We start from the raw sequence: 72,089 nt of genomic DNA, 5'->3' as shown, positions 1-72,089 counted from the left end.
AAGCAAACCCGAAGAAATGTATAGCTTTGGCCCTCGAGCTTAGATCGCCCTCGAACGAATATTACACTGGAAAGTATGAACAAAATAACGGAGTATTGAGAGCTTAAGAAGATGGTATATTGCTTTATGTAATGTGAATATGATGTCCTTTACAAATGATCAGACCCTCTTTATATAGTAGGGGAGTCCTACCTTTGATATAATTCTAAATACAGTAAGAGATCTCATGATTTGCTAATTAATCAGCCTCTTCTTGATACATGCCGAGATTTTCGCCGTAATCCTCGCCCGATTGCGGATATTTTGGTTTTCCGTTATTTGGCTCGGTAAGCTTCCCTCGATCTTGCTCGATCCCTATCCTGCCTGGCTCTAATCTTGGCCGACCTCAATCTCGATCGGTCTATGGGTCTCGAGCTCGGCAATCTAACTTTACACTGCGGTCTGATATAACATAAGGTCGAACCTTGGCCTGCCTCATTCTAGTACAAGCCTGATTTTGACCGCATACAGATAGTCCCCTCATTTCTTGGAGAGAAGGCGACGAGAAACGATATGATCTTTTCCAATCCCATCTCGATGGGTCATGATGTAAGCGACGAACCCGACCATGACGTCAGCGACAAGTGGATACTGAAACGTCCTGTCAGTTCAGATATCGAGGTAATAAATGCCTGTTAATTGTTGTCGGCCACTACCGGTTCTGAATCGTCGTCTTCAACCTATAAATGTATCTTTCTTCTTTTGCCCAAACTTTACTTTTAAATCTCCTTTGTTGTAATCTTCAAAATCCTTTGCCTCCCTAAAAGCTTTGAACTTTCAGATCTCTGGTGTTTCTTCGAATCTTTCATCACAAAATACCAAGCATTTCTTCTCAGTTTCCATTTTTCTTCATTCGTAAAAGTAAAATGGCTAATACTTCAAAAACTGTTCCGCAAAGGGAAGTTGTTTCCTTGTCCCGACCGGCCCGCGAGTAACCAGTGGTGGAGCCACGCCCTAAAGAGTTCTTTCCCAGAGGGTGCGTCATTGATTCCGACTTCAAGGTTGAAAAGACCCCATCGGTCCCGGATCGATGTGAGCCAATATCGAGGTATATATGCACGATCATCGATGATCTCCTCTCCTAAGTTAAGAAAGACTGGAACTGGGATAAAAAGCATGTGGTGGTGCCTACTCCCGAAGAATCAATCACCACCCACGTGGAAGGGTTCTTAAGTGTTTACACTTACCCCTTCACGTTGGGTCCTTTGGATCCGGTTACTATAGACTTTAGCAAGAAGTACGAGGTGACCCTCGGTCAGATTCACCCCTTTTTCTGGAGGATAGTGATATTGCTTCACTTCTTCGTGAGCAAAGTCGATGGGCTTCCCTTCACCCTCGACCACCTCATACGCCTATATAGCCCCCGACTCTATAGGGGAGGACTAATAAAGCTTCAACGTCGGGCCACCAAGGCACCTTTCTCAAGCATATATGAGGACAAAATTGGGACTGGATGGGATGATTTGTCCGAGTGAAGACATCGGACTTGATCCCGGCCGAGAGTATGCCATTTCCTAAGAAATGGAATATGAAATGTAAGTATAATTCCATCCTTAAGTTCTGTTTATCGTCTTCGTTATTTTTTCACCCTTTCTTATCAGTGTTTTACTTGATACAGTTGTTGCCTAGATGCCGGGTACGGTTCCCCAACTCGAGAATTGGGTCAGGAGCCTAATATTGAAATCGACATACGCTAAGCGTGCATGGCGTGACTTATCGAAGGGTCAATGGGAGGCCCGTAACCATGGTAAATTTTCCTTTATGACTCTACTATTCGACCATTGTTCGAATTTTCCTTCGATCTTACTCATCTTTCTTTTGCAGGTCTCGGGAAAGATATGGCAATGAGGCCCCCGTCTGGCGATGAAAAAATCCTTCCCCAACCATCTGCTCCGAAGCAGAATAAAGAGAGGAAAAGTAGAGGGGCTTCGAGTTCCACGAAATCGGATAAAAGAAGCAAAAAAAGAGGCAAAACCGTAAACTCAAGGGGATTATCGCCCCTCTAACTTTGGAGTCGGTTCAATGGCTAAGGGATGAGGCCGAAGAAGATGATGAAGAAGAAGATTCTGGGTTGATGGCCCGTGTGCGAGATGGCACCGAGGTTCGAGGAACTACTGAGCCGGTAGGAGTTGAAACTGCTCTGCCTCGACTTGATGAGGTTGAAGGGGGAGCCTTAGTTGAAAGTCCTCGAGCCAGAAAGAACTGAAGATGCTTCACCTCGAGGTGAGAAGGCTATCGAGGATGTGGTCGATGTTGGGGTAGAAAGCATGTTCGAGACCCCCTAAAATGAAGGAGGCACCCCAAAAGATTTACTTGGGGCAATAGAGATTGGAGATTCCCCCTCGTTGCCTTCGTTCTTTGATTCGATGATCAAGGATTCTCAAGCGATGGAGCCTTGCCACGGTGAAGGGGTCCATGGAGCAGAAGACCCTTTCCGTGGCTATTTTTGTTGGAGTGAAAGATGTTACCGATCTGGGTGACTTGGAGGTACCGAGGAAGAGCTAGAATGAGGCTTCCTCGGGCTTTAAACTGACCGATCAGTTCCCGGCCCCCAGCATCGATCTCGGGCGTAAGCGATCAATAATCATCTCGATCTCGGAGGATGATCGAGTTCTTTCTGCCCCTGTAGGGGTGGCTAGCTGTCTTCGATGCTTGGTCACCGAAGAAGACCAAGCCAAGATGGATGATGTGGAATCACCTTGTCTTTTCAACAAATCCCAATAAGCTCTAAACGGGGTAATCTCAGATTTCCTTGTCGATGTCAAATTTTGTACTTAGACATTTCTATTCTTTACATAACTCCTTTTTCTATGTTTATAGGCTTCGGTACTTCATCATGAGGCTTTCCTCCGAGCTCGAGGGGAACTAAGATGGCATGAGACCGAGATCCGAGGGCTTACTGAGGAGAAGGATGCCTTCAAGCTTCTCAGCGAGAAAAGAGAAGGGGAAGCTAAAGGCCTCCGTGCCTAGCTAGAAATGGCTCAGAAAGAACACGCCGAACTGGTCGAGCAGGTAAGAAGATCTTTGAAGTTAGTAACGGCGATTCGGGCGTGGTAGCTAATGATTCGAACCCGTAGGTCCAACAAAAGCTTGACATGATCAGGCAACTCCGTGAAGAAGCTGATGCCTTAAAAACTGAGGTTGAAGGATGGAAGAAGAAAATGGATCGCACGGCCTCAGAAAAGGAGACTGCTCAGACCCAACTGGCCTCGGCTAAAATCTAGCTCTAAGGTATGAAGGAGGAAATCTTTGTGCGGGCCAAGAAAATCGAGGAGCTCCAGTCCCAGTTAGGTTCAGGAGTTTTTGCTCGGGAGAACATGGTCGTGGAGCTTGAAGCGGCCAAATTTGAAGTTAAGGCAACCAAGGCTGATGCTGATGCAGTGGTGGCCATTTACCGGGCTGATACCGAATCCGCTCATATTTGAGCAAAAGAGGTTGCCGAGGCTTCTCAGGTTCGAGCAGAGGGGGTCGCCGAGCATGCCAAATGTCAATCTCGAAGGGAGACCCTCGAGGAAATCCATGCTCGGGGCTTTGACCTTACAACTGAGATCGAGAATGCTAAGGAGCTTGAAGCTGAAGCTAGGAAATTAGCTTTCCCCTACAATGATGACGAATTTAGATGCTTGAGTGAATCCAAAAGTGGAGAAGACCCCGAGGGCGGAGATGCCTCTCCCGGAGATGACCAAGCCACTTAGGCTTTTAAATAGTTTTTATATTTCTATTGAGGCCACTTTGGCCTTTGTAAAGAACTTCTATCGGACCGTGTTGCCCTTATAAAAAGTTTTTGATGAATATATAAAACTTTTTCCCTTTTATGTCTTCTGAGTCTATTGTCTTTTTTATTTATACAAAGGTCAAAGTGCCTGAGCATAAAATTATGATGTTGTATTCGAAGATCCAAAGTCGAGATGGTAAGGACCAATAATAAGTACTGCCCTCGACTATTTTGATCGATAATCCCTAGGTGAATGTTCGAACTCGAATTAAGGTAGCCCTTAGGCTTAATATGTAGTCCCCGAGTGAAGATTTGTCCGGACTTGATTTAAGTTAGCCTTTAGGCTTTACAGTCGAGTGAGAATGATCTCTTTAACTCAAAGTAAAAGTAGCCCTTAGGACTTTGTATTTTGCTTTCTTTTATTTTTGGCCGATCTGGCCTTTGTATAGAGATCGTTTATATATAAGGCTTTCTACCCTTTTCGGCTCTAAAATTTTTCCTTTATTTTATTGCTAGTATTCACAAAGGTTGGAATGCCTTAGCACAAAATAATAAGGTTATGTTCGAGGGTTCGAACAAACCTTGCCTTTATCGCCCTTCTGGGTTAAGGCGTTATCCGGGTTCGGTGTTACCGAAGTTTTTCCCGTAAATATCTTAAGTTTAAGATTCTACCGAGGGTAGCCTTTAGAACCGGTTGTGAAAGAATTTTTTTCTTTTTCGAAGGTCTATATTTGTTATGGATTTCGGACGTCTCCGAACCGTGTTAAATTGGTCGTAGCCTTTTAGTTCGAGTGTAGCCCAGTGAGCTTGTATTCCCGAGATATCCGGGCTTGCCTAAGATAACAGTCCCCGAGTAAGTATGACCGTGGCTTTTAAAATTTATGGATTACCTAAGAGGTCTTATGCCCTTAATGTTCAATAGTTCGATATCTTCGAGTTTATTTTATGGACGACATTCCCTAAGTGTGGGAGTGATTATCCGAACTCTGGTTACAATCGGCCCTTGGGCTCGTTTCCATAATAGATCGATAGTATGAGGTTGTAAAATCGAAATTTTTTCAAGACATTAGATAGTTGCAAGGAAAGTACTTCTCTTTATTCTTGTCAAAAACAGTCACACATGCGTACATGTTTTATGTCAGGGCTCGAGCAATTGATGTGGGCACGGTTCATTTTGATCGTTTGGTCCTTACAATAAACCTTTCATATTGAGATCCTTTCATTTCGAAATAATTTTCTTGCTAGAACAATTCAATATCCGAGGGTGGCCCCCCAATATTTGATGTTAATTGTAGAGAAATCTTGGATACTATAAACATAATCTCTGATATCGATCCGTGATCGGCCTTCAATTCTAAGTTAGCACGATCCATTGTTGCCTCGTTAAAAACCTTGCCGAAAAACCCAATTGGGAAAAAAATAGTTCAAGGGAAAAAGAGTGCAACGCGTGCTTTCAGACTAAAGGCTTTGTGTCACTCCTTGTCGATAACCTGCAAGTGTTAGGCAAAAATAGAAAGAATTGAAATGGGGTCATACCTCAACAGCAATATCTTTTGAGATGAGTTACATTCCAATTTTTCGGTAGCTGTTCTCCGTCCATCGTTCCAAGCTTGTAGGATCCTTTCCCTGTGATCTCGAGAATCTAGTACGACCTTTCCTAGATTTGGGTCTCGGGTGTTTAACGTGGCCTTCCACAGTACCAAGTCCCCGACATTAAAATATCAAAGGTTGACCCTTCGATTGTAATATCTTTCAATCCGTTATTTCTGGGCAGTCAATCGAACAAAGGCATATTCACGTCGTTTATCTAATAGCTCCAGACTCGTATTTATGGCCTCGTCATTCGATTCCTTCATCGCATATCGGAATCCGATGCTCGGCTCCCGGACTTCGATAGGTATTAAAGCTTCAGCGCTATAAACCAAAGAGAATGGGGTTGCCTCGGTACTGGACTTCGAAGTTGTGTGATACGCCCAAAGGACTTCGGGCAGGATTTCTCTCCATTTTCCTTTGGCGTCGGTTAAACTTTTCTTAAATTTTTGTATTATGGTTTATTTGGTCGATTCGTCTTGCCCATTCCCACTAGGGTGATAAGGTGTTGATAAGATCCTTTTGAGCTTAAGACCTTCAAGAAATTTGGTCACCTTGCTGCCGATAAACTGTTTTTCGTTGTCACATGCAATTTCGGATGGTATTCCGAATCGATATACGATGTGGTCCCAAATGAAGTCGATGACTTATTTCTCCCTGACCTTCTGGTAGGCCTGTGCTTCAACCTACTTAGAGAAATAGTTAGTCATAAATAAAACAAATTGAGCCTTACCTGGTGCCGATGGAAAAGGGCCGACGATGTCCATCCCCCACTTCATGAATGGCCATGGGGATAAAACTGAGTGCATCAACTCCCAAGGTTGATGAATCATCGGAGCATGTCTTTGACATTTATCATATTTTTGCACAAACTCCTTCATATATTTTTCCATATCAACCCAGTAATACCCGGCTCTGATTACCTTTCGAACTGGTGATTCGGCGCCTGAGTGGTTCCCGCATGTGCCTTCGTGGACTTCCCTCAAAACATACTCGGTATCTCCCGGTCATAGACATATTGCTAGCGGACCATCGATCATCCTTCCGAGTAATGTTCCATCTTTGGACATGCTAAATTGGGCTGCCTTCATGCGCAGGGCCCTCGATTCCTTTGGATCTGAGGGAAGTTTTCCGTTCTTCAAATAATCTATGTATTTGTTTCTCTAGTCCCGGGTCAAGATTGTGGAGTTTATATCGGCATGGCCTTCTTCGACCACTGACCTTATGAGTTGTACGCCAGCTCCGAATTGAGTTTGTTGTGTTTGACTGATAACCCTAGGTTTGCGAGGGCATCAACTTCGCTATTTTGATCTCGAGGCACATGTTGCAAAGTCCATTCCTTGAATAGGTGTAGAGTTACTTGTAGATTATCCAAGTATATTTACATCCATTCCTCTCGAACTTCAAAGGTTTGTTAACCTGATTCACTATGAGGAGGGAGTCACATTTGTCTTCGATCACCTTCACTCCCAAGCTTTTGGCTAGTTCGAGACCTGCAATCATGGCCTCATATTCGGGCTCGTTGTTACTCAATTTTACAGTTTTAATAAATTGTCTAACTACATTATATGTGGGTGGTTTAACATGATGCCTAGCCTTAGACCCTTTTACGTTCAAAGCACCATCCGTAAAGAGGGTCCAGATTCCTGAGGATGTACCCGAATAGACTAATAGTTCTCTTTTGACCTCGGGTACGAGGGCAGGTGTGAAGTCAGCCACGAAGTCTGCCAAGATCTGAGATTTGATGGCTATTCGGGGTCGATACTCAATACCATACCCGCTGATTTCATCGGCCCATTTGGCCAATCGTCCCGAAGGTTCGGGTTTATGCAAAATATTTCGAAGAGGATAAGTCGTTACAACATAAATGGGATGACATTGAAAGTATGGTTTTAGCTTTCTAGAGGCACTTATCAAAGCAAGTGCTAATTTTTCTAGATGGGGATATCTAGTTTTGGCCTCTCCTAAGGTCTGCTAACATAATAGATAGGAAATTGCGTACCTTGTTCTTCTCAGACCAGGACTCCACTTACCGCTATCTCCGATACTGCCAGATACAAGTAAAGTTGCCCATCTATCCTTGGCGTGTGAAGTAATGGCGGGCTCAATAAGTACCGTTTAATCTCCTCCAAGGCCTGTTGGCATTCCAGTGTCCATGTGAAGTTTTTTTTTTTCTTCAGCAACGAAAATAATCGATGGCTATTATCGGAGGACCTCGAGATGAATCACCCAGAGCCGCTATGCGCCCCGTTAACCTCTGCACGACCTTTACGTTGTATACCACCGTGATGTCCTCGATAGCTTTGATTTTGTCAGGGTTGATCTCGATTCTTCGATTTGATACCATGAAGCCGAGAAATTTGCCAGAGCAGACCCCAAATGCGCACTTTTCTGGGTTGAGCTTCATGTTGTATTTCTTCAGTATACTGAAGGTTTCCTGCAAATGCTTCAAATCGTCCTCTATTCGTAGGGACTTAACTAGCATGTCATCAATATACACTTCCATATATTTCCATATTTGTTCTTCGAACATTCGGTTTACTAGGCGTTGATAAGTTGCACCAATATTTTTTTATCCGAACGACATTACATTATAATAGTAGGTCCCATACTTAGTGATAAACGAGGTCTTTTCCTGGTCTTCCGGGTTCATCTGTATCTGGCTGTACCCGGAATAGGCATCGAGAAAACTAAGGATCTCGTGGCCAGCCGTGGAATCGATCATGTGATCAATTTTAGGCAAAGGAAAATAATCCTTGGGCCATGCTTTATTTAAGTCTTTGTAATCTACACACATTCTAAGTTTGTTCCCCTTCTTAGGGACTACTACTATGTTTGCTAACCATTCGGGATATTTTACTTTCCGGATGGAGCCTATTTTGAGAAGTTTGGATAGCACATGTGTCTGAGGTGACGTGTTCGTTTGGATCAGTCGTCCCATTATACTTAGGAATCTCGGGAATATGGAACTTCTTGAGGATTGGCTTCGGAGCTGCACTCGGGGGAAACAGTTTTTGTACAAGCTTTTTGGAATCTAGTCCTTTCAATATCGGTGGTGCCCCCGGGTTTGATCGACCCTGGAGTTATAAGTTTTCACCTTCTTATCGTTTTCCTCGATTTTCTTTTCTCCCGTCTCGATTCGCTTTGTCAATTCTTTGAGCATCTTTATGATAGCGGGATTGATCTCTGATTCCTATTCATTCGGTTTCCTCGAGGCCGATTTGACCCCGTGTATGACTTCCTAGGATAGTTCGAGCTCGACCCTGCTCGAAGTGTGGTTCTAATTTTGGAGTTGGGTTATTGCTGCATGTTGGGTCTGGAGCATTTCGAAGATCACCCGAAGGCTGATCCCGCCATCTTCACCGCCATGTGCGTCCTGAGTAGCTGATTTGGTACCCCCGCGAATGCTACTTTCGGGATTGACAGCCAAATTTCCATTGATGGCTACATGCGAACTAACATCGATTGGATCTAAGGCCAGAATTCTATCGAGGCTAGCAGGGGGTGCAACCTTTCCTGGTGCAATGTTCTCATTTTCGTCGTGGTGGCTGAGATCATTGTCAATGTGTTGAGGTGTTGACTGAGAGTTCAACATATTTTAATCTTGTAATCAAAGATACTTCAAAAAACAAGTGTAAAATAGTGTGTGTTACAAAAATTTGTACCAACTCACTATTATCCTTAGTCCCACGATGGGCGCCAAACTGTTTACTCTAAAAACGGATAATAATTGAATTTATACTGTGGTTTTAAGAACACATGATATAACTTGGCACAAAATAATAAAATACGTAAATTGATATTGAAATTAACTGAAAATATAAATTAAAGCAAACCCAAAGAAATGTATAGCTTTGGCCCTCGAGCTTAGATCGCTCTTGAACGAATATTACACTGGAAAGTATGAACAAAATAACAGAATATTAAGAGCTTAAGAAGATGGTATATTGCTTTATGTAACGTGAATATAATGTCCTTTACAAATGATCAGACCCCCTTTATATAGTAGGGGAGTCCTACCTTTGATACAATTTTAAATACAATAAGAGATCCCATGATTAGCTAATTAATCGACCTCTTCTTGATACGTGCCGAGATTTCCGCCGTGATCCTTGCCCGATTGTGGATATTTTAGTTTTTCGTTATTTGGCTCGGTAAGCTTCCCTCTATCTTGCTCGATCCTATCCTTCCTGACTCTAATCTTGGCCGACCTCGATCTCGATCGGTCTTTGGGTCTCGAGCTCGGCAATCTAACTTTACACCGCGATCCGATATAACATGGGGTCGAACCTTGGCTTGCCTCGTTCTAGAACAAGCCCGATTTTGACTGTATACACACGTAAAGATAAACTTGATACTAAGGTGTATATTAGAGTTACGACTTATTTGGGTGGTTGTTATGTGTAAGCACGTGATTTTTGCTTCACGGACAATCGCTCCAAAAGAAAATAAAAAAATAGTGACAAATGACTTCGCTGTACAATTTTTCGAGTTTTTCGTGACATGTGTTGTTAGTCATTTGTGGGTCTGTCCATTTTGCATTTAATCATTATCAAACAAAATACAAAAATATGTATGCATTTCTAGGTTGTAATTTAACCATTTAAAAGTTTATATATATATATATATATATATGTGTGTGTGAATAATTGTGTTAAGTATTGATTAATGGGTATTTCAAATTCATTTTTAATTTAGTTGTATTTCAAAAATTAGAAAACAAAATAAAAAAAAGTGCAAGAAATCGGATTGGGCCTATGATATTTCAAAATTTTGAAGGCCCAAAACCAGTCCAAGTCAGCCAACCCAAGACCCATCCACAGGTCATCGAAACGACGTCGTCCAATACCAAGACTACGTCGTTTCAAGGACGGCTCATCTCAGCCGTTCCAACCAATCCAATCCAACGGCCCAGGCTCCCTGTCAGTAACCCGTTTCCAAACCCGACCCAAGAACCAGTCCGAACCAACCCCCAACAGAGGCCAAACGGTGTCGTTCCATTCTAAGTAAAAGATCCTGGCCATCAATCTCGATGCATCCAACGGCCAGGATCTAATTACTCTTTACGTATATAAACTTGACCCTTCACCCCACGCCCCTATCCGAACCCCAACTTTCCTCATCTTCTTCACCAAGCCTTGACACCCCCCCCCCCGAAACCCTAGCAGCCGCCCTAATTTCCCATTTACCAGAACCCGGCGGCACGAACGCCGGTGACCACCCCCTTCACACCCCTGAAACATCCAACCACCCTGAGCACGAATTCACTAACCATGTACCTCGAATCACCTCCCATCGTCTCGAATCTGGATTTGAAGATTCGAGACGAAACTCGATCTATGTCGAACCTCACCATCTTCATACCAGACACTCCCCTGACCTCCCTCGTGACCAAACCAGACCTGGTTTGGTCCGAATCTACCCACAACTCCTAAAAACCAGATCTGAAAATCCAAAACCTAGAACACGAATAGCCTTGGAATCCGGCCGGCTTTAACAGGGGTTCGAGGTCTAATAGACCTTAATCAAGGTGTTCTCATGTGAGAACACGCTGGTTAAAGTTTGTTCGGCCTCAAATGGTCAAAGCTAAGTCGGACTTGGGTCATTTTGGTTTAAACTTTTCCAGTAAGTGTTCTCTTTTCTTTGTTTTAGTTTTGATTGAGTTGTTAGCATGATTTGTTGTGATTGTTTGTTATTATCTGTTATTTTTCCTAATTTCTTCCATCTCTGTCAAAGACCTTTTTATTTGGTCAATTGTTTTCTGTTTGTGTTCTGAATGTATCCTATGATAAACATGTCCGATTAGGATAGTCGTCGCATAAATAATCTATATAGGTTCCCAGTGATTGACCAAAGTTGTCCGAAGCCCTTTAGGTCCCTGTATGTATTTGTTTATATGAACGATTGATTGTTACCTGTTATAATTAGTATAGGCGACTTGATAAATGTCGTCGATTGACTTCCTACGACTGAATGTCCAAATATTCTAATTCGTACAAAGTGAACGAACCTGTTGATTGATAATTGGATGCTCGACATTGCCTAAGTTTAGCCTATAACTGCATTGTAAACAATGAAAAGAATCAGGCTAGGGCAGTCTTGAATTTGGACTTCCAGAAGATCAAAAGGCCCTGATACTGCAGTGAGGCAGGACAGTAATAATCAAGGGCTAACAGGGGTAGTCTGGGGTTTGAAAAGAACAGAAAAACTTAGTTTAAATGAGCTGACAAGTAGGGTACTAATTTAGGATTAAACTAATGCCAATGGGGAACAAGACACAAGAGTATGGGGTTTAAAATGAATACTTAAATGAACCCATACTCTTGAACAAAAGGAATAAGCCAGGCGTGGGGAACAAATGGCTGGCATCAAAAAGATGCTTAGGCATGGGGTTTAAAGGGTATGGGCAGTCTGCAAAGGGCAGAATCCAGGCAGCTTGACTGCACTGGTTGTTTGGCTTATAAATAGGCTATTTCAGAACTTAAAAAGGGGAGGAAGAGAAAGGCTGGAAATTTTAGTCTTGAGAGAGGTCTTGTGAGTTGAAGAAAACTGGAAAAAAAATAGAAAGAAATTCCCAGAAATACTGTAACTGAACACTGTCCAAAAACTGCACAAAGAAACCAAGTTGGTTATCCTCACTGGGATTGTTATTTGTTCCATTAAGAGAAGTCTGTGTTCTTCTGCTGTGATTGTTACTACACTGAGCTTTCTGTGTACTGTTGGTTTGAGTTTTTGATTATCGGAACTGTATTGGTTATTTGTTGAGCTTTTGGGGTTATTGGGATTACTGGATTGCTGTTACATTCAACACTTTGGGTTGTTGTCTCCTACTCTATTCTTTTTCTGGGATAGTCTGTTCATTGCTCGATCACTCGCTGAACTTCATCATTGTGGCTGCTTTGTTTGTTGCTGTGTTGTGTTGATTACCTGCTGCTGCTGTGCCTGCTGTGTGCCACTCAACTGATTTTTCCTTCTTTTGTTCTCTATACCAGGTACACAACCAATACACTGTCAAATGTAATTGGAAAATTGAGCATGAATACAAAAAGAAAAGACCTGAAGTTGACTTTCATACATAGATTGTTACATTAGATATCATGTACTGTATAATAATTTTCATTCCTGTGTTGACAATAGAAGTAGCCTGTATGCCCAGTGTATATCAATATAGATTAGCTGAATGATAGTTTATATATGTATGCTGATAGGTGAAAATATTCCCAATGAAATAGGTTGTATCTTAGACTTAGTTTTACTTTGTAGTATGTCCTTTAATGTAGGCCAAGCATGAAAATCGTACTCTACTAGTTAAGTTCTTTCCTTTCTGATAAACTGCTTCATATAACTGGTAAACCATGTTTTAAGACAAAGAACACGGAGACTGCAATCTCAACCTCACGAAGGTCGAGCCCGGGTCGAAACAGACCAAGCAGGCCTGCATCGAACAAACAATGGCCCAGGTCTGGTCCATCACGCATGGGCTGGATTTGGGCCCTTAATTTTTGCTCGGCCGACTGTGTACGTGGCCGTGCTTCTGATTTTGTGCAAGCACTCGGAATTCTGTATAGATAACTTGCAAGCATGTAATTAACTAGGGCTATCTACTGTTTTCAATTAGTAGAGACAAACGCAACAAGAAACGTAGTTGCTATAGGATATCCTTTTAAAATAAGGACGAGATGAGCCTCGACAAAAAAATAAAGAAAAACGCACAAATTGCGGGGCCCTTGTTAAATATATATATGTTGAAGCATTCAGTCCCTAAGGTGGGTCGTTTAGCAAATCTCACGACCCTCCCGGAATAATAACGCGATAGCCTCTTTAAGCGCGTATTTAATAATTTTACCTTCTTAAATTCGGGTGTGCATTTATGTGACCCAAATCCAAATCTCGACGGATTCGAAATGTGTTTCTAATCACGGGTACATTGATTGTGACGTGGTTCGAGATGCATGTCCATGACGCCGCAAATTCCTTTTAAAAATAGAACGAGACGAGCCTCGACAAACAAAATGTACAAAGCTGCGGGGCCCTCTAGATGTATGTATATATTAAAGTATTTAGGATTCGGGATATGCCGTTTAACGAATTTTTACGACTTTCCCCCAAAATAACAAGACGCTAGTTGCTTTAGGCGCGCCTTTAACAATTTATTTTCCTTAATTCGGGTGCACATTTATGTGACCCAAATCCAAATCTCAACCGAGTCGAGATATATCAATAACCACGGGTACATTGATGTAACGTGGTTCGAGATATGTTTTCACGACGTTGCAATTCTCGTAAAAATAATAATAATGACAAAAGCGGTTAAAAGATAAAATTTGCACATGGTTCATAATTGTATTTAAAATCAGATAAATAAGCCGAATATAACAGTTGAGCGACCGTGCTAGAACCACGGAACTCGGGAATGCCTAACACCTTCTCCCGGGTTAACAGAATTCCTTATCCGGATTTCTGGTACGCAGACTGTAATATAGAGTCATTCTTTTCCTAGATTCGGGATTAAAATTGGTGACTTGGGACACCCTAAATCTCCCAAGTGGCGACTCTGAAATAATTAAACCAATCCCGTCTCGATTGTCCTTTAATTGGAAAAACTCCCTTGCACCCTCGCGGGTGCGTAAAAAGGAGGTGTGACAGCTCTGGCGACTCTGCTGGGGACTAATGACCCAGAACCACTGGTTCAGGGTTAAGAATTCGAGCTTAAAATAATTGTTATTATTTGGCTTTATTTATTATCTGATTTTTACGTGTTTGCGCCTAATGTGCTAAATGCTGCTTTTATTGCTTTGATATTATTTGAACTGTACATATAAACTGTGCCGAAACCCTTCTCTTCTCTCTTGAGGAGCGCACGCTGGTCGTGGCTTCTTTCTGTTAGTGTCATATGCCAAAATAGAACGAGGATTCGGAGGAGTTGCAAAATCGGATGGCCTTTTGGTTACCGGTACACAGCTCCCATCCTTGGCTCGAGTTGTCCGCTCGGGTAAGCCAGGTCTAGAACAAACACCTAGGTTTTACAGCTTAGTATAACATAACTTCATGCCGGATCCCTAGTAGGAACGCTTATTTGCATCATGTGCATTTGACTTAGGGGACTCAGCACAGGGGCTGGGTCCGTCTAGGACAAGCAACCTGAGAATAAAGACCATCCTGCTACATCCTGTTTGCTTTATGCATTTACTTGTTTCAAGGCTTGCATGCTGACCGGTTTCTGAATATCGGGAATGTTTGGAAAAGGAAGAGGAATAACGGTTAAGGGGTTACTTATTTATTCTTGAAAAATCAATACCCAGAAAACGGTTAAAGCTCTGCCAGAATTTTGAAGAAAAAAAAGAAAAATGTGTGTCTTATTAATTTGTTTTAGAAAGTAAGAGTCTTTGATTTATTTTTAAGAGAAAAATAGTGTGTCTCCAAAATTCGGCTTATGCCTGAACTACGTCAGTTTGATTCTCGCAGGGTGCGAGATACGTAGGCAACCCCCATCGGGCTCAACTTGTTTTTCAAAATATAGGTACAATCCAAAGAACGAAAGTTTTTAAGGTGACATCATACTTTTCAGAAACAACCAAATTTCGTTTTTCTAGGGAAAAAAAGGGTGTGTCAATTTGGTATTTGAGTCCAATGAGTCTGGATCTTTGCTTAATCACCCCAATAAACATGCAGAATGAGCATAAGTCCAAGTTTGCCGGTAACAGTTAGAAGCAAAATCCCTCTGGAAGTGCGATTATGGTGGGAGGATTTGGAAAAGTCAGAGCAAGACAAGATCAAACTGCACCTGGGAGGTTTGGTTAATTTGTTGAACGTCAGGCCTCGGTGCGACATCATAAAGGCTTTGGTTACATTTTGGGATCCGGCCCACAACGTGTTCCGCTTCTCGGATTTTGAACTCACCCCAACCTTAGAAGAAGTGGCAGGTTACATGGACGTCACTGAAGGTTTGAGGCACAAATACCTGATCGCCCCAAGAGCTGTGAATTCACACAAATTCATGGATCTGTTGAAGATAAGCAAGGGAGTCCCATACGCTGAACTGGATAGAGGTTTTTCTACCCTGCAATTCATATACCAGAGGTACGGGAACATAGGAGGATTCAATGATCCAGAAAGTGGTGTCTGCAGTAGGGGAAATCTGGTAAAGTGGAATGAGCATAGGCGGTTCGCTTTCATGGTGGCATTCTTGGTCCTTGCGGTGTTTCCCCGAAAAGATAGAAATATCGATCTGAAGGTGGCTGGGGTCGTTAAAGTCCTGATTACCAATGATAAAAGCATCCTTGCTCCTATGGTAGTGTCGGAAATATACCGAGCCCTCACGGCTTGTAAGGCCGGGGCAGATTTCTTCGAAGGATGCAACTTGTTATTGCAGATGTGGATGATCGAACACTTGTGCCGCCATCCTCAGTGTATGCGCTACATGTCTACAAACGAGGACTGCATCGAAGGTTATAACCGGAGGGTTTCAGGTTTCCGATTACCAGAAGGGTTCGAAGAATGGACATCCTATCTCCGGGCCATAACTGCAGATCAAATAAACTGGACTTTGGGTTGGCTTTCTGTGGAAGAAATCGTATACATGCCCGCCACTGGTCCTCACTTCCTCTTGATGGGACTCAGAGGTATTCAACCTTATGCCCCTTACAGGGTGATGAGGCAGTTAGGAAGGTGTCAAGTAGTACACCCGGACGAAGATCTCAGCACTTATGCAGTCGAGGTCAGCAGTGACGGCCAATTTCCTGAAAAGACAGTTCGTTGCATATGGGGAGAATGCCAGTACCTGACGGTAAATACTCGGGTAGGTGATGTATCCAGAGGTGAAGTCTCACCAGCTTATCTTGCTTGGCATAATAAGAAGGACATCACAAGAACAATGGGGCTGGCTCGCAAAAGAGGAAGGTTACCGAGCTGAAATCGGGAAGCTAAAGCGTCAAGTTGAAAGACTTGTATTTGAAAATAATGTGCAAGTCGCCTCGGAACAGGCGGAAAAAAACAAGCTAGCCCAAGAGAACCAGACCTTGAAGGCCCGCCTTCGCCAAGCCAGTAAGAATAACATTGACCGACAGAAACGTCGCTCCGACGAAAGATTGATAGCAAGTTTAAGAAATCAGGTCATCCAGAGCCAAGAAGAATTAGAACAATCAGAAGCTTGCATCGCAAGGATGAAGGTCAAATGGGCAAAAGGCACAACAGCCCGAAGACAGCGTCTGCAACAGGTCATAAGGGATTATGAAATGAGCATCGGGATATTAAGAGAGACGAACTCCACTCTACATGATCGGATCATCAAACAAGCATGAGATGCGCAGGCCGACAGAAGATAGTGCTACGATGCAATGGCCCGCATGGAAAGACAAATAGAGTTGTTCCAGGATCGACTTGCCGACAATGCTCAGGCACTGGGATTGAAGAACCGACAAATCAGGCAGTTGTTCAGTGAAAGGGATAACATTCGAGCAAGGATTGACGAAATCGGGCATTACATCTACATGAAATGCCTGGCATGTGAGCGAACACCTCGGAAGACCCTCCTTGTTTCCATCATGGGCTGCGTCCACCGGATTATGCACGAGTTGAAGAGCCTGCAAAGAGACCTTACACCTAGGGCCGCGAAAGGGCCGAAAGATGCCTCGTGGGCCCCTAAGTTGGAAAATTAGGCTTGGGTCGAGTCCTGCTTATTTGGCTTTGTTGCTTTCCCATATGTTGTTTTCTTTTCGTTTAGTCAAACCAAGTTAAAAAATTGTGGAGTCTGTATTGTTGCTATTTTGTCTGAAGTAATGTGTAATAGCAAATTTTGATAATGAAATTAAGTGACTCCGAAAGAATTTCTATGTATCTTTACTTTATGGCAGAACTACGCCTGGTCTGATTCGCGCGGGGACGTGATACGTAGGCAATCCCCATAAGATTCGACCGCTTTTAATAAAGAAAGAAAAGAAAATACAAATAAAATACAGGGTTTCCAAAATACTTTAAAAAGGGACAAATGAGCAAGCCGGGATGACGCATGTTGTTTGAAACAAAGCATGTAGAAACGGTTAACTACCTAGGAGCATTGCATCCTCTATGTGTTGTGATCAAATCTGTTAAAACTAACGCTAACAAAGTTTGTTGTTCTTTGATTAAGACAGTTAGTTGTTAAAGAATTCTGGCAACACACTCTTACCAAACCAGATCCAAAGGACCGGTAGCAACAAACATGACTACTTCAGAGAATAGTAATGAGGAAGAAAGGTCGATGGGCCAATTGTTAAAAGAAGCGATGGAAAAGATTGAAAGGATGGGACTTGAGATGAATGCAATGCAGCTAGCCCTAGCCAAAGCACAAAAGAGCCCTGAGCCACTGGGACACATGCCGGAATACCCTCACTCCGGCCCTTCCACAAGCCTCCCAAATCCCCGTTATCATCAAGAAAGAAGCCCTCATGATTCCCAATCTCCACCACCTCATCAACCTCTCCCAACGCCCAATATTCCCACTTTTGTGGGACCCGCATCAGTCCCCTTGCAAAGAACGACTAGTGAGCCATTGTTTCAGGCTCACGATACGCAATACTATCCCCCAGAGCCTACGTTTCATGCCCCCGAACCACAGGCTTACAATCCACATTTGGGAGTGCCGGCAGAGATTGAAAAGCCGGCTAAGGCCCCTGAACAGGATGAAGTATTGAGAAAGTTCAAAAGCCTGGAGCAGTCCTTCAGGAACTTGCACGGGCTGGGCAACCAAGTCAGCGTAGCATACAAAGATCTATGCCCTTTCCCAGACGTCCAACTCCCAGCTGGGTTCAAGATACCTAAATTTGATCTATATGAAGGGCACGGTGATCCCATGGCACATTTGCGGGGATTCTGTAGCAAAATGAGAGGGGCAGGCAGCAAGGATGAGCTGCTGATAGCTTATTTCGGCTAAAGTCTGAGCGGATCTGCACTAGAATGGTATACCAGGCAGGATTCCAGTAGGTGGTATACTTGGGATGATCTGACGCAGGCTTTTGCAGGTCATTTCCAGTACAATCTCGAGATAGTCCCTGACCGTCTCACATTATTAAGAACTGGGAAGAAACCCGGGGAAAGTTTTTGCGAGTTCGGGTTCCGCTGGAGAGAACAAGCAGCTAGAGTCGATCCTCCCATGATAGAGGGAGAGATGGTGGACTATTTCTTGCAAACATTGGATCCAACCTACTTTGGTCACTTGGTGACAACAGTTGGAAAATCTTTCAACGAGGTAGTCAAGATAGGGGTCATGATAGAAGAGGGTCTGAGGTCTGACAAAATCTTGAACTACTCGGCACTCAAGGCCACAACCCAGGCTATTCAGAACGGCACAGGAGGTGCGCTGAGAAGAGAGAAAGAAGAGGTTGCCACGATCGAGGCAGGCAGTTGGTCCAGGGCTGGCAGGCCACACTACAACCAACCCAGACCTCACAGGACAAACTACCCATACAACCCACCACAAAATTTCTATCCACCTCGAGAACCACATTGTTCCGTACACCAGGCTCAAGCATACACTCAGCCTCCGGTTCGCCCGCAATGGCGCGCGCCGGCTCCCCAGAACATATATGCACCCCCACAAAACACCTATCCTCTACCGAGAGCATATAGAAACCCTTCAGGGGCAGGCTTTCGGGGAAATCCAGATGCTAGGAATGACAGGTTGCGGAAACAAAGAACTTTCACGGAGTTGGGAGAAACTTACACCGCTTTGTTCCACAAACTGAGGCAATTGGGTTTAGTTAGTCCTGTCCAGACTCGAGAACCAAATCCCCCACCTCAGAATTTGGATCGATCAATCAGTTGTGAATACTGCTCAGGGATGCTCGGACATGATACCGAGAAGTGCTGGAAATTGAGGCATGCCATACAGGATCTTATTGACACCAATAAGATCGAGGTCCAGACACCGGAGGCTCCTAACATCAACCAGAACCCACTGCCAGTGCACCACGAGACTCACATGATTGAGTTAGTGTATGAGGGAGGAGAGTTGAGAAAACCCTCACAAACAGTGATGATGATCCAGGCCGCCCCGAAAGAAGTCTCAACCAATGGAAGAACGAGGGTACAGTCGCAGGGAGAAGGCGTCAAGCCAGTAGTGATATTGGGAAAGAGCCCGTCCGCCATAACAAGCAAACCCAAGCCAAGCAAGTTGGTAATACCAGGGATCCCGCCCACACCGGCGGTCGTGTTGAAAGGGGTATGTAGAGAACGGGTGACCATAAAGCCTGTGGTCCAGCTGCCGATGATTGACAGCAGGGCTGTGCCTTGGAAATATGAAAAGGCGGTGGTGATGTACAAAGGAAAACAGGTGGAAGAAGTCAGTTGTGAAGCGCAAGGGCTGACTCGATCAGGTCGATGTTTTGCTCCGGTGGAGCTAAGAAGAACCAACCCAGTTGCAACCAAGAAACCTGTGTCCGAAGAAGAGGCTGAGGAGTTCCTGAGGAAGATGAAAGTGCAGGACTACTCCGTGGTCGAACAGCTGAGAAAAACACCGGCCCAGATCTCGTTGCTGTCATTACTGATCCATTCTGAGGAGCATCGACGGGCTTTGATGAAGATATTGAACGAAGCTCATGTACCCAATGAGATTTCTGTAAACCACCTGGAAACCATTGCCAACAAGATTTTCGAGGTGAACAGGGTAACGTTCTCAGATGATGATCTGCCGGTGGAAGGTACGGAGCATAATAAAGCTCTATACCTAGCTGTCAAATGTGAAGACTCGGTGGTAACTCGAGTATTGGTGGATAACGGCTCAAGCGCCAATATTTGTCCACTATCCACCCTGAACCAGTTAAAAATCGACCACAGAAGGATCCACAAGAACAGTATCTGTGTCCGAGGGTTTGACGGAAACGGAACAGCCACTGTAGGGGATGTTGTACTTGAACTGACCATTGGTCCGGTCCTGTTTACCATGGAATTCCAGGTGTTGGACGCCACAGTATCTTATAACCTGCTGTTGGGACGACCATGGATTCATGCAGCCAAAGCAGTGCCCTCCACCCTACATCAGATGGTGGAGTTCGAGTGGGAAAGACAAGAGGTCGTGCTACACGGCGAGGACACGGCGCGCACCATGGGTGGCGCCATTGTACCTTTCATAGAGACCGATGATGGCAAAGGTCCTTGGGTCTACCAAATTTTCGATACAGTGTCGGCCAACAAAATTTCTGAAGGAGAAATCATCCCGCACCCTAGGGTAGCTGCCGCAACAGTCATGATGGTCTCGGAAATGCTGGGTAATGGATTTGTGCCAGGAAAAGGCCTGGGAGTCGAGCTTCAGGGGATTGTCCAACCTGTCACCCTGCCTAAAAATCTGGAAACTTCCGGATTGGGGTTCAAACCAACCGCAGCAGATAAGAAGCAAGCGTGAAAAATGAAGAAGAGGGTCTGGTTTCTGCCCAAACCGGTGCCACGTCTCTCAAGGTCCTTTGTCAGAGCCAGTGCCAAGGGGTCGCCCGTCCCAAAGATCCTAGGACCATTGATTGGTATGGATGGGGACCTGAATCAGAGTTTCGAGAGGCTATTCACTGATGTCAGTATGGTAGAGGCTTGAGAAGGTTCCAGCAGAGCAGAGATACAGTTTGTGGGGCCTGAGGCCAAAACCAACAATTGGACTGTTACTCCTCTTCCGGTCCGAGGGGAGTCTTGGTAGTAGGCTTTGATTTATGTTTTGTTTGTTTGTTTTGTTCAGGATTATTCCATGGTGTAATCCAAATTTTACGTTTGTCTTGTAAAAGTGTGAACCCTTTTATCCCGCAAGTTTAATAAAGTTCTCTCTTTTTGTCCTATTTTAATTTTTGTTTTGTTCTTTTTTCTTTCTGAACAGTTCTCTTTTTACTGGTTCTAATGACATGGCATGCACAGCGGATCTTCGACCTAGTCTAATAAATCAATCTGAATCCGACTCAATGATGCAAGAGGACGTTTGTGACAATGAATCTGAATGTGACGAAGGTGAAGCCTTCGAAGGGATAAACCGAGAACTGTACCAATTTGAGGAAAAACCCAAACCCAACCTAAATGACACTGAGGCTGTGAATCTAGGAGACGCTGATAACGTCCAAGAAACCAAAATTAGCATCCACATTGAGCCGAATGTCAGGGAAGAATTGATCAAAACCCTCACGGAATTCAAGGATGTTTTTGCATGGTCATATGACGATATGCCTGGATTAAGCACCAATTTAGTGGTTCACAAACTGCCCACTGACCCGGCATACCCTCCGGTCAAGCAAAAACTAAGGAAATTTAAAACAGAAATGAGTGTAAAGATCAAAGAAGAGGTGATTAAGCAGTTGCAGGCGAAGGTCATTCGGGTCACTCGATATCCCGAGTGGTTGGCCAATGTGGTACCAGTCCCAAAGAAGGATGGAAAAATCAGGGTGTGCGTCGACTACCGCAACCTCAACAAAGCAAGTCCCAAGGACAATTTTCCGTTACCCAACATTCATATCCTGATCGATAATTGCGCGGGGCGCGAGATCGGATCCTTTGTGGATTGCTATGCGGGTTATCATCAGATCCTAATGGACGAGGAGGATGCGGAAAATACAGCGTTTATTATGCCATGGGGAACCTACTGCTATCGAGTAATGTCGTTCGGATTGAAGAACGCCGGGGCAACATACATGCGAGCAATGACTGCTGTGTTTCATGACATGATACACAAAGAAATCGAGGTGTATGTCGATGATGTGATCATCAAATCTTGGCGTCAGGAGGACCATGTAACAGACCTAAGGAGATTTTTCCAAAGACTCCGAAGGTATGATATCAAGCTTAACCCGGCCAAATGCGCATTCGGGGTTCCATCAGGAAAGCTGCTAGGATTCATCGTCAGTCGACGGGGGATTGAGTTAGACCCATCCAAAATTGAATCCATCCGAGATTTGCCACCGCCAAGGAACAAAACAGAGGTAATGAGTTTGCTGGGTAGACTCAATTACATCAGCAGGTTCATCGCTCAACTCACAGCAACTTGTGAGCCCATATTTCGGCTACTGAGAAAGGATGCTGCAGTAGGTTGGACGGCAGAGTGTCAGGAGGCTTTCGACCAAATCAAAGGGTATCTGTCTAATCCACCCGTATTGGTCCCGCCTAAGCCCGGGAAACCCCTAATCCTTTACCTGACGGTCTTGGAAAATTCATTTGGTTGTGTACTGGGGCAACATGATGACACAGGAAGGAAGGAGCAGGCCATCTACTATCTTAGCAAGAAATTCACAGTACATGAGGTCAAGTACACTCAACTCGAGAAAACATGTTGCGCCCTAACTTGGGTAGCTCAGAAGTTGAAGCACTACCTGTCTTCATATACTACTTATCTCATATCCCGTTTGGACCCATTGAAGTATATCTTTCAGAAACCTATGCCCACGGGAAGGTTGGCAAAATGGCAAATTCTGCTCACAGAGTTTGATATCGTCTATGTGACGAGGACAGCCATGAAAGCCCAGGCGCTGGCCGATCATTTGGCAGAGAATCCCGTTGATGAAAAGTACGAGCCCTTAAGAACGTACTTTCCCGACGAAGAGGTAATGCATACAAATGAGATGGAATTAACTGAGGAACCGGGTTGGAAGCTTTTCTTCGACGGAGCTGCAAATGCAAAAGGGGTTGGAATAGGAGCAGTACTCATTTCTGAAACAGGACGCCATTATCCTGTTACGGCTCAACTACGCTTCTATTGCACCAATAATATGGCCGAGTATGAAGCTTGCATTCTGGGTCTGTGCTTGGCTGCTGACATGGATGTCCAAGACGTCTTGGTCTTGGGAGACTCGGACCTCTTGGTACATCAAATTCAGGGCGAATGGGAAACACAAGATCTAAAGCTCATACCATACCGACAATGCTTGCATGATCTGAGCAAGCGATTTCGATCGGTGAAGTTCAAACATATCCCGAGGGTTCACAATGAGGTTGCGGATGCCTTGGCCACCTTAGCATCAATGCTGCACCACCCTGACAAAATGTATGTTGATCCTCTGCACATCCAGGTCCGTGATCAGCACGCTTACTGTAATGTCGTAGAAGAGGAGCCAGATGGCGAACCCTGGTTTCATGATATCAAGGAATACCTCAGAAAGGGGATATATCCAGAACAGGCCACTAGAGACCAAAAGAGAGCCCTTCGGCGTTTGTCGAATGGTTTCTTCCTTAGCGGAGGAGTATTGTACAAAAGAACCCCGGAATTGGGATTGTTGAGATGCATAGATGCCGTTCAAGCCACGACGGTTATGGCAGAGGTACATGCTGGAGTTTGTGGACCACACATGAGTGGGTATGTATTGGCAAGGAAGATCCTTCGAACAGGGTGTTATTGGCTCACCATGGAACACGATTGTATCACTTTCGTGAGGAAATGCCATCAGTGCCAGATACATGGAGATTTGATTCATTCTCCGCCAACAGAGTTACATACGATGTCAGCACCCTGGCCGTTTGTGGCATGGGGCATGGATGTCATTGGGCCCATCGAGCCGGCAGCATCCAACGGTCATAGGTTCATTCTAGTGACCATTGATTACTTCACCAAATGGGTTGAGGCTAAAACCTTCAAGTCGGTAACCAAAAAGGCAGTGGTGGACTTTGTTCACTCCCATATCATCTGCAGATTTGGAATCCCAAAAGTGATCATCACGGATAACGGTGCGAATCTTAACAGCAGCCTGATGAGAGAGGTATGCCAACAATTCAAGATTACCCACCGCAATTCCACCCCATATCGTCCCAAGGCGAATGGAGCGGTCGAAGCAGCCAATAAGAACATCAAGAAGATACTGCGAAAGATGGTGGAAGGATCCAGACAATGGCACGAGAGATTACCCTTTGCTTTGTTGGGTTACCGCACTACCGTCCGGACTTCTATAGGTACAACTCCTTATTTGTTGGTGTACGGGACTGAGGCTGTAATACCGACAGAGGTCGAAATTCCGTCCCTATGGATTGTCGCTGAGGCCGGGATTGATGATGAGGAATGGGTCAAAGCTCGATTGGAACAGTTGAGCTTGATAGATGAGAAAAGATTGGCAGCAGTGTGCCATGGTCAGCTATACCAGAAGAGAATGGCGAGAACATATAATAAGAAGGTGCGCCCTAGGAAGTTTGAAGTAGGGCAGCAGGTATTGAAGAAGATCCTCCCGCATCAGGTCGAGGCAAAAGGCAAATTCGCCCCAAATTGGCAAGGGCCTTATATCGTGACCAGAGTATTGTCCAACGGTGCTTTGTGTTTGACAGATATCGAGGGGAGATGTGTCGACATGGCTATCAATTCTGATGCAGTCAAGAGATATTATGCGTAATTTCTTTAATTATGGCAATTATTGGTTCGTTTGTTTGTATTTGGCATTCATTGGATAATGAGATGACGGAGGCAATTCTTTCTTCTATCCAAACACTTTTAACCCTTGCTTCCCCTTTTGAGCCTTAAGTTATTCTTTCATACCCCTCTTTTTGAATCACTAATGGAAAAGACATGGGAAAAAAAAAGAAAAAAAAGAAAAGAAAAAAGAGAGAAAGAAAAGGAAAAAAAATCTTTAAAGGAAAATGAAAAGAAGGAGAAAGAAAAGAAAAAAAAAACAACAAAGAAAAAAGAAGATAAAATCATAAGAAATACAAAACCGTGGGAACTACGTTTGACCTGATTCCTCAAAAAGGATACGTAGGCGCCTCACGGCTCGGTCATAGTGTGCATCACAGTGTATATAGGATGCATAATGTACATAGTGTGCATAATAGGCACAGTGTGCGTAACGCACGTAACTCAACCTAAGTGTAAAAATAAGATTCCCCAAGCAAGAAAACTGGGGCAGAGGTTATGTTTTAAGTTCCAACAAAGGTTTGATTCCAAAAGTTGTAGCACATCACCCATCAAATTATTTTCATTTTTTATAGCCTTTCTTTAGCCCCACACCAAAACCAACATCAACGTCCAAAAGACCTCCCGATCAATGTCCAAGAGATGCCAAGTCAGGCAAATAAGGCCGAGAATAATACACCGATCACCAGCAAAGAAGAGGATCGTAAGACTGGGAATGAATTGATGGTCAAAGGAATCTCCAGAAGAGAGGGTCGTATCAACAACACCCAGATTCCTCGAAAGAAATAAAATGAGAGAGTCTTGTCGGTGAAAACCTTCACAGGCACCGAAAGGCGACGTAAGATGAGGGATATAAAATGAGAGAGTCTTATCGGTGAAAACCTTCACAGGCACCGAAAGGCGACGTAAGATGAGGGATATAAAATAAGAGAGTCTCATTAGTGAAAACCCCTCGAAGGGCACTATGAGGCGACAAGACAGATCAACAAAAAGCGACCACATTCGCAACGAAATGGACACTCATTTATCATCCCCATCAAGTCAGACCATCGAGCAAGTCGATTGATATGAATAGACTGGGTCGGGAATCTATGGTACACGTCATGATCACGGGGACCAGTCATGTCCTCCAGATAAGTTCTTCTGAGTTTTTTCTCCCACCAAATATTGTTTCAGAAAGATCTTCTCCTTTTTCTATCTTTTATTTCTCTTCCTAAAATTTGTCTTGAAAAGGATTTTTCAAAGCTTACTACCAGAGACCGAAGGGGAATTCATCCAAGGCAGGATAACACAAACAGTCTTAAAGGCCGGCCCCAGGCAATGCAATGATCATGCCTGGCAGTTTTGGAGGAAGTAAGCTCCTAAAGGGAGTGGTTTCGAGAGTAAAAACAGACTCCCACAGCATGTGCTTAAAGAGCAGGAAAGGGGATAAATTGAAAACCAGCCCCAGCAGGCTAGAAACCCCCAGCAAGCAATTTTGTCCACCGACCAATTATGGAGGCGTAGAGCAAGAAAAGGGGAAGAGAGAAAAATCATCCGCCAGAAAGGTGCCTTCTACCACCATGATTGAAACTAACTAAATCCTTTTGTCTGCTGCAGGAAAACAAAGGATTGATAATGGCAGCAAGACGCAACGCCAGGGAAATCACCAAAAACCGGGGCAGATTTTTTTTTTACCGATCGTCAAAAATTTTCTCGGAAGAACGGGGAAACAATCTCAATACATTTAAGTTCTAGGTCGCCCACCAGTATAATGCGGGAATACATTTAAGTTCTAGGTCGCCCACCAGTATAATGCGGGAATACATTTAAGTTCTAGGTCGCCCACCAGTATAATGCGGGAATACATTTAAGTTCTAGGTCGCCCACCAGTATAATGCGGGAATACATTTAAGTTCTAGGTCGCCCACCAGTATAATGCGGGAATACATTTAAGTTCTAGGTCGCCCACCAGTATAATGCGGGAATACATTTAAATTCTAGGTCGCCCACCAGTATAATGCGGGAATACATTTAAGTTCTAGGTCGCCCACCAGTATAATGCGGGAATACATTTAAGTTCTAGGTCGCCCACCAGTATAATGCGGGAATACATTTAAGTTCTAGGTCGCCCACCAGTATAATGCGGGAATACATTTAAGTTCTAGGTCGCCCACCAGTATAATGCGGGAATACATTTAAGTTCTAGGTCGCCCACCAATATAATGCGGGAATACATTTAAGTTCTAGGTCGCCCACCAGTATAATGCGGGAATACATTTAAGTTCTAGGTCGCCCACCAGTAATAATGCGGGAATACATTTAAGTTCTAGGTCACCCACCAGTATAATGCGGGAATACATTTAAGTTCTAGGTCGCCCACCAGTATAATGCGGGAATACATTTAAGTTCTAGGTCGCCCACCAGTATAATGCGGGAATACATTTAAGTCCTAGGTCGCCCACCAGTATAATGCGGGAATACATTTAAGTTCTAGGTCGCCCACCAGTATAATGCGGGAATACATTTAAGTTCTAGGTCGCCCACCAGTATAATGCGGGAATACATTTAAGTTCTAGATTTTGGAATCAGTAACCCCACCTGAAAGCGGAAGGTTACAACAGAGATCCCCAAGCAGGAAACAATAAAATCCCCAGCACCAAGAAGCAGAAGGCTGCAAAGGCAAGCGCGCGATTCAAAAGGAAGAAGGAACGCGTCTCAAAAGAGGCAGTTTGGGAACGTTATAGCATGCCCAACATAACAATTTTGATGAAGAAAACCATACCACCGAAGAAACCATTGAAAGACTTAAAGAAGAGAGCCATGTTCCCAGCAGAACAAGCGAAGGGATGAAAACTGGCATTCAGAAAAGGCGAAGGACCAGTATCATCCCCCAAGTTCACAAAATAAAGGCATCAGAGGAAAACGTTAGCCGACAAGAAAGCAAGGCAACAAGAACAAGTTGAAGATAGATGAGACCTCATGATCCGTAGTCTAGCTTAGCTTCTTGTTTTTCCTTTCAGAACAATGTAACAGGGAGATCGGTTGAGCGGTAGCATCCTACAGCAGCATGTAACAGCGCACAACAGCAGCGAGCACTACAATCACACGGTAGTCCCAGCTACCAAAATTTCCCGAACTACATTGACCTGATTCCTGTTCAGCCCAGGATATGTAGGAAACCTTTGAAGCAAAGGTTCAGTCAAATCTTTTTCAAAAATGCTTCACACGGAGTACTCGGACGAGCAAAAATCGCCCGCTTTATCTTTGCGCGAAAACCCTTCGTGTCTTCGTGCAAAGAGGGGCAACTGTAAGCACGTGATTTTTGCTTCACGGACAATCGCTCCAAAAGAAAATAAAAAAATAGTGACAAATGACTTCGCTGTACAATTTTTCGAGTTTTCCGTGACATGTGTTGTTAGTCATTTGTGGGTCTGTCCATTTTGCATTTAATCATTATCAAACAAAATACAAAAAATATGTATGCATTTCTAGGTTGTAATTTAACCATTTAAAAGTTTTTATATATATATATATATGTGTGTGAATAATTGTGTTAAGTATTGATTAATGGGTATTTCAAATTCATTTTTAATTTAGTTGTATTTCAAAAATTAGAAAACAAAATAAAAAAAAGTGCAAGAAATCGGATTGGGCCTATGATATTTCAAAATTTTGAAGGCCCAAAACCAGTCCAAGTCAGCCAACCCAAGACCCATCCGCAGGTCATCGAAACGACGTCGTCCAATACCAAGACTACGCCGTTTCAAGGACGGCTCATCTCAGCCGTTCCAACCAATCCAATCCAACGGCCCAGGCTCCCTGTCAGTAACCCGTTTCCAAACCCGACCCAAGAACCAGTCCGAACCAACCCCCAACCGAGGCCAAACGGTGTCGTTCCGTTCTAAGTAAAAGATCCTGGCCATCAATCTCGATGCATCCAACGGCCAGGATCTAATTACTCTTTACGTATATAAACTTGACCCTTCACCCCACGCTCTCTATCCGAACCCCACCTTTCCTCATCTTCTTCACCAAGCCTTGACACCCCCCCGAAACCCTAGCAGCCGCCCTAATTTCCCATTCACCAGAACCCGGCGGCACGAACGCCGGTGACCACCCCCTTCACACCCCTGAAACATCCAACCACCCTGAGCACGAATTCACTAACCATGTACCTCGAATCACCTCCCATCGTCTCGAATCTGGATTTGAAGATTCGAGACGAAACTTGATCTATGCCGAACCTCACCATCTTCATACCAGACACTCCCCTGACCTCCCTCGTGACCAAACCAGACATGGTTTGGTCCGAATCTACCCACAACTCCTAAAAACCAGATCTGAAAATCCAAAACCTAGAACACGAATAGCCTTGGAATACGGCCGGCCTTAACAGGGGTTCGAGGTCTAATAGACCTTAATCAAGGTGTTCTCATGTGAGAACACCCTGGTTAAAGTTTGTTCGGCCTCAAATGGTCAAAGCTAAGTCGGACTTGGGTCATTTTGGTTTAAACTTTTCCAGTAAGTGTTCTCTTTTCTTTGTTTTAGTTTTGATTGAGTTGTTAGCATGATTTGTTGTGATTGTTTGTTATTATCTGTTATTTTTCCTAATTTCTTCCATCTCTGTCAAAGACCTTTTTATTTGGTCAATTGTTTTCTGTTTGTGTTCTGAATGTATCCTATGATAAACATGTCCGATTAGGATAGTCGTCGCATAAATAATCTATATAGGTTCCCAGTGATTGACCAAAGTTGTCCGAAGCCCTTTAGGTCCCTGTATGTATTTGTTTATATGAACGATTGATTGTTACCTGTTATAATTAGTATAGGCGACTTGATAAATGTCGTCGATTGACTTCCTACGACTGAATGTCCAAATATTCTAATTCGTACAAAGTGAACGAACCTGTTGATTGATAATTGGATGCTCGACATTGCCTAAGTTTAGCCTATAACTGCATTGTAAACAATGAAAAGAATCAGGCTAGGGCAGTCTTGAATTTGGACTTCCAGAAGTTCAAAAGGCCCTGATACTGCAGTGAGGCAGGACAGTAATAATCAAGGGCTAACAGGGGTAGTCTGGGATTTGAAAAGAACAAAAAAACTTAGTTTAAATGAGCTGACAAGTAGGGTACTAATTTAGGATTAAACTAATGCCAATGGGGAACAAGACACAAGAGTATGAGGTTTAAAATGAATACTTAAATGAACCCATACTCTTGAACAAAAGGAATAAGCCAGGCGTGGGGAACAAATGGCTGGCATCAAAAAAATGCTTAGGCATGGGGTTTAAAGGGTATGGGCAGTCTGCAAAGGGCAGAATCCAGACAGCTTGACTGCACTGGTTGTTTGGCTTATAAATAGGCTATTTCAGAACTTAAAAAGGGGAGGAAGAGAAAGGCTGGAAATTTTAGTCTTGAGAGAGGTCTTGTGAGTTGAAGAAAACTGAAAAAAAAACAGAAAGAAATTCCCAGAAATACTGTAACTGAACACTGTCCAAAAAATGCACAAAGAAACCAAGTTGGTTATCCTCACTAGGATTGTTATTTGTTCCATTAAGAGAAGTCTGTGTTCTTCTGATGTGATTGTTACTACACTGAGCTTTCTGTGTACTGTTGGTTTGAGTTTTTGATTATCGGAACTGTATTGGTTATTTGTTGAGCTTTTGGGGTTATTGGGATTACTGGATTGCTGTTACATTCAACACTCTGGGTTGTTGTTTCTACTCTATTTTTTTCTGGGATAGTCTGTTCATTGCTCGATCACTCGCTGAGCTTCATCATTGTGGCTGCTTTGTTTGTTGCTGTGTTGTGTTGATTACCTGCTGCTGCTGTGCCTGCTGTGTGCCACTCAACTGATTTTTCCTTCTTTTGTTCTCTATACCAGGTACACAACCAATACACTGTCAAATGTAATTGGAAAATTGAGCATGAATACAAAAAGAAAAGACCTGAAGTTGACTTTCATACATAGATTGTTACATTAGATATCATGTACTGTATAATAATTTTCATTCCTGTGTTGACAATAGAAGTAGCCTGTATGCCCAGTGTATATCAATATAGATTAGCTGAATGATAGTTTATATATGTATGCTGATAGGTGAAAATATTCCCAATGAAATAGGTTGTATCTTAGACTTAGTTTTACTTTGTAGTATGTCCTTTAATGTAGGCCAAGCATGAAAATCGTACTCTACTAGTTAAGTTCTTTCCTTTCTGATAAACTGCTTCATATAACTGGTAAACCATGTTTTAAGACAAAGAACACGGAGACTGCAATCTCAACCTCACGAAGGTCGAGCCCGGGTCGAAACAGACCAAGCAGGCCTGCATCGAACAAACAATGGCCCAGGTCTGGTCCATCACGCATGGGCTGGATTTGGGCCCTTAATTTTTGCTCGGCCGACTGTGTACGTGGCCGTGCTTCTGATTTTGTGCAAGCACTCGGAATTCTGTATAGATAACTTGCAAGCATGTAATTAACTAGGGCTATCTACTGTTTTCAATTAGTAGAGACAAACGCAACAAGAAACGTAGTTGCTATAGGATATCCTTTTAAAATAAGGACGAGATGAGCCTCGACAAAAAAATAAAGAAAAACGCACAAATTGCGGGGCCCTTGTTAAATATATATATGTTGAAGCATTCAGTCCCTAAGGTGGGTCGTTTAGCAAATCTCACGACCCTCCCGGAATAATAACGCGATAGCCTCTTTAAGCGCGTATTTAATAATTTTACCTTCTTAAATTCGGGTGTGCATTTATGTGACCCAAATCCAAATCTCGACGGATTCGAAATGTGTTTCTAATCACGGGTACATTGATTGTGACGTGGTTCGAGATGCATGTCCATGACGCCGCAAATTCCTTTTAAAAATAGAACGAGACGAGCCTCGACAAACAAAATGTACAAAGCTGCGGGGCCCTCTAGATGTATGTATATATTAAAGTATTTAGGATTCGGGATATGCCGTTTAACGAATTTTTACGACTTTCCCCCAAAATAACAAGACGCTAGTTGCTTTAGGCGCACCTTTAACAATTTATTTTCCTTAATTCGGGTGCACATTTATGTGACCCAAATCCAAATCTCAACCGAGTCGAGATATATCAATAACCACGGGTACATTGATGTAACGTGGTTCGAGATATGTTTTCACGACGTTGCAATTCTCGTAAAAATAATAATAATGACAAAAGCGGTTAAAAGATAAAATTTGCACATGGTTCATAATTGTATTTAAAATCAGATAAATAAGCCGAATATAACAGTTGAGCGACCGTGCTAGAACCACGGAACTCGGGAATGCCTAACACCTTCTCCCGGGTTAACAGAATTCCTTATCCGGATTTCTGGTACGCAGACTGTAATATAGAGTCATTCTTTTCCTAGATTCGGGATTAAAATTGGTGACTTGGGACACCCTAAATCTCCCAAGTGGCGACTCTGAAATAATTAAACCAATCCCGTCTCGATTGTCCTTTAATTGGAAAAACTCCCTTGCACCCTCGCGGGTGCGTAAAAAGGAGGTGTGACATTATGTATCGTTTCATAAAGTATCGTATAGTATTGTATTAGATTATACTGTATCCTTTTGATGTATATAATGTTTGGATAGATTGTATCTAAAAATATAAAAAATAAACTTGCAATATTATTAAAATAAAGTAAGGTACGAAGTAGAATTATTATATAAAATGGTAGGTTAAAGGATAAAATAAGATTATTTAATAATATGGAAGGGCAAAATGAGAGAAAATAATAAGAGAATGACGCGATCACACCAAATCGATCGTTCCATAAAGTGATATTTTCGTTACGTAACAATACATTTAACGATACGATACATAAACTTTAAGTGATAATCACAATAAATATTATATTTAAAGTAACAGACACAAATAAACGGATTACAATCAACCAAACAAACAAGCTGTTAAACTCAATTTATAAAGGAGTGTAAATGACCATAAGAACAAACATTATTGAACCTTGTTAATTATTTGGTCGAAACTCGAAAAATATGAAGGTAAAGTGGCATTCACGCACGCATTCCAAGGCTAATGCATCAACTGTACAAGATTCCCTCCTTTCTTCTTCTTCCTCTTCTTCTTCTCTCCCTATTTTTTCTCATCATTTCATTATGGCCCCTTCTGTACACTTACTTAAAAAGTTGAACTGAAATGCGCTGCTAATCGTTTTCATTTGATTTTCCAATCTATTCAGGTTGCCTTTTTATGGGCTTACAGATTTTTCTTTTTCTTTTAACTCTCTCTTCTCAGCATTGCCTCTTTTCACTCTGTTTTAGCTTTTCTTCAACTTTTTAAACACAAATATATGGTCTTTTCCGATTTCTGGGGTTTCAGTCGTTTCTTGAATGACTCTGCTCTCTTTGCTTCTCTACGTATAAAGGTTTAATCTGTTTTCCAAGTTAAGTTTAGGGTTTTATAAGGACCTTTTGGTAAAATCTGAAGACTGAAGAAAGGTGTTTACCCTTTTTCCAAAATCTGTTTTGGGCCACATTTGATTAAAGAAGGGTTTTAGTGTTTTCGGGAAAAATCTACATTTTCTGTACTGAGGATGGTAAAAAGGTTCAATTTTGTGAAGTGGGTGTTGTGAATTTTTTTTTTTTTTGTATAAAAAATGGGTGCAACAAGCTCAAAATCAGAGAGGAGTGAAGCTCTAAGATTATGCAAAGAAAGGAAAAGATTTATAAAGCAAGCAGTTGATTCAAGGTATGCATTAGCAGCTGCACATGTTTCATATGTTCAATCTTTAAGGCATATAGGCATTGCTCTTAGGAGATATGCTGAAGCTGAAGTTTTAATAGAATCATCTTTGTCAACAGCTTCAGCTACTGAGCTTGATAAAACCCCTTCACATTCTTCATATCCATCACCTTCACCATCTCACATTGGTGGGGTTTCAGATTCCCCTGTGTTAAATGGTAGCCCCCTTTCACCAACTCCTGTTATTGCTACTAGGTTGAGTTATATGAGGTCTTCTTCTGGACCTACTGCTGTTACTGTTAGGTTGAGTCCACCTTCAAGAAACAATATGTATGTTGTAGATGATGTCGATTTCTCTACCCCACTACCTCCTCCACCACCTCCAGATTCAGGTTCTTGGGATTTTTTTGACCCTACTGATAATGATAGCTTTAGGTTTGTCACACAACATAATGGTAGGCAACTCAACTTTGATGAAAAAGATAATGATGATGGTGATAATGGGATTCAAGAAGAGTTCTTGACACCTAAATCAGAGGCTAGAAGTAATGGTAAATTGGAGTTTCATGATTCTAGTTCAGTTATGCCTCAGAAGGGTGAGAACAATAGTCAGCAAGTAGTTGATGGTGAGGCCAAGAATATGAGCAGTGAGCAGAAAGCGAATGGCTCGGTTAGTAAAACATTATCTGGTTCAAGGGGAGACAAGTCTTTAGTGGACGAAAGAGAGGATCCTTCAGAGTTCATAACTCATAGGGCCAAAGATTTTCTTTCTAGCATAAAGGACATTGAGCATCGATTCTTTAGAGCATCTGAATCCGGGAAAGAGATTTCAAGAATGCTCGAAGCTAACAAAATCCGAGTTGGGTATTCTGAGGCCAAAGGTAACTAAATTAATCTCTTAGAGACATTGAAAAATGTTCTTATTCCTAACTTTGGTTTTTGCATCTTTTACCTACTGAAATTCAAATGTGTTTGCTTATCTATGGTCAAGTTCTAATAATTCCTTCTTCAGGAAAATCATCAGTGTCAACCTATTTGTCTTCCATGGGCCCAATTTGCTGCAGAAGAACGGGTGCAAGCATGTCTGGTGGTAAACTCCTTGAGGGGATTAATGAGTCGTGTCTTCATTTTCATTTAAAAGTTGCCAATTTAGTTATTTCGTTACACATTACAAGAACCTCAAAAGATGAAACGTAAATCTAAGTTCAGGTTTTAGCTTGCAGAGTTTGCGGATTTACTTGTATTACTTCTCTGGTAATAAACTTGGGTTTACTTCATGAAGGCTTAGCGTTACTGAGATTATCACATCGACATGTAACTTCTGAGGCTTAAAGATTGAGTATTATAGGCTTTTTTTGCTGGAAATCAGTTGCTTTTAATATGAACAAAATAGTTTTTGCAATTTTTTGAGCTTGAAGCAAATGGTTGATATTAAACTTTTGGAACACTTCAAAACTTAATATTTATGAAGTGGTGTTTTAAGTCTGAATGTTGACAAATTTAGCAAAGGAGGTCCAGTAGGAAACTTTGCAGCACATGCATCTACCACAATTGTTTTGACAGTGGCTATTTGTTCTTTCAAGGTCATTTTAAGTCATAGTTGAGTCTTCTTCCTACATAATTCTTGTCCTCTTCTTTTAGCTAGCTGGGGTTTTGGGTAGGTGGAGTGGGCATTGTCAAGTTTGGGTGGAAAGCTGGTGTGTATATCATATTGAAGGAACAAAGGGGTATAGAAATGATTGAAATAGGAAGGAAGAAAATAATAATAATGGAAGCAGGAGAAATGTGTGACTATATATACAGGATAAGAGAGGTGAGAAGAGAGAGAACAAAACGTTGAGAAAACAAATACAGTGAAAGCTGTGGGGGAGGGATGAAGAGAGTTGTGAGCAGATGGTAGAGATTGGGGAATGCAGAGGTGATGGCCATGACTTTGACTCATGGAGTTTCTTCTTTTTGACGCCCGTAACTTTTAGTTTTTGGTTAACTCAGAGAAGATTACTGAGGTCCTAGGTTACAACGTGTGATGGCCATGACTTTGACTCATGGAGTTCTTTTTTTTATTAATCTTAACCTTTGATGGTGTATGGAGTTTAAGATGTTAATTTGATCTGTGAATAGCTAAAGTTAGTCAATGGAAAATATCATATCAACTTACAAATTTTGATTGGTTAAGTGATTTGAATTCTTAAAACTTGTGAAAGTTTAAACAATTATTAATAGAATGGTGTCAGACAGTTTGGGGCGTCACAAAATGGAAGATTTTTAACGTACATTCAAGTCAAGACTAAAATGTTCACAATTCAAGAAATCCAATGAATATAGGAGTTAAATCACATCTTCCTATTAATGGAACTGAAAGCATAAGTAAGTATCAAAGTTGTTTGGAGTGATGTTAGACAAAATTGATTATAGAGTTACAATTATGTGATTCAGGCTGGGTTGTAGTCCATGAATTTGCTAGCAACAGGTCATTTTCACAAAAATCATTTGCGTTTATACTATAGCTGATCAAGTATCTGCTACTCATTTTGCGTGTTCATTGCTGTTCTGATTCTCAAGTGCTATGCAGAAGCAGAACATGTAACAAAGGTGATTACCTGGAAGAGGACCACATCCTCAAGATCATCTTCATCGAGGAATCCTCTAAATAGTAAGGATGACAATGATGATAGTGGGAGTGATTTTGTTGAAGATTTTTGCATGATCGCTGGAAGCCACTCATCCACCCTCGACAGAGTTTATGCATGGGAGAGGAAACTTTATGATGAAGTGAAGGTACTGATCTTAAACTTGAGTGTCCTGTTTATTTTAGATGACATTGGCACAGGACAAGCTCGGGGAGCTTGAATTTACAGCTCAAGTGACTCAAATATAAATAAGAGCTGAATATTTAGATATCAAGAAGCAGACTCCAAGGAATTGTTGCTGAATTTGGTTTATAGAGTAAAATACATCTGAATTTGAGATTAAAGATAATTTTAGTAGCTAAATCAGGTGGCGTGAAAATACTCTTTCATTTAGGAAGCTGAGTATATCTCTTCCCAATGGCCATCCTAAACTACACAAATGTAGCCTATTTATAGGAATTCCTTAATAGGAACAACGTTCTCCAGAGTGATCCAGTTTGACTACCCTATGTTTACAAGAGAGTTCAAAAAGAACTTCCTTTTATTGATGACCACAATACTTCATGTGGGCCTTCTATATTAATCATTCACATTATATACACTGAACACTTTATTGCACTTCAAGTCTCTTGCTGACGACGACAGGCTTTGCACTTAAACACCTTGCCTTCCAACTTTTCCTTGAGGTGATTGAGCAAGTTTCTTTTATCCAGTCTCCTACCCTCACCCTTCATAATGGTTAAAATACATCCATTATCGTTGAGAGCTTCAATTATATAGAAGTCCACTCTTTTTGTCTCCTCAATGATGTCCTAATGTATCTCCCTGCTGGGGTTTATTAGTTGCTGTGGAAGTGCAGTTTCAAAAGAATCCCACTCCCCCCCCCCCTTTTCTTTTCTTAATAAGGTCAGTTTACAGTTTTCTTTAGACTGCAAAATACTTCTTTCAGAAGCTGTTCTTGTTAGGAGCTTCATTTACTCGAATTCTCACTGGTGTAGCGACCAGTCAAAGAGCAGTGTGGATTCAAGTGTCTTTTAGTATGGATACTTGCATTGATAAGATGCATTTTCATTTCGGTATCTGGACCTTCCATGGCTTTGTTGTGCTTCACACCTCATCATTGTTCTTGAATGTTGGGGAAATGAAGATGAAGTATAGACTATGTTGCTCGGACTCGGGTTCGGGTATCCTATAGGGGTGCATCCGAGTGGGGATACGGTTGCCGGATATGGCCAATAACTATATATTACGACATATAAAGTATATATTTCGATTAGTTAAAGTTTCTTATCAAAAAAAAAATATTTTGATTAGTTAAAGTTATTGAATTAAAACTAACAAATTTTCATTCTTTGTAACCACCAATATTTTAGTCATAAGATATCTCACCTATAAAAGCATTCTCATGCGCGCTCTCTATATATACACACACACACACACACACACTCTTCTCGGTCATAGAAGGTAGTGAAAGTACCCAAGGTAAGTTGACCAAATCCGATATGGATCCCACATCCACATCCATGTTGTGTCAACACGGGTTCGGCAAGGATTTTGAAGAGTCCGCACAACATGGAGTGCAGAGGAAGGCATGTCATTTTTGTAGTATTTTGAAGATAATAAGTTATTTTTTTATCCTTTGTTTAATAGACTATGTTAAGCTCTCTTTTTCATGTGTATTTCAAAGCTCATTTGCTGCCATTCCGCTTTTATCTGTAGGCAATTGAGTCAATCAGGAGAGAGTATGATCGGAAGTGTAACCAACTTAGACATCAATTTGCCAAAGATGTTAGCACCCAAATAATCGACAAAACACGGGCAGTGGTGAAAGATCTCCATTCGCGCATCAGGGTGGCTCTTTATTCTGTTGATTCAATATCAAAGCGGATAGAGAAAATGAGGGATGAGGAGTTGCTGCCTCAACTTTTGGAACTTATCCAAGGGTAAGAACTAAGAACTAAGAATGACAGTTTTTTTAGGTTTATCCTGCTATTGGACATCTTTAATTTGAGGAACTTATTTATTTAAACCTCATTTCTTGGGCCATCTGTCCATGCACGTGCGTTGTATGTGTACTATTATATTTACTATTTGATTCATAATATCTGGTCTCCTTGCAGATTGATCAGAATGTGGAGAGCAATGCTTGAATGCCATCATGCCCAGTATATAACCATCTCCCTAGCATACCATGCTAAAGCTTCGGCCTCAAGCCCTCAGGGTGACACTCAAAAGCAGATTATGAGTCAGCTGCAGGATGAAGTAGAGTGTTTTGGCTTGAGTTTTGCCGACTGGATTAATAGCCATACATTATATGTGGAAGCTCTTAACAGCTGGCTGCAAAACTGCATCTTGCATCCACGTGAGCGAACCAAAGCCAGAAGAGCATTTTCCCCTCGAAGAGTTCTGGCCCCACCAATATTTGTGCTTTGCCGCGACTGGTCAGCTGGGATAAAATCTCTGCCTTCGGAAGAACTTAGTGATGCCATCAAAGACTTCTTGTATGACCTACGGCAGTCTGTTGGACACCAGTCTGAGGAACTGCAAAAGAAAGAAACTGCTCCTGATACAGGGAATGAGGAATCGGAGGCTAAAGATGAAGAGAAGAACGATGAGAAGTCATCTAATTTGAATTGCATACACTCCAGTTTAACTAGGGTTCTGGACCGTCTGACCAAGTTTTCGGAGGCTTCTTTGAAGATGTGTGAAGATATCAGGCAGAAATGTGATACAGCTCGAAATGCATATTTGAACTACCGGCCACCACCAAGAGCTTTTAGTATATGATTGCATAGTTGGCATTACTTTTACTTTTAAAGTTATGAAAGTATATTTTTGTACATCAAGAATGATAAAGGTTATCCCTTCTCCTTTTGGTGAAAATTAGGTTACTATATAACAATCTTGGTTTAATTGGAAATTGCACTCAGCAATCTGTTTAATCATTAAATATCCGATCTATTTATGAGTTGCATTAGAATATTCATACGTCCAGCAACGTTATATGGGAGTTAATGTTGGGAGGTTAAAGTCCAGCACATCCACTAGATGAATAAAGCAGAGCAGAGATGTGGATACTAAAGATGGATGTGCAATCATACTAGATTAAAAACGATCACATAAAGGTGCAAGTAGCACACATTGGAATTTGGAAATAATGAGCGAAGACCTCTTGAAATGGTTTAATTATGTCTTGTGCCGATTTCAAGATACTTTGTTCATAGGTGTGAAATTGCGGTTAGTGAAGATGTTCAATGGGGATGAAGTAGACCTAAAATTATAGTAATGAACAAAGCCACATCAAGAAAAACAGTGTTTATATGTGATATCAATTAGTTGTGTTTAGTCATGTTAGTGCATTTACTTCAAGTCATGTATTTTCTAGGAGTCTTTTAAATCTATGACAGACTCTTATAAGCTAATAGGAAATTTTGAGAACTTCTAATATTTTTTTTAAATCTTTATTTTGTATAAGGTGGTGGGCCCACAACTGACAGGTCCCAGGATCGAAAAAAGCTATGATGGTGCTTTGCTTGAGCCATAGGTGTATCAGAAGCAATCTCTCTACTCTTACAGTATCCTCTCGGACCCCACTTGTGTGGATGATGGTTGTTGTGGTTTAAATGGGATCTAAGAATTCATATAATCCTAACTCATTTGTGATGGAGCCGTGATAGTAGTTATTGTCTTTATGAGTTACACGAACTTTGAAAACTACACAATGAAGGGAAGTTACTGATTTTCCTCAAAAGTCTCTCGTACACTTGTCTCCTTCCAGCTCTGGTATAACGTCTCATCTCTTGTTAAGTTGACATTTAATGCATCCACTTCAGTATTCAAGAGATTCACTATTAATCGTTCACTATAGCTGTGCATTTGACTACTTTCACGGAAATCATTACTATTACTAGCAGTGACGGAGCCACATGCCCCCAAGGATGTCAACCTACACCCCTTCGTCGAAAAATTACATTGTTTACCTCAGTATTTTAAAAAAAAAATATGTATAAATACTATATAATGACACCCCTTGACTTCTTGGTAAGTTCGTTTCTTTATATTTTGACTCCCCTTAATAAAAATCCCGGCTCTGTCACTGATTACTAGCTAGTTATCTCATGGTGCTAACATAAGTTAGTAAGAAATAACTCAACAGGAATAAATTTATGATATGACCACTTTATGTCATACGATCAGGTATTTAATTCAATCGTTTAGCTTGTTTTTATCCAACTAGACGTTATTGCTCTTGTCGAGGTCAATGTTACACCATCTACCACAGCATCTGCATAATCATGTGGAGTTGAACAAAGAAAGTCCAGCAATAGAAATTTGAATAAGCTCAAATGGTCAAAGGCCAAAATTAAATGCAAAGAGTTTCTCCTGTAGGCATTTGCATCTCTATCAAGATAATGTAGCTGAAAAGCTTACACATGGCATATTCCACACTAGAATCATAGTGAAAACAGATATGCAAAGTGTAAACAGCTCCTTCAGATCACTTATTCCATGTTTATTTAATGCAGAGTAGTACATCAATTTCTCCTTTAAAAACTTGTTGACAATAGTTCATGCAACAAGTGTTCATCAAACTTTCTTATATACCAAGATAAAAGTGATACAGGAAGCTTGACACCAGGTTAAAGAATGGGGATACATGTTTTAGTATATCTATCCTTCTGTATTCTTCTTCCCTCCTACCCACTATTCACTGACAAGGGGGAACCTTTTGAACAGTGAAAACGACGATGAAAAACAAAAACAGGAAAAGATAACCACCCACTTTTTTTTCTTTTTTTTTTTTTTTTTTTTAAAAAACTAGAAACCAACAATCTGAGTATACTGTGAATAAGCTTCTGATGCAGCCTGCACACCGATTGGAGCACGAGTAACATAATCTGGAAGATCAAAGGCATCAACGAGTTCCCTTGCGACATTCTTAACTTGGAAGCATAGATATTCTGTTAACTTGTGAATTGCCTGTTAATCAAAAGCGGATGGTCAGACGTGAAAGAAAATCGACCTGACTTGAGAGAGTTAATTAAAAAAAAAAGGGTTTAGTTTTTGCTCATTCGACTTCTAAGATAACCATATTTGCCAAGAACCATTCAATTTAGATGGATATCAAAATAGGAGGGTTGGCAAAACTACTGGCACATCTATAGCATCTAAAATGAAGGGGGTCAAAGACACAATAAACCTCGCTTCCCGTGTTGAGCATAAGAAACCATACTTAAACAGCAAATCTACAATTTGATTCAGACATTCCAAAATAATATTCTAGAACGTTTTAAGTTTCATTCATTGTTAGATTTTAGAGACTAAGATGAAGTAACTGCAGTTCCAGAAAATTTTCCCTAGATTCTTACCTTAGCTTTGTTGGGAGCCACGTAGTCCACATTGCGGTAAGTTCCTATGTCATTCCAGATTCTATCCAAGGCATAAAGATCACACACGAGTTTTAGGGCAGCACGAGAGCTTTCATCAAGGCAACTGTAGAAAAGGAGATATTAGATAAATACTAGTTGAAGGAAAGAACAAGCTTCTCAAATTTTGATCGGGAAGTACTTCTTGACAGCTTCAATGAATTTTTCAAGGATGAAGGATTCAATATGAGACTCTGCAAGCGTCAAGAGGTGATTTAAGCATCTATTCCAAGCACCAAATCCTCCAAGAGTCTTGGAGTGCTTCTGAAGCCGGATAGCTACACTTTGAAGCAATCTTGACGTACGATACTGGAAAAGGAGCAGTTAAAGCTTAGTTAGACATACAATATTGTTGTATGCCAATATGCACTCTCAACCAGATGACCACAAAATACTCACCCTAAAAGCATCCAATTGGAAGTTAGGATCTCGTAGGTGAGCTTCACCTTCCCATCTAGCAGTTACTGGGTTAGGCTGAGCGAGGTAAGAATTCATGGATTGTCTTAGGTAGTTCCATGTAACAGTGAGCTGCCCACCTCGGAATTTCTCCCCATACTGTTTCAATAGAAGACCGGCTACCTGGATCATAAGAAAACTTGTTACACCCTATTCATTAATTATATTTTGTTTAAAATCATTAAGAAACAGAACAGTTGTTTCAGTGTGAAAGAGGGCATGAACATGAAATCACAAAATCTGAACCTGCTGCAGAAGAACAGTGTTGTCACCCTCAAATGTCTGAAATATGTCATGATCATTCCTCAAACTTCCAAACCTATTGACAGCAGCATAACCATGGCCGCCACAAGCTTCTCTACATGTGCTCAATGACTTTGCTGTGTAAGAAGTGATATAGGCCTTAAGCCCTGCCGAAAGTGCATGTACATCCCCTATCAGTTCTTCATCACGAGACTTCTTCATTTCAGAATATTTCTCCACCAGATGCAGTGTGGCAAAATGGAATGCGTAAGTTGAAGCCAACATTGGCATAAGCTTGTGCTGCTGAGATTGGTAGTCAAGTATACTAACTTCAGGTTGTTTGGGAGGACCAAATTGCTGGCGTAGCAGAGAATATCTTGTTGCAATAACAACAGCAATCTTGAGGACACCCACAGAAGAATATGCAAGGCCAACTCTACCACCAACAAGTTCTCCAAGTGTGGCAGCAAATCTTTTGCTGATTGAAGGCAGGCTGCTAGTGTATTTCCCATCCCGTGAGACGTCTCCAAATCGATTAAGAAGGTTATCTCGTGGAATTCTTACTGAGCGAAATCTCAATGCACCATTATCTACTCCATTCAAGCCAACTTTATGGCCACAATCATGTATTTCAACCCCTGGTAATGTCTTGTGGATCTTCATATCCCTTATCGGAACAATAAATGCATGAACGCCCATGTCGGTAACACCTTTTGTATCATGAGTTGGTAACATCAGTTTTGCAAAAACTGTTGCAAATTTTCCATGAACAGCAGCATTACCAATCCACCACTTTAAGGCCCCATCATTTGGCGTGTCAATTATGAATTCATCTGTGAGAGGATCAAAGGTGGCAATTGTCTGAAGACCTTGAACATTTGAACCTGATTAGCAAAAGGATCAAAACGAATTAGAGAAAATCCAAGTGTCCTAATTATCGAAATAAAAAAAAAAAAGCACTATATGGTAAGTCTTTTAATTCAATTAAGCGGAATTCTTATGGATGTTATACTTCATTAGCCGCCCGGTCTATACATAACTGCATCTTCAACTTCAAGATATTGCAGTGATATTGCCTTAATATTCCTTTAATGCAAATGAGAACGACAAAATGATCTTAACATTTCTTTGGAAGATAATGCTGTAAATAAGTCATGGATACAGACAAATACAGAACAGACTAACCTTGCAAATTCCTAGCAACATTTCTTATATGCGCTGACCAATGTGTAAAGGATCTATCACTACTTTGGCTATTTATGTGACAGACAAATATCATCTCCCTCCACAAAATTGCATACTCTTAGGAGAAAAGGTACTAAAACAACTGTATGTGTAGTGCAAATGCACCAAAGAGCATCGGAAACATTACAGACTTTTACCACGGATTATAAGATGGAAGTTGATAGTGAAAGCGATAATAATAAAAGAAGTGGTACAACACACTTTACCATGATGAAGTTCTGTCATTGCAAAGCAGCCAGGGTAGTCCACATTGTCTATACCATTAAAATATTTGTCTCTGTGCTTTTTAGTTCCCAAGTTGATAACAGAACCTCCCCAAAGACTGCATTGAAAGTCCAGTCAGGTAAGAATTTGTTATTACCTCTTTTAACGAGAAACTTAAAACATAAGATCCATCATAGTTGCTATAGGCAATAGAGATTGAGAAACAAATGCAACTTTAACAGAAAATTACACCACGTTGACATCATTTAATGGAAATACACTGTAACAAATGGAGAGTTAGCAAAAACAACCCTATGGTACGTAAGTTTTACTAGGACACTCTTTGTCACCAACCGGCTTAAGGTTTGGATGATGCATTTAGAGAAGCAACATTTTCTAGTTCTCGCATACTTGAATAGATGATAAGTTGGCAATTGGACAGAAGCATGGTCACAAGTCGTTTTTACAAGGAACTTAAATCACTTGCACATACTAACAAAAAAGCAGAAAACTGTATAGCTGGTTTTACACGTCCAATTGTAAAACCTTATTAAGAATCTTTTTTTTTCCCTTGGATAATGTAAGCTTTTGAAGTCTCTTATTCTTCGCATTCAGGTCTTCCTTATTGCTAAAAGAGAATTAATTGAAGATAAGAGAGTCCTAAAGCTCAATTTATTCTGGTCTGGATTAGATGGAGATACGGCTATCGCTAACGTAGATTTGCAACATTGTTTAAGCCTTAGCTTACCTCAATTAACACGAAAGAGCGGATCAAGGCCTTGACTAGAACTCTATGTAAATATCTGCTATGAGAATATAAGAATCAGATTGGTCCCTACCATCTTATTCAAAAGGAAGACTATCTGTTCTGTTTCTATTACTGCTCTTGAACTCAACTGAAAGCAATTGAAACCATTTCAGAAACTTCATCAGAGGCATTGTAAGGAGTGAAACAAGCAAGAATGCTCAAGTTGCTAAGAAAGAATTTGTAGCTATCCCCTTTCTATGGCAGTTGTGTGGCATCGATGCAAACTGGAGAGTATGGCTGCTAGTTCAATGGGAAGACAATAGAAAACGCCTAGTCGTGTAATAGCACAACTTGGTTCAACTTAATAACAAAATTCCTAAGTATGATGAGGTGGCTATGCTGCCAGAGGCGGATCCAACATTTGAAGTTTATGGGTTCCTACAGCGACCTCAAGTTAATATACTATAATAACTGGATTCGCAGTCAAATATTTATAGATGTTTAGTAGATTCTTAATAAATATACATGATTTGGGCAAAAACTACTGGGTTCACATTGAATCCGCCCGTGGCTACGCCGTCAACCTTTCTATACCAATGATTGCCTCCTTGTTGTACTCGAGGAAGATATGTTTAACTAAGTGAAAACAACAACAATATTGTTGATCAAAGCTAGATCAATTTCCATTAACAATAACTTCAAAATTAATACTAACAAGAACTAAACACAGAAAGAGAAGAAAAGACAGATATTAGACTATCTTCACAAATTATACTAGTATTACCTATATTTTCTGATCTTTCTGGTTAAATATTCAGCACAAAGAATTGAGTAAAAGAAATTCAAAATATGATATTATTCAGTACCAAATTGATCATACCAACTAAACCTAAATAGCTAATTCCATAATCCTCTAACTGCCACCAAAGGAAGAGAAAAAACAATAAACACAAACAAACAAAACAGAGGCTAGCAAAACAATAAATACAAAAAATCAGTAAAATATAAAAGCAAGGGGCAGAGAAAAAGAAATAACCTGTACTGAACACCCATTTTGATGCCAAGTGACATGTCAACACTTCCAACAGCTTCAGCAATAGCAAAATACTTAGCCGGATCTTCAGCCACATACCTAAACGGCCTTATCCCACCTTCTCTTACCAACCCCACAAGTTGTTTCATGCACAATTCTCTGTGTTCATCTTTTGATATCTCAATTGGCGTCTGAAGTTCAGGTCTTGAATTGAAGTAAGCATAAACTTGTTCTTGTATATCCCTATGCTTCCCTCTCATGTATTCCGACAGTGTTACAGTGCTCACGTTAATCGTCTTCGCCTTCCCCGACGCGCACGTTAGCAGCTCTAAGTGGACCGGGGTGATGTCCTGAACCGGGTTCAGATGTAAAGTCAACCGTTGGATTCGCCGGTTTACGGTTTCTTGATTTTCTTCAGTGTTCTGGACACCCTTTGAGCTGATCTTTTGAAGCTCCATTGAATCTTTAAAAAATACAGCGAATCGAATGAATGTATAGAACTATAGATACAGAATTGTTGTATGTATAGGTAGAGAGAGAGAAAGGAGGTGTTATGGTTATGGAAGTTGGAAATGTTGAAGGGATTGAAATAGTTTCTACGGAACGTTAGTGTGACGTGTGATGATGGCTGGCTTGACACGTGGAAGTGCATTATTGGATGGAGAGGAGGTAGTTGCTATTTTTGGCGCGCCTTTCAATGTCGATGAAGATAGGAAATTAGGAATGGGCAAATAAGGATTTGGATGAGATTGGTCTCTATCAAGAGTTCAAGACTAATATCTTTTTCATATTTTTGGCTTTTCCCTATTTCTGGAAGATCTGTTTTTTTTTCTTTATTGGGTTAAGTTTGTAGTAATTGGATTGTTTCTGAGAAGGACTTTGCATAAATTTGACTTCAAATATGCAAGATTTTATCGTCGAGGGGCCTGTTGTTGATCTGTTCCTTTCTTCTTTTTAAGAGACCCATTGGATTAAACTCCGAATTTAGTCCTTAATTGTGCTTTCGGCTCTTCAAAATGGGATCGATCGAAGATTAGGTGGGAGTCTTGACTATGGACAAAGCTCAGGAGTTGAGGAGAAATTATTAGCCATGGAGGCCTGAAGGAGTAATGGGGATGCGAATGACATGTCGATTATGACGATGAGCTGCATTAAGGAAGTTGAGAGAGAGGTGTTACGGGTCTCGAAAGGTTATTCTGGCGGTCACAAAGGGGACTAGTAGTGGCATGAAGAGGTCCAAGAAAAAATAGAAGCAAAGAAAGCGACGTACTTGAAGTTAGTGAGATCACGAACGAGGAGGAGAAGAGGACGAACCAAGAAGGTATAAGAAGGCTAAGAAGGAGGCAAAGTTAGCGGTCACGGAGGCTAAGACTGCAACGTTTGGTCGTTTGTATGAAGAACTGGGGGACAAAGGCGGTGACAAGAAGCTATTTAGGCTGGCCAAAGTGAGAAAAGGGAAGGCTCGTGATCTGAACTAAGTGAGGGGCATCAAAGACGAGGAAGACAGAGTTTAATGGAAGTGGCACAGATTAAGCGAAGATGGCATACTTATTTTCATAAACTCCTGAATGAATATGGGACATGAACTTTATGTTGGGTGATTTGGAGCATTTCGAGAGTCATCGAGATTTTGGGTATTGTAAGCGCATAAATATTGAGTAGGTCGTGGTGGATATGTGTAAGATGAGTAGGGCCAGAGCGACCGAGCCAAATGAAATTTCGGTGGAATTTTGGATGTATGTGGATAGGGGAAGCTTGGAGTGGTTGACTAGGTTGTTTAACATCATTTCTAGGACGGAGAAGTGATGGTAGGCTATAATCTCGTATTTTAGTCGTTTATTTCACTCTAATTTACCACACTTTAATTGTGTCTGAGCTTTAACCGCTAGTGTTTTGCACTTAATGTATGTTTATGCCTTGTAGGGGTGATTCCGAGTCAAAATTCAAGGAAGAAGCAAATGCTGAAGAAATGCACTAGTGTGAGGCACTGTGCGACTCATTAGTGCAAAGTTTTTTGTCAGAAATTTTTGAAGTTTAGAGACTGGGTTTTTTGTGGTCTGACACGAAAAGGCATTAGTGCGACGCACTAGGCGATGCATGGAAAGCATTAAGTTTGCAAGTTTTCCTATTTCGGCTAGGAAAGGGAGATTTTGTCTAGTCTGACCCAACTTGGTATAAACACATGGAAGAACATTATTTTTTGAACTTTGGACACATTTTAGACCTAGAGACACACGAGAAACATCCGGGAGCAAGGATATCTCAGATTTCTTCATCTTTTCTTAGTATTTTCAATTATCCAACACTTATGAATTTGTTTGTCTATCATGGGTGGCTAGAACCCATAGTTCTGGGGTTGTGATTTAGCCATGAAATTGTTGTTTAACGTTGACTTAACCTTGATTACAATTCACCAATATATGATTGTTTCTTTAGTTCTGTGATTAACTGCTTACTTGTCTGGCCAGCAGTTAGGTTCTATTTACTATCTATGTTATGCTTGGGAAAGCCATGTTTAGATTAGAGAAGAATTGAAGAGAGAACGATCTTAACTCTGAGGGGGTGGGGGCGGATTTGTGGTTAAGATATGAATATACCTAGTCATCATACTTAATTAAATATCGTAATCTTAATACGTTCTTAATAGATTGATTTCATAGGAATATAGACGTTAATCTATTTTGAATAGGCGAGTAGTACTTCGGGAGAAGGCTATGAGAGCAATTGTTCGATTAATTAGCAACCATGAGTGAATTGTATGAAAGGGAGAGTTAACTAGAACACAATAGTATTGGTGAATCGATCACAACTCTGAAATACTTGTCTCTACTGAATACACAACAACCATTTTGCTGTGATAATTTAGTTACTAGTTAGAATTATTGTTTAGTATAATCACACTTTTGAATTCAGATTGGCTCGATTGAATAACAATCTTGGTGAATTTAGTGGACAGTTAATACAAGTCTTTGTGGGTTCGACACTCGACTTATTATTTTATTACTTGTACGACCACGTATACTTGCGTGCGCGTTTGGGAGCAACAAGTTTTTGGCGCCGTTGCCGGGGACTTGAATATTGACTACTTTTTCGTTTTTGCTTTCATTGTTTATTTCGTCAAGTCTAACATTACTTGATTATTGCTATGATCTCAGGAACTTTGATTGAATGCGTAGGGTCAGAAGCTAGGATAGACTTCAAGTCTTTGACCCCGAACCTGAGAGAACATTTCATAGGAGGTAGAGGGAAGCAAGGAACACAAATAATCTTCAGGCACTTGTTCAATTTCCTGTGAACATGGCAGAGGAGCAACATATGGTTGTTCAGGAGGTGGCGATGCCCATCATTGCTAATGTCACCTTCAGTATTGTGAAGCCCAGAATCACTGGGCACTTTTGAGCTGAAACAGAGCATGATCCAACTACTACATGCGAATGGGTAATTTATGGGTCTTCCACACGAGGATCCACAACAACATATCCTGAACTTTTTGGAGATTAGTGATACTTATATCACTAATGGAGTCACTCCAGACTATCTGAGGCTCACACTTTTCCTGTTCTCTCTGTTGGGCGAAGCAAAGTGATGGCTGAAGGCAGAACCAACTAATTCTATTACATCATGGAATGATCTGGCAAGGAATTTTTGGCAAGGTTCCTCCCTTCAAGCAAAACTGCAAAGATCAGAAGTGAAATAGTTGCCTTCAAACAGAAAGCGGGGGAGTTTTTATACTCAACTTGGGGAGAGGTTCAAGGGGCTGCTCAGAGACTGTCCTCATCACAATCAGACAAACAAAGTGTTAGCTCACACTTGCATAGAAGGGCTACATCCTGAGACAAAGATTGTGGTAGATGCTGCAGCTGGAGGTCAAGTGTTGGAGAAAAGCTTTGATGAGATATATATATTATTGAACAAATTCTCCAAAAGCAATCCTGATTGGCAATGAGAGATGGGCAGACACACAATGCAAAAATCTACATGGGTTCTTGAGTTAGATGTCATATCTACATTATCAGTACAGATTTCCACATTGACCAACCAAGTCAATCAAATGAACTTGGTTATTAACAAGCAACAAGCCCCGCCAGTGCATCAGGTTCAATTGTTTTGTGAAGTATGTGGAGAGGGTCATACAAGCGACTTATGCCCAGCTAATCTAGAGTCTGTCTGTTTTGTGGGTAATGCAAATAGGGGCCAGACAAACTAGTATGAGAACACTTACAATCCCAACTAGAGGAACCACCCAAATTTCTCTTGGGGTGGAAACCAAGGTGCTCAGAATCAATATAGGCCACAAGCACCTCAACAACAATATAGACCACCTCAGGCTAAACAACATGCAAACTCGACGAGTCACCTTGAGGAAATGATAAAGAAATTTATGGCTGACGAGCAGGCCCAAATATTAGAGATAATGAATAAAGTAATGGCTAATCAGCAGGCCCAAGCCGCAACAATGAGAAATTTGGAGCGACGAATGGGACAACTTGCCAGTGTCCAAAATACTCAACTAGTTGGAGCTCTTCCCAGCGACACTGAGGCTAATCCTAAGGCATCTATTAATGACGTGTCATTGAGGAATGAGAGAGTGACCTTTAATGAGAAGCCAGCCACTATAGAGTTAGAATTAGAAAAATCAAATGAGTCAGAGAAGCCAGCTGAAGAGGTGGTGGCTAAGCAACCCCCACCATTAGTTGCGAGGCCACCACCTCCATTCCCTCAAAGATTGCAGAAAGTGAAGGATAATGCCACGTATAAAAAGTTTTTTGATATTTTGAAGCAAGTGCAAATCAATATTCCACTAGTAGACATCCTGCAAGAAGTACCCAAATATGCAAAATACATCAAGGACATAGTGGCAAATAAAAGGAGGTTGATCGAATTCGAGATTACTGCGCTCACTGAGGAATGTAGCTCTAGAATCCAAAGCGAGCTACCTTAGAAATTGAAGGATCCGGGTAGTTTCACTATCCAAATCTCGATTGGTAAGCACGCAACCGGGCGAGCTTTGTGTGATCTTGGAGCGAGCATCAATTTGATGCCGCTATATGTATTCAGACAGTTGGGTCTGGGCGAGCCATGACCAACAACGGTAATCTTATAGTTGGTTGATCGCTCCCTTACTTATCCTGAAGGAGTGATTGAAGATGTGTTAGTTCAAGTGGGTTCTTTCATATTCCCTGCCGATTTCATTATCTTGAACTACGAGCATGATCAGGAAGTCCAATTTATTTTTGGGCATCCATTCTTAGCCACAGGTCGAGCTATTATTGATGTATGCGATGGAAAGATGACGATGAGAGCCAACGATTGAGTGGAGGTATTCAATGTGTATAAAGCACTCAGATTGTCAATCCACTATGAAGAGCTATCCATGATTTCTGTGGTGGAAAGTGATGCTACATCATTGGTGCCTTGTAAGAGCCCCATAGATCCTCTTGAACAAACTTTGATTAGGGATGAAGAAGACAGTGAAGATGAAATAATGGGAGAAATTGAGCAAGTACTTGACATGTCTTGCAGTTATGTCCATGGGTTTGAAAGATTTGAGGAGTTGGAAAGGCCTATCACTTCGACCCCTCCTAATTCATCTATTGAAGAAGCTCAAAAGGTAGAACTTAAGCCTTTTTTAGTGCATCTACGCTATGCTTATTTGGGAAACTCTGAGACAATGCCAGTGATTATCTCATACATCTTGACTAATGCACAAGAAGGAAAATTGCTCAGAGTACTTCGCGAGCATAAAAAGGCTATTGGGTGGACAATTGCTGACATCAAGGGAATCAGTCTATCATTTTCCATGCATAAAATCTTTTTGAAAGATGGACACCGCCCCAATATTGAGCAACAAAGGAGATTAAATCCCATTATGAAAGAGGTCGTGAAGAAGGAAGTAATTAAGTGGCGGATGCAGGTATTATCTTTCCTATCTCTGACAGTAACTGGGTAAGCCTGATACAATTTATGCCCAAAAAGGGGGGATGATTGTGGTATAGAATGAGAAAACTGAGCTACTCGCACTGTGACAGGTAGGAGAGTTTGCGTTGATTACAGAAGGCTCAACAAAGCAACCCGCAAGGACCACTTCCCACTTCCATTCATTGACCAAATGTTGGACAGGTTGGTGGGGCATGCATATTATTGCTTCCTTGATGGTTATTCGGGGTACAACTAGATTGTCATATGCCTAGAGAATCAGAAGAAGACCACTTTTACTTGTCCTTATAGCACTTTCGCCTTCAAGTGCATGCCATTTGATCTTTGTAATGCACCTGCCACTTTCCAAAGATGCATGATGGCTATTTTTACCAATATGGTAAAAAAATTTGTGAAAGTCTTTATGGATGATTTTTCAGTCTTTGGGTCTTCTTTTGATGACTGTTTGAAGAATTTGAGCAAGGTGTTAGCCTGTTGTGAAGAAAAAAATCTAGTATTGAATTGGAAAAAGTGCCATTTTATGGTGTAGGAAGGTATCGTGTTGGGTCATAGAGTGTCTAGAAGAGGCATTGAAGTTGATAAGGCAAAGGTGGAGGCAGTTGAAAAATTACCTCCACCCATTTCTGTGAAGGGTGTCCGGAGTTTCTTGGGACACACGGGGTTCTATCGATGCTTTATAAAGGATTTTTCAAAAATTGCTACTCCTTTGTGCAAGTTTCTTAAAGGATGTAACTTTCAATTTTGATGACGCCTGCCTAAAGGCATTTGAAGAGATCAAAAAGAAGTTGGTGGATTCCCCTATTATTACGGCACCGGATTGGTATTTACCATTTGAACTTACGTGTGATGCAAATGGCCATGTTATTGGGGCAGTGTTAGGCTAGAGGAAAGACAAGGTATTTTATTCTATCTACTATGCGAGTAAGACTCTTGATGATGCGCAGCTGAATTACACCACCATTGAAAAGGAGTTGTTAGCCGTGGTGTGGGCTTGTGAGAAATTTAGGGCATACTTGGTGGGAACGAAAGTCATATTCCATGCCGATCATGCATCAATCAGGTATCTATTACAAAAAAGGAATCTAAGGCTAGATTGATGCACTGGGTTTTATTGTTGCAGGAATTTGATGTAGAAATACGAAATCAAAAGGGCACAGAGAACCATGTAGCTGACCATCTATCAAGGCAAGAAAGTCACGAACACGTGGAGGAGGGTGGAGAAATTAAAGAGGCATTTCATGATGAGCAACATTTTGCTATCACCCAAGACTCTCCCCCATGGTACACGGACTATGTGAACTATCTTGTGAGTGGGGTACTTTCTCCTGAAACTGAATCTGAAGCTAGAAAGAGGTTTCTACATGATGTGAACTTCTACTACTGGGATGAGCCATACTTATACAAACAGTATGTTGATCAGTTGATGAGGAGATGCATTCCAAAAAAGGAGGTGGAATTAGTCTTGTATAATTTTCATGCATCACCGTATGGGGGGCATCATGGAGGCGATAGAACAACTGCAAAGGTATTACAGTACGGTTTCTTTTGGCCAACATTATTCAAGGACGCCCATGCATTTGGTAAGAAGTGTGAGCAGTGTCAAAGAACATGAACAATCACAAAGAGGCATGAGATGCCTTTGACTAACATCCTGGAGGTCAAGATTTTTGATATGTGGGGGATAGATTTTATGGGACCATTCCTTTTGTCCAGAGGAAACAAGTACATCTTGCTAGCAGTCGACTATGTGTCAAAATGGGTAGAGGTGATCACATTGCCAACAAATATTGCCATGGTAGTAGCTGCATTTGTGAAAAAGAACATATTCTCAAGATTTGGGACTCCAGTGCCTTGATTAGTGATGAAGGGACACATTTTTGCAATCGGTTATTGAATAACCTTCTAGCTAAATACGGAGTCCACCATAGAGTTACTATAGCATATCATCCTCAAATAAGTGGACAAGATAAGGTGTCTAGCAGAGAAATAAAGAAAATCTTAGAGAAGACGATGAGTATGAATAGGAAGGATTGGGCTGCAAAGTTAGATGATGCCTTGTGGGCGTATAGAACTGCATACAAAATGCCAATTCGGGCATCGCCGTATAAGCTTGTTTATGGGAAGGCATGTCACTTGCCTATTGAGCTTGAACACAAAGTATACTGGGCCATTAAAAAGTTGCATATGGACCTTGAAGCTGCGGGTGAGAAGAGACTCTTGCAGTTGAATGAGTTAGATGAGTTCAGGCTGCACTCTTACGAAAATGCAAAGTTTTCCAAAGAGAAAACGAAAAGATGGCATGACAAGCGTATCAAGTCACGTCACTTAGAGCCAGGCCAACAGGTATTATTGTTCAATTCTAGGCTCAAGCTGCTTCCTGGGAAGTTAAAATCGAGATGGCCAGGCCCGTTTGAGGTGGTGAGAGTCACTCCTTATAGTGAAATTGAGTTGTGTGAATTAAATGGTGATAGGAAATTTTTAGTGAATTGACATAGAGTCAATCACTATTGGGGAGGAATAATTGGTTGTAAGAAGGCCAAAGTTGTACTCGCTGATGAGTAAGCGAGGCTCTGCGTCGTGCCGCGACGTTAAATCAGGCGCTTGTTAGGAGGTAACCCAACTTTACTTTTTTCTTTTATTTTTATTTGTATTATAGTATTTTTGTAGTGTCTATTTTCTTTTGTGGGATTATAAGCGTAGGAAGCAAAGCCATTGGAAGGGTGAAAAAAAAGAGCTAAATGATGAGAACTAAGTGTGGGGTGACCACACAAAGGACCATACCTGGGGGAAGTCTGAGTACCCATGAGCTGCTAATTCTTTGGCCTTTGGCCTACTAGGGAGTCTCTTTACACTCTTGTTATTTATAATGTGCATTGAGGACATTGCACAATTTTAAGTGTGGGGTGAGGAGATTGTCTGGGTAATTTTCTGTGCTATTTTAGCTTAGTTGTAGTATTCTTCTTAGTGTAGTAGTTTTTGTTTTTAAAAAAATCAAAAAATTAGGACTTTTCCCAACGATGGATCTCCTAGACAGTTTTCTCGAGAGATTTAAGTCGAAAAGAAAAAGGACAAAAAGATTTTCTTTGTAGGTAGTGTAGCAATTACCCCTTGATTTTTCTTTGTGTCGCGGCTCTTTTACAAGGGTTTTGTTTGAACCGGGTGTAGTTAGTTGTATTTTTTTAGGAGTAGGAGCCAGTGTGCTATGAATTGATTTGAAGCAATATCTCTTAACTTTGTTATGCCTTGAGAATAGTAAGTACTTTGGTTGTGACGCTTAAGCTTGGTTTTTGACTCTTGTATAAGTATCTTAAATTGTATGATCTTAAATTTATATAACTGCTTTGACTAGAGTGTCTTGATGAGTCCAATCCTGAGTTAGTTATGTGCCATGTGTGTGTGAGGTTTATGAGTTAATCTGTGCATTGCATTTGATGTTTAATGCTTGCCCCGTGTGTTTGTAAAGAGAAATAGTAGTTTTGTTCAGTCTTAGAAGTGATATAGGCGCTTCTTTGTTGAGCCAGATATATATATTTTACTCACCTAATTGTTATGTATCATAGTTAATTCCTTTGATCCTGTGATCCTGTTTCTTTGGCAACCACATTAAAAGCCTTACCCATTTGTTTGAATTAACCATCTATTTGAACCTTTTCACCTCTCATGAGCACAAATTGTTATGAACTTTGTAAAAGTTAAAGTGTGGGGTGGTTGGTTTGGCTTTTGAGTGGAACTAATGAAATAAGGAGACAGGTGCACTGTCTTGAAAAATTAAGAGCCACTTGAATTGAAAAAGAAAAGAAAAAAATAGTTGTATTGTTGTAAAAAATATTCCTTAAAAGTGGCAACTCTTGATATAATTATGCTTAAAGAAGTAGGGAGTTGATGTATATTAATGTGAATATGGAGTTATGGTTTGACATAAGTATGGGATTTAAATGTTAAAGTGTATGTATTAAAGTGCTTAGGGAGTTGTAGTCACTCTTATATCTAAATGTATCCTACCAGTCTCACAACCTACATTACTACTAATTAAAGTCCTACTTGGTCTTAGACTGAATGAGCTCGATTAGTAGAGTAGTATACTACGAACAAGCCTATGGTGCATCTTTTGTGGCATATGAATGTTATTTCTGAGAGTGAGTGAATTCTTTCTATCCTGAGTTCCTAATTGTTCTTAAAGTTTATTGTATGTGAAACTACTCTCTTTTGTTGTGTGAGGTCCCTTGATTCATGAAGGAAAAGTAATGTCATTAACCTTTATGTTAGAGTAAGTGAGTGAGTTGTGAATAATGTGTGGTACTTGTGAGTCAAATCTTGAGGTTAAGATGTTACACTCTTGTGCTTAGTCTACTTTAAATATTCTTGGTATGACGAGTTAGGAGGATTGTTTAAAAAGGTCATGTTATTGTAAAGTGTAGTTTGATTGATCGAGGACGAGCAATGATATAAGTGTGAGGTGTTGATGGTAGGCTATAATCTCGTGTTTTAGTCGTTTATTTCACTCTAATTCACTACACTTTAATTGTGCTTGAGCTTTAATCGCTAGTGTTTTGCACTTATTGTGTCTTTTATGCCTTGTAGGAGTGATTCCGAGTTATGTAGATGTTGTGGAACTAATTCAAGCTAATTGGAGCTTTGAAGTCTGAGTATAAGCCCAAGGGATTAAGCCGAGATCATGTTCGGAGGTCGAGGATCAATTTTGGACGTCAAAATTCAAGGAACAAGCAACTGCTGAAGAAATGCACTAGTGCGAGGCACATTGTGCGATGTATTAATGCAAAGTTTTGTCAGAAATTTCTAAAGTTCAGAGATTGGGTTTTTTGTGGTCTAACAGGAAAAGGCATTAGTGCGACGCCCTGGGTAATGCATGGAAAGCATTAAGTTTGCAAGTTTTCCTATTTCGGCTCGGAAAGGAAGATTTTGTCTAGGTCCGACCCTACTTGGTATAAATACATGGAAAATATTATTTTTGGACTTTGGACACACTTTAGACCTAGAGACACACGAGAATGATCCGGGAGCAAGGATATATTGGATTTCTTCATCTTTTCTTAGTATTTTCAATTATCCAACACTTATGAATTTGTTTGATACTATCATGAGTGGCTAAAACCCGTAGTTGTGGGATTGTGATTTAGCCATGAGTATTGTTGTTTAACGCTGAATTAACCTTGATTACGATTCACTAATATATGGTTGTTTCTTTAATTCTGTTTATTAATTGCTTATATGTCTGGCCAACAGTTAGGTTCTATTTACTATCTATGCTATGCTTGAGAAAGCCATATTTAGATTATAAAAGAATTGAAGAGGCACGATCTTAACTCTGAGGGGTGGGGGGGGATTTGTGGTTAGGATAGGAATATACCTAGTCACCGTGTTTAATTAGATATCGTAATCTTAATGAGTTCTTAATATATTGATTTCATAGGAATATAGGCATTAATATATTTTAAATATGCGAGTAATACTTCAGGAGAAGGCTATGAGAGCAATTTTTTGATTAATTTGCAACCATGAGTGAATTATATGAAAGGGAGAGTTAACTAGAACACAATAGGATTGGTGAATCGATCACAACCCTGAAATATTTGTCTCTACTGAATACACAACAACTATTTTGCTGCTTGATAATTTAGTTACTAGTTAGAATTACTGTTTAGTATAATCACACTTTTGAATTTGGATTGGATCGACTAAATAACAATCTTGGTGAATTTAGTGGGTAGTTAATACAAATTTCTGTGGGTTCGACACTCGACTTATCATTTTATCACTTGCATGACCACGTATACTTGTATGTGCGTTTGGGAGCAACAAGAAGATGCACGTGGAATGGAGGTGGAGTATGATGATTCCGCTGTACAAGAACAAGAAATCCAAAATTATAAATTTATAACAACTATAGGAGTATCAAGTTACTTAATCTTACTATGAAAGTTTGGGAGAAGATAGTAGAAGTGAGTGTAAGGAGGACTGTGTCTATATCCGAGAACCAGTTCATATTCATGCCGAGACGTTCGACTACGAAAGTCATCCACCTTGTTAGGAGGTTGGTGGAATAGTACATGGAAAGGAAGAAGGATTTGCATATTATGTTTATTGACCTATAGAAAGCGTGAGATAAGGTCCCAAGGAAGGTTCCTTGGAGATGTTTGGAGGCTAAAGGTATTCCCGTAGTATACACTAGGGTGATTAAGGACATGTATGATGGAGCTAAGACTCAGGTAAGGACAATGTGAGGAGTCTTAGATTATTTTCTGGTTGTGATGGGGTTACACCAAGGATCTTCCCTTAGCTCGTTTTTATTTGTCTTGGCGATGGACGCACTGATACACCATATTTAAGGAGAGACACCATGGTGTATGTTATTTGTAGTGACATAATACTAGTTAACGACGCGCGAGGCGATGTTAACAAGAAGTTGGAGGTCTGGAGACAGATCTTAGAGTCCAAAGATTTCAAGTTGAGCAGGACTAAGACAGAATACTTAGAGTACAAGTTCAGCAACGTAACGAGGGAATTAGACATGAACGTGAGGCTTGATTCATAAGTCACCTCTAAGAGACGAAGTTACAAGTATCTTAGGTGAATTATCTAAGCAAATGAGGAGATTGACGAGGATGTCACACATCGTATAGGGGTGGGGTGGATGAAATGGCCGGCACTTTGTGTGATAAAAATGTGCCACCAAAACTTAAAGGTAAGTTCTACAGAATAGTAGTTAGACTGACTATATTGCATGGGACAGAGTATTGGCCCGTCAAAAACTTTCATATACAAAAGATTAAAGTAGCTAAAAATGTGAATGTTGGAATGGATATGCGGATATACTAGGTTGGATAAGTTTATGAAAGAAGATACCCTGGTAAATGTAGGCATGGCCCTCATAAAGGACAAGATGCGAGAAGCGAGTCTTAGATGATTTGGGCATGTGAAGAGGAAAAGCTCAAATGCCTCAATAAGGAGGTGTCAGCGGTTGGCTTGAGTGGGTATGAGAAGAGGTAAAGGGCAGCCAAAGAAGTATTGGGGAGAAGCGATTAAGCAGGATATGGCGCGACTTCAACTTACTGAGGGCATAACCCTTGATAGGAGGGTGTGGAGGTTGAGAATTAGGGTAGAGAGTTAGTAGGTAGTCGAGAGTATTACTGTTCTGCACTAAGGGTTTTAGGGTCAGTATAGTAGGGTCTTGTTCTTAGATTTCTAGTACTACATGATGTGTTCCTACTGTCTCCCACTTCGGTTTCCTAGTATCCTGTCGTTGTTACTGTTTGTTGTTATTGCTTCCTTCCCTCAATTTTTCTGCTTCTTAGATTGCTGTTATTATCTTTCTGGACTTTATTGTTGATATTCTTGCTTCTATCGTTTATTTTCATCTTTCTTGAGCCAATGGTCTATCGGAAAATAGCTTCTCTATCTCCCTAGAGTAGACGTAAGGTTTGTGTACACACTACCCTTTCCAGACCCCATGTGTGGGGCTCAACGGAATTTGTTGTTTTTATTATTGTTGTTGTTGTTGCTCTTAAAAATGAATCACTTACCATTAAAATTAATATAATCATGAGTTTACCTCTTGAATAGCATGAAATATATCTATTCAGGACATATAAAAATCTTTGCCTAAGGCTTGGAAACCGAGCATTGAGATTGTGGTTAAAGCCAAAATTTAGCAAGCGCTTGGACAGAGATTTGGTTAAAATTTGAAAAAAATGAGTTTTTGAAGATAAGATGAAAAATAATATTTGAAAGTTAAAATTATGTTTGTACATGCATTTTATTTGAAAATAATTTGAAGTTTTGTTAGTAGAAAACTTCAAAAATTACTCTAGAGCTATTTTTAGGATTTGAAGATCTTATTTTCAAAATCTGCCAAAAAATAGTTAAAATATATAAACAAACACATATTTAAAAATAAAATTAAAAAAAACCTCACAAAATTAATAGCCAAACAGGAGTTTAGTTTGTTGGAAAAATTGTGATAGCTGAAATATTTACCGTTCAAGAGCAATTTAAATTGTCAGACAACACTGTTGGAACAAAATTCACATAATGCTAATTATGTGATTTAAATGCTCAATGCATTCTTCTTTCAAAATATATTCAAAATTTTTGCCCATGTTGAGAAACTAATGGGTTAGAGTGAGAAACTCTCCCTTCTCTCTATAGCTTAATTCTGTTCCCTCCTCCTCTTCTAAACCACTAACCAATCCTCACCATGGAAATAACTACCGCCAACTCTCCGCCTGAACCACGTGATTTGAGCACCATGCATATTGATACACCCGCGGCATAGAACAATACCTCCACAGACATGAAACAATTCTTCAAGCACATACTACTTTCACACAACTAATTTCACCATTTAAGAGCACTTGTCACACAACTCACTCACATATTTATTTCTCCGATAAAGCCAAAAATGACAACCAACATGACACTTTTATTACTTTAACGTCTTCTGATAAAACTTGCCTATATTCTCTATGGAAATCTTTCGTGATAGTCAAAGTGTTTGGTCGAAAAGTCGGGCATCAAACACTACGTACCAAATTACGTTCCCTATGGCAACCTATAGAAAATTTACCACTAATTGATCTGGGCTTAGATTTCTTCCTCATAAAATTCCAAAAGGAAGAGAATATGAATAACCATGAAGGACTTTGGTTTATATTTAATCATTTCCTATCAATGCGTAAATGGGAACCTTAATTCATTGCCTCCAATACACAACTTACTTACTCGGTAATTTGGATACGGTTACCTGAGTTACCCACTGAGTTTTACGATTTTGACATCCTATAAAGAGTTGGATCCAAAATTGGTACCTTCCTCAAAATTGATACTTATACGTCGGCTACCACTAGAGGAAGATATGCACACATCTGTATTGAAGTACCATTGGAACAACCATTAAAAATACATGTGTTCATTGGTAAGCATAGACAAAAAATCCTATACGAGGGTCTCAACATGCTATGCACCCTTTGTGGAAGGCTGGGCCACAAAAAAATACTTTGCACGTTTAAACCAATAACTGGAGAACCGAGTCCATTCCATGTTCACTCATCCTCACTCACCGGATCCATGATTGATACACTGTCTCTTCAAGTAAAGGAACTCTCACATCAACAATCTCCTACCACCAGTGAATGGAGAACAGTTAGTTTTCCCTCAAAAACCAAATACAAAAGCCCACCGCAGGAAAGGCCCGATGCCTTCACGTAACAAAGAATTACCAATCATAGGATGCCCACCACACATCAATGCTATGAAGGATAATAAGTTGGACCCCACATGTACATCCTCAAATGAACAACTCCCAAACCTTGCTCCCCTAACAAAAGGAAAAGATCTGGCTACCCCTCTCCCCCAGCTTAGTCTGCGCAACCTAGGCATAGCTTCACCTACTCATTCCATAGTACACCAACCTACAAATCTCCCCTCCATGTCAATTTGTTCCACCCTGACTATAGGCCACGTGGCACATATTCCCGACACTACACAATATGATGACACATCAACCAAATTGCCACAAACAACTACATTACCCAACCCTACCCAACCCAATTTCCCTAATGATAATAGGCCTATGCATGCTACTCTTCTAGGCCCAATAAACATATAAACTTTCCACTCCAAATACCTCATATCTAACAGCCCAACATACACAAATCAATACACATGCAGTGCATCCACGTGAACTTTCTTAACAAATAGCTTCATCATCAATTACCCCATCTAATTAACTACATCCGCTAACCACTCAAACAAATCCTACTTCTGTCATTCCATCATTAAATCCCATTTCCAACAATACAACCTCTACTAAAAGTAAGGCCACTACAACAATTACACTCCACTCTAATGAATCGTCTTCCCTTAAATCTACAACATATGAGGGCACTCTCCTTCACAAACACTCACCTACTCCAACACCCTATTATCTTGAACACACTCACCATGCAACTATCGAACTACCCTTCATAATATCCCCGACCAATATACATCTCTCAATACCCCCCAGTACATACATGCCCTCAATCTTGGCTGGAAATGAGTCTTCAAGAATACGTACTAACCTTCATAATGGATATCGATGGTCAGTATGTGATCATCATGATCTAAAACCCAGCAGACATAACGTAAATAGTGACGGAGGCAATGAGGATGGAGGTCGACCTTTACAACCAGTATTTATGGGCCATGAACCCACCCTCGACACTACACAATTACCAGTACAACACACCACTACCACCTTTATATAACCACCAGGAGATGAACCACTAATACAACAACTACCCACCACCACCAGAACCCATAAAACTACCATTCTACCCATCTCAACTCCCACGACATTCCATAGTTCTGTGGATACAATCCAAGTCGATCCTCAATATACCAATCCTACTACATGCACAAGCCTCACCATCAACCAATCACTCCACCAATGAGTCTAATAACATAAACCCAGGCCAATCTCAATAAAGTAGACGAAATCGAACAGCTCGAAGTAGCAGCAACGATGGTGGACCTTAGGGAAACAAGACCAATACTGTGCCTCCTTAATGACAACAAATCTTACTTCCTCAAAGAGCAGTATGCAAGAAAAGTAGTAATAATTTGCCCCAAAGAACTAAGAAGTTGTTCCCTAAATATTCGACCAACAACCAATCAAGAGATTTGAAAGTATGGAATAGTGATGATTCCATCAATGACAATCCTGAAGGCAACACAGGTAGAGGGGACTCAGAACCTGCCACCACCACCCTCCCATAGTAAACAAATGTAGTTCATCATCTAGAATTGTCGAGGAGCACACTCATAGGATTTCAGGAGAAATTTTCTATCACGACCCAAACTAATGGGCCGCGACGGGTACCCAGTGCCTTATTCAATCGAATACCGACATAACGTATTTTTCGTATCATATTATCATAGGTAAATGAACAATAAGGTTTCTATGAGATAACTAGAATGAAGCATGATGGAATACTTGATATAAGATGGCCCAACATGATATACCGACTTATACATATCGCATACGGGCCTATAAGGCCGAAATGATCACTCGTACACTGAAAATAGGCCGACAAGGCCATACAATCTTTCATATACATGACATAAGTCTACAAGCCTCTATGAGTACATAAATGCCATAAGGCCGGGACAAGGACCCGACATACCAATCAATACATGTCTAAATCATACTAACCAAATAAGCAACTCCGAAGCAAATGGAGCCCACCAACATTTTTCGTTGAGCTGATAGCCTACTTGGAGGACTCTCAACCTATCTATCGGGATCTGTGGGCATGAAACGTAGCATCCCTAGGCAAAAGGGATGTCAGTACACATAATGTAACGAATATGTAAGGAATGAAAATTAATAAACAATAGACATGAGATAAACATAGAGTAAAAGACTCAACATGTTTATCTGAAGAGCTCTGTGAATCATTTAATATTATAATGTCATGCATATACGTATAAATGCCATAACAAGCATGGGTATATGCGTTCATAACATCATCAAGCCTCTGAGGGCATCCCATCATATCATCTCGGCCACTATGGGCAAATCATCAACGTATACCAGCTGATCAGGTGGTGGTGCGTATATAATGCCATAACCTTTTCCCATATCCCATATACATATATACATACATATATATATATATATATATATATATATATATATAACGTCATCTGGTCATGGGTCAATGTAAATGAATGCAATGCATGATGAGTACGTCAATAAAATCTTTCGGAGTGTCATGAGACCATTATGCCTTTGGTTAATATGGTGAAATAAACTTGATCAACTTACTTATTTTCTAACACCCATGAACATGATAGAATAATATGACACATGGGGAATCAAGAACATAGGCATCTCTAGTATTTTTATGAATAGAGTCATTTATGGAAATTGTGCATTTGCTCGTTTCGTTTGTATCATATAGATCATGCCAAAAGAAAGAAGCGATAGCCTTAACATACCTGAGCCGATTATCTTGACAATCCCTCTAACACACATCAATTGCGACAACACATAACGGCGGATCGAAGTAGGAAAAATCCGTATGATGTTCTTGAGAAAGATTGCACAGTACTCCTATAGAATCGCAAAATCCTGTTGCTAATTTTCTAAGAAGTCTCATATGAATTGAATAACTTACGTTACTATCATGAATGACCTTGAAGGAAACTTTCTTGTTGAAGCTTTTTATTAATTTTGTAGAGACACAAAATGAATTGAAATGATTTTTAAGTCTTTAGGTGTGGCCCCCACACTTTTGATGACTAATAGCCCATTTGGCCAAGCTGCAAAAATCAGCTTATTTTGAGAAGTGTTTTTTTTTAAAAGTGCTTTTCTCAAAAGTACTTTTGGTGAGAAGTAGTTTGTGTTTGGCTAATTAGTTTGAAAAGCACTTTTGAGTAGCAATTAGTGTTTGGCCAAGCTTTAAAAAACTGCTTCTAAGTGTGTTTTTCTCAAAAGTGCTTCTCAAAAAAGTGTTTTTGGAGAGAAACTACTTTTTTCTGCTTCTCCAAAACTGCTTCTGCTTCTCCTCAAAAGCACTTTTTTTCCTTCCAGAAACTTGGCCAAACACCTTAAATTGAGGCCAAAAGTGCTTTTGGCCAAAAACAAGCTTGGCCAAATAGGCTATAAGCCACCAACCTTTCTTCATTTGCCACCTTATAACATGAACTTTAAGAGTCATAAGTGGGTTGCCACGTTAAGGCTTATCCAAAGCTTTAATTAATTACCCACTAATTCTTAATTAACTTGTTAATTTCTCTATTAACCAATAACTAACCAATTATCCACATAATTAAGAATTGTCTCAAATTACTTAAAATATCACTCACTTTTAACACATTTTATACACCTTACTATCATGGTCATATGGTACTTTGTATGGCACTAGTCCATAAAGACCGAGTATTATAGCTCAGGCCGTATTTTATTCCAAATCGACAAACTTTGACGAAACTCACTTTCTTCGATTTGCTTAACCTCTCATCTTCACGAATTTACTCATCACTTGTTTTAAATAGCATAATGCTTGTAATCTCTAAATAATCTTGTCCTTGAACTGAGGTCAATTATCTTACGACAATTTCACGTATAATACTACAGGGTGTAACATCGTCGTAATATAATACTGCGAAGCTTAACATCATCGTAACATAATACTGCAGGGCGTAACATCATTGCAATATAATACTGTGAGGCATAACATCATCATAATATAATACTACGGGGCGTAATATCGACGTAATACTGCAGGGCGTAACATCATTCCCTCCTTTGGAACATTCGTCCTCGAATGTTGACTGATGCACTTATCATTCTCATAACACATAGCTCTTGTGAGTACTTTAATATTCTCCTTTCCATTTAGGCAAATGTTCATTGAATAAATCCAAAGGTCAGGGCTTTCCCTCCTTTAAGCCTCTTTCTCATACCATGACTTGTAGTTGGAATCCTTCTAATCTCGTAACTGTTGTTACCTTTTATCATGCAGACTGTACGACTCTAAATTTGTGTGTGCGCCTATGCGACGCTTCTATCCTCTTTCCTCTAGCTCTTAGCCAATATCTAGGCCTCACCTTGTGAACATATACAAAATTATGTCAAGTCGTCCCTCTACGACCAAACTCCAGGTTACTCTCGTTGCTTATCCTATATGAACAAAGCTAAGTCTTTTAACGTTTCTTCATTACTTTTCATCTTAAGACTGATGGCCTAATCTCATCTCGTACTTTGTATCTTTTATCCATCCATTTTCGATCACCTCAATGTTGATCTACAATCTTTCATTGATAACTTGAAACTTCTCACGTAATATATTGCCACTAGGGCTTATGTTGCATCGAGGAATATTTGAAGTGATTTTCCTGATCCACTTAGGGGCAATACTGTACTTCAATAATCGTATTTTATAGCATCCCAATGTGATTCACCTTATGTGGGTATTTTGATCCTGTACAATTCAAGAAATCATTACTCAATTGAAGGCCCAAACATCATGCTTCATCTCTCACAATTATACCCTCATTCTACTACCAGGACAACATTCCATCTCTTTTAAATGCTACTAGTCTTAGACTCCTTTGAGTTCATTCAGGCTATACTAAGCTTTCTATAACTTAGAGAAACCATCAGCTCTCTTATTTTTCATGGGCTTAATCCCGAAGATATATCCATCATCATCACCTTCTCACTCGTCCTGTCTTATCCTTACTCCTGTCTTCCTAAAACCTTGTCGCTTTACCATACTTTAGCTTGAGACCTACACATATATATTTATACTACTCGCAACCTTCCTTCAACTTGCTTGCATCATAGATTTCCTTATGTCATTTTGGAACATCAAGTGAGACATCACATCGTCTCTAACTCTTCTTTACTCTCTTAATTAGACTTCTCGGTACCTAGAAACCATAGGCTGGAAGACATACCACTGACGATGTCGCTATCATTCCTGGATACTGAATCCTCGCGCTTCTAGCCTTCTATATGAAGTATGGACTATTCACAACCTTCTGCATTTGAGTATCTCGTACGTTGTCCACCTTTACCTTACTTACCTTAAAATATCCCCTCACATCTTCTATCTCTTTCATAACCTCCCTTCCACATAGGTATAATTCACATCCACAACTTGAAGCTCTATTAACATCTCTGGTGCATACACAATCCGGTGGGAGCTTCATATTGACTTGTTATGGGGCTGGTACTTTTCTAACTAGCTTTATCGTTGAGCCGTTATGAAATATGGCTATTGTACTATCTCTCTTATACCTCTGATTTTAAAGGTGATTCTACAATGTTCTTAATCACGATTTCTTTACTTTTCTGGCTCCAATAATCAGACTCCTGATTTACTTAGTTGATATAACTCTTTAGTTTCCTCTTTCTTCTGATCAGCCTTTTTGTAGGCTTAAGCTATCTTCCGATCTGTGACTCCTGGTATTAGCTATTACTTTAGCCTTTCATGGGCGCTATGGAATATTCATGATACAATCTTTTAACAATTCAATCTTTTGTCTATGACCTGGACTCAATTCTTAATTTTAACTTATACCAGAGTCTTTTACGGCTGTATGATTGTCAACATATATGCTTCTTGAATAATACTTCGAAATCTTAAGTGCGTTCATAACGTAACTAACTATGGATCATTGATCGAATAGTTCCTTTCTTTTCATCTTAGCTTTCTTTAAACGTAAGCAATTACTTTTCCTAGTCTTTCTTCCCCCTGGTTGCGTGCATACTTAGCTTATCTTAGTTTCCATGCATGCCGGGATTTTCGTGTAACTCATATGATATCGAATATTGCTTTTGACTTTACTTCCCGTTCATTAGCCACTGGAGGTGCCACTTTCTTATAGAGTGCATACAAAGTTGTAGTGAGACTGTTTTTACATGACCATTTCTTCTTTAAGTTACTATGCTTAGGTTGAAGCCTTCTTCTTTATTTCCTCAGCTAGTCTTTCATTGTAGTACTTAGGGAGGACCCCCTGATTCTTGCAAGGCTGCAAGCTTATTACATTGTTTACCTTTACAAAATTTTGATGTTCTTTCTTACTTGTAATTATCTTACTTACTTACCTTTATGCCTTTGTGCTCGTAGGGTTACTTCTGAACATTAAATTTGGACTGTTTCCTAGTGGCACTCTCTTTTATTTCCATAACACTTATACTGCACCTTTTAACTACCTAACTCATATCTGAATATTTCTCAAGGATCACGATGTCATAACCATGTGGCTGAATTCACTATATTGGGTTTTACTATATTTATCTTGCATGATCTGTTGATTTGTCTGTATCCTCTTGTCTAGCCATAACTAGGCCCTTCCTGAATCAACTACTAACTACTCGTTGGCCCATTCTCATATCAATATTTCGCGTAATCTTTCTTGGGTCATTTCCTTTGTCTTAACTTATGTCCCGCACTGACTCTTTATCTATCAATAACATCTCGGGCAGGAACCCTTACTTCACCTACTTGACGTCGTATTTGCATAATGTTATGGAATCATAGCATACCAGTAGGATTTGAATAAGTGCAATCTCATTCCTTTCTCCTTTTTATCACATTCTTCCTTTACCATTCCATAGTTACTAGAACCACTTAATTCTGACTTAATGCTACATCATTCCATATTCCCCCCTTTATGGGAGTACTAAGATTTAGTTCTACGATAATCTACGTATAGATCTTTGGTATCTTTTCACATCATTGATAAAACTTACTCGCCTCACAGTAATCCTTCTGTACCAAGGATAACAAATTTCCTTACTCGCGAGGGTGACACTTAGTATAACTGGCACATACAATCCCTTAAGCTTAACGTTGCTCATATTGCTTGCTTTAGGAAGCGTCTTCCTGAATGATCATACTCTGAATTTCTCATGAATCTTCTTCTGTTGTCCATTCTATTATCGCCAGAACGAAAGTTGAAATTCTCATGATGTCGACCATTATCAAATTACTCAGTCTCTAATTCATGTTTAGTTTATCTTGTTCACCAGCCCATACTGATTTCTATTACTCTGGGTTTAACTTTTCCTTCTGGTAGTCGAATTGGAGTCATGAACTTATTCCTCGAAATGAGGATATGACTTTATGGCCTATACTCTTTTATTTTTAGCTCCCCTTTCTCCATCCATTGGCTCTTCAGTTGCCTAACATTCTCTCTCTACTAGGGACGAGAGCCATACTAAGGTAATATTTATCCCTTCCAGGATTCCAGTGCCTATCTTTAATTTTTTTTGGAGCATTCTAGTATTCATATATAGTTGTATTATTCTAGAGTGTACCATCTGGGTGTCTCACAAGGAGATCTATTAGCACATTTACAATGTCCTTTGGAAATGTCAACTAATGAAAACAACCCATCCACCATCTTGAGTTACTCTAACCCCAGTCGGATCTTGATAACTCGTCCTTTTAGACTATATCTGTTAGCCCCCATAGGGCATAACTGCGATGGGTGTGGCCGATTTTACATACCTTTGTTACAGTTGAAGGTTACTCCAAATGCTTATATCTCTCTTCCTAAATGGTTAATATTGATGGTCTTCATTGGATGGGTACCTCGTACCCTTCTTCACCTTGCTTCTTTTACTTGTTGAAACTGGTACCTACCTTCTGATTCTCTCGTTGCTTTTTACCATAAGGATGGATAGATATTCATGTCTTAAGGCTCCTTATCAAGAAGCTTACACATCTTAGTACCCACATGTTCTACTGGAGACCTTACATTTACTCATCATAAGCATGATGCAAAATCAAGTTCCTCTGACTCAAATCTTCCACAGCCGCATTCAATCCCTTACCAACCGTCTTTCTAGATGTAGGCATCGTCGTATTATGAATAAGATAGAGTTTAGGAATTGAGTTCTTACAACTGAGCTCTACCACACGATCTAAAGTAAGAAGAAAGAGTGACAGTCCTAAATGCCCTGTAGCCTCCTACTTATAAGTGTGGTGCATAACACACCCATAAACAAGACTCTACTAGACACGACTTGTAGACTCCCTAGGACAGAACTGCTCTGATACCACTTTTGTCACGACACAAACCAATGGGCCACGACGGGCACCCGGTGCCTTACTCAACTGAGTACCAGCATAACGCATCTTTCGTATCATATTATCATAGATAAATGAACCATAAAGGTTGTCATGAGATAACTAGAATGAAGCATGAGGGAATACTTGATATAATATGGCCCAACATGATATAGCGACTTACACATTTTATGTACGGGCCTATACGGCCGAAATGATCACCCGTACACTAAACATAGGCCAACAAGTCCATACAATCTTTCACATACATGGCATATGTCTACAAGCCTCTACAAGTACATAAACATCATAAGGCCGGGACAGGGCCCCGACATACCAATCAATACATGTCTAAATCATACTAACCAAATAAGCAACCCTGGAGCAAATGGAGTGCACCAACATCTTCCGTTGAGCTGATAGCCTACTCGGAGGACTCTCAACCTGTCTATCGGGACATGCGAGCATGAAACGCAACATCCCCAAGCAAAAGGGACGTTAGTGCAAATAATGTACCGAGTATGTAAGAAATGAAAATTAGTAAACAATAGACATGAGATAAACATAAAGTAAAAGACTCAACATGTATATCTGAAGAGCTCTATGAATCATTTAATATTATAATGTCATGCATATGCATATAAATGTCATACTATGCATGGGTATATGCGTTCATAACATCATCAAGCCTCTAAGGGCATCCCATCATATCATCTCGGCCACGGTGGGCAAATCATCAACGTATACCAGCTGATAAGGTGGTGGTGCGTATATAACACTGTAACTGTCACACCTTCTTTTTCACTACCCCCGGAAGGGGTATAAGGGAGTTTTTCCAATTAAAGTGACAATCGAGATGGGATTATTTATATTAAAATTCAAAGTCGCCACTTGGGATAATTTATGGTGTCCCAAGTCACCGGTTTAAAATCCCGAATCGAGGAAGTTTGACTCTATTTACGGTCTGCGAACACAGAAATCCGTGTAAGGAATTCTGTTAACCCAGGAGAAGGTGTTAGGCATTCCCGAGTTCCGTTGTTTTAGCATGGTCGCTTTGATTATACTTGGCTTAATAAAATTGTCTAAGTACTCCTTTTAGAACCTATGTGTGATTGCCTTTTTAATTAAGAAATTATCCTAAAACGAGTCACACGTACATGTACTCATTTTGTTTGATGCGTAAAAAATCATGTCACGCGTACGTGTCCACAATTAATAATGCTTTATTAATTATTAAGAAATTTTGGTTGAAGTTGCACGAACGCATACTCCGATTTTGTTTTTTAGAAATCGTAATCATGTCGCGCGGACGTGTCCACAACCACGATAGTATATTAAACGTGCCTAAAGCAAACTACGAATATTTGTCATTTTTATATCTAGGTTATGGAATTAATACAAGGGCCATGTATGATTAAATTGTGGATGGCACACCTCGGACTATATGAACTAAATTAATAACAATTTTATTATTATTGAGAAAGTTTGGCCGAAGTTGCGCGAACGCATACTCCGATTTTGTTTTCTTAGAAATGAAATCATAATTATGTTACGCGAATGTATACATAATCACGATAATAGGCTAAGTCGCGCCTAAAACAAGTTACGAGTGTTCAAAGTATTTTCTGCACTAATTATGAATATTAACGACCTAAAACATGCTGCTAGCGAATATAGGCAAGTAACATAAAGCGGGCTGGAGGATGCTTTGTATAACGTCTACAGTGGCGTAGAAACGTCAAAGGAACTGTGGACTGTGATTGAAAAGAAATACAAAACCGAAGATGCCGGGTTGAAAAATTTTGTTGCTGCAAAGTTTTTGGACTACAAAATGGTAGATATCAAGTCAATTAAGAGCTCAAATTCATAAACTTTAGCACTCGAACCCCTTTAATCTAATTTGACGTAGTTTAATTGAAGAATAGCGACCCAATTTCTATACTGTGACAAAATCATGTTCATCTATAACCAATTCAAGCAAACACGAGCAGATAACCGAGCGAGCAAATTCAAAACCATGGAGAACGTTACAGAATCGATGGGGTCGTATCACCAAACAAATAATTAATATTAAGCTTGCATAAAACGAATAGAGTTTAAAACGTGTTGCAAAACGATCTCGAAAGTAATTGATATTGATACAGTTTGCTTCCTTAACTAAATTAGCAGGACCCCTAGAGTCCACTTCGTCCCCACACTACGAGTGAAAGGGAAAAAGTAAAGACTACCATTAAAGCAGCCCAAGCAAGACTTACTATATCCATATGAATTATGTCCTCTATCTCTATAAATATAAAGGAATTGTTCCGTTATTCCTCACTAATAATAGTGGAATCAATGGCGCAGAGTCAAAAAGAATGAAGACTATTAATAAACCAATCCAATAAATTCGCTCATTTTATAAGAAATTCCTATATGATTTCTAATCGGGAAATATTAAACACAAGCAAAATCTACAATAACATCTCAAGGGATGTTACTAATGGAACATGTAGGAATAATAGGTCCTATTCTTTTTTTGTTGACCCTCATTTCAATTGATTTGATGCTTGAGCACTCAGAGATTTTCGTGAGTTCCTCGTATATAATAAAGTATCTTCCGCCCCCTTCCACAACTATTTAAATTTCCTATCGGGCTCTCCAATCTAATTCAAGGTCCAGTCATTATACAATGCATTAATAATAGAAAATTTTGATTTGTAGTAGAAGGAAATTGCAAAGTCTTGATAGCCCCTCTAGCATTCGAATATTTCCTTGAAGCCTAAATATGCAATGCAAAGATATTTACAATTTTTTATGATGAAAGAGTTGAACCTCAATATAGCCGGATAATTGATTGTTTTAATGTTTGACACTAAAAAATGCAACGAACCGTGGATGAAAACTCGAATTGGCATCGGAAACTCAACCAAACACGGATTCAAACCCACACTTTAATCACTGTTCACGACCTTAAACTCGGACAACACCTCAAACCTGAATCTCGAGCAAAACTCAGTAGGGAAACCGAAAACAAAGGCTGGATTCAATCAAGTTCCATAGTCTTGAAACAGACCCCAATGTAAGGTGAAAATACAGAATGTTTTTTTTAGTTTTCTGGGACAAATCTGGTCGCTAACTATGACTCAAACGAAATTTTCTTTTCTAATTGTTCACAGAATAGATTCAAAAGAGAGAAGAAGATCAATGAATTTC

The 72,089-nt window shown here is 40.4% G+C and overlaps 2 protein-coding genes across 3 annotated transcripts; one reads left to right on the top strand and one right to left on the bottom strand.

Annotated features, from left to right (window-relative positions):
* The first annotated feature begins 32,658 nt into the window (after positions 1-32,658).
* On the top strand, positions 32,659-38,996 carry LOC104228748 (protein ALTERED PHOSPHATE STARVATION RESPONSE 1). 2 transcript variants are annotated; one of them, XM_009781274.2, is made up of 5 exons: positions 32,659-34,265; positions 34,397-34,471; positions 35,957-36,162; positions 37,734-37,957; positions 38,135-38,996. In XM_009781274.2, exons 1-5 carry the CDS (start codon positions 33,299-33,301, stop codon positions 38,799-38,801), a joined length of 2,139 nt encoding a protein of 712 aa, XP_009779576.1. In that variant the 5' UTR covers positions 32,659-33,298; the 3' UTR covers positions 38,802-38,996. The 2 variants fall into 2 exon arrangements, with proteins under 2 accessions (XP_009779576.1, XP_009779575.1); XM_009781273.2 differs by having other exon boundaries at positions 34,397-34,474.
* A 1,713-nt stretch (positions 38,997-40,709) lies between these two features.
* On the bottom strand, positions 40,710-45,946 carry LOC104228749 (acyl-coenzyme A oxidase 2, peroxisomal). The gene is made up of 7 exons (XM_009781276.2): positions 45,373-45,946; positions 43,591-43,706; positions 42,143-43,023; positions 41,840-42,019; positions 41,583-41,749; positions 41,384-41,507; positions 40,710-40,994 (listed from the first exon to the last, which is right to left on the bottom strand). Exons 1-7 carry the CDS (start codon positions 45,825-45,827, stop codon positions 40,833-40,835), a joined length of 2,085 nt encoding a protein of 694 aa, XP_009779578.1. The 5' UTR covers positions 45,828-45,946; the 3' UTR covers positions 40,710-40,832.
* Between the last annotated feature and the right edge of the window lie 26,143 nt (positions 45,947-72,089).

This window comes from Nicotiana sylvestris, chromosome 5 (genome assembly GCF_000393655.2).
Source record: "Nicotiana sylvestris chromosome 5, ASM39365v2, whole genome shotgun sequence".
In the NCBI taxonomy this organism is placed as follows: domain Eukaryota; kingdom Viridiplantae; phylum Streptophyta; class Magnoliopsida; order Solanales; family Solanaceae; genus Nicotiana; species Nicotiana sylvestris.
This window is presented reverse-complemented; position numbering and strand designations above follow the sequence as displayed.

What these genes read in the sequence shown, in the direction of transcription:
- LOC104228748 (XM_009781273.2), top strand. Translation starts at nt 33,299, where the DNA reads ATGGGTGCAACAAGCTCAAAATCAGAGAGGAGTGAAGCTCTAAGATTA. An exon ending in TGGGTATTCTGAGGCCAAAG is followed by an intron (nt 34,266 to 34,396) that starts GTAACTAAATTA and finishes TTCCTTCTTCAG; the next exon opens with GAAAATCATCAGTGTCAACC. An exon ending in CTTTTGGAACTTATCCAAGG is followed by an intron (nt 37,958 to 38,134) that starts GTAAGAACTAAG and finishes GTCTCCTTGCAG; the next exon opens with ATTGATCAGAATGTGGAGAG.
- LOC104228749 (XM_009781276.2), bottom strand. Translation starts at nt 45,827, where the DNA reads ATGGAGCTTCAAAAGATCAGCTCAAAGGGTGTCCAGAACACTGAAGAA. An exon ending in AAAATGGGTGTTCAGTACAG is followed by an intron (nt 43,707 to 45,372) that starts GTTATTTCTTTT and finishes CTTTCAATGCAG; the next exon opens with TCTTTGGGGAGGTTCTGTTA. An exon ending in AATGACAGAACTTCATCATG is followed by an intron (nt 43,024 to 43,590) that starts GTAAAGTGTGTT and finishes TTTGCTAATCAG; the next exon opens with GTTCAAATGTTCAAGGTCTT.